Here is a 72,089-nt window from a genome sequence, read left to right on the forward strand (position 1 = left end):
AAACTCTCTATTTAGGGTGCAAACAATTTAATATGCACCCTAGGTTGGGTGACTTTACTCCATAAACTCTCTATAAAATGTGAGCTCGAGTCAAACATTCTAATGTGCATTGTAAGTTAGCTAGCTTTACCTTGGAAACCTAATGTTGAGGTGTGTCTTAGGTGGGATGGCTTTTGAGTGTGTCCTAGGTGGGACGGCTTTGTGCAAGCCCTAAGCTGGACAACTTTGTTTGCACACTAGCTTGGGTTGCTTCTTTGCTCTACCTTTGAGTTTAAAAAATAGCTTTCTAACACTATATTTAAAGAAAAAATAAATTAAATTGCATAATGATTCAAATTAAACAACATGTGTTTATTGATTTTGACAAATAAGAAACCAAACAAGTTATTGGTAATACTTCTTAAGATTGTAAGCTGATCAAGTGTGGGGCATAGGAGTATTGTAATTGTGTTGCAACTTATAGAAGCCATCATGGATTACTTTGCTAACTTTAATCGACCTTTTCCACTTAGCAACCAACTTTTTGGACTCTTTAGCTCGAGTGGCAACTATTCTCCTATTGCATAGTTATGTCATTTAACGTGTTGGATAATATGATATGTATTGTTGGTAGATAGTTTGTTGAACCCTAATTTTATATCTCCATCCTCAAGTAAGCACAAGTTGGCTAACAAACCTATGTTGCCGTATTCATCTAAGAATTCAACACTGGCTTGGGGCGTCTATCTCTACTGGTAAGATTGCCTTAGTGTGAAAGGCTAAGCAGGAAAGAGTTTCCTGAAAAGACTTTCTAATACTTAAATTAGTAATTAATTGAGAAAAGTTTAAATGAAAATTGTGACTAAACCTAGGCAAAAAGATAAAAGAAAGTGAATAATAGAGATTTGGGTTACCCTTTCCATGCTTAAGTTGTCTTTTTCATAGATTTCTCACCCTTTGCTTGTTAAGCTTCCTAATTGTTGCTTGGAGTTGCTCCATGTTGAATGCTTGGGACACTTTAGGGAATGGTCTAGGTTAATTTGGTTTTTTGTTTAAGATGTATAGATCATTATTCAAGTAATGGGGGATTTAACTATTAGATGATTTATCACATGTAATCTTTATCCAGGCTTTATGGCTTGTGGGACCCATGACTAGTGTTGTTACTCTGTTAATCATTGATGTGGCTTTCTTTCTTGCTCAGTATCCTCTACATTGTTATATATAAATATATATTAACTTATCTAATAATAATAATATTGATAGTTTTATGATATATATATTATAATATATTCTTTGATTTATTTTATTTAAAAAAAGTTGTAGTTAAGGGACAAAAAGATATGTCCTTTAGTTTAAATTTAAAAAGACATATTTTTAAAATTTAAAGTCATGTTTATTATATATTGAAGAGTTGTGATATTTCTAAACGATAAGTCATTCCTCAAAGGGATGTGATCTTTTAAAAGATTGTATTCTTTAGTTTCGTATCTATTGGCATACACCATTTCATAATCTATAAATAGATTTGGACAAATATGGTGCAAAAAAGAGTGAAAACAACTCTTCTTTCTTTCTTTTTTTATATTGCCATTTCTTTTATTATTCTCTTATTACTTTCAATTGATGGGTTTGAGTTCTTGATAGTAGAAGAGATCAAAAAGTGTAATTTTTATTTCTTAGTTAGGCATTATGTTTAGAATTTTTGTGAACCTTTGCACCGAGCAAGGGAAATTACTATTCTAAAGATAATTTTCTGGAAAACATTGCTTAAGACAATCCTTTTTCTATTTCGAATTTATTTTATTTTTTTTTAATTTTTATTTTATTATTTTTTCATGTATTATTGCAACACGCATCGAATGTTCATATACAATATAAATGGTTTTATATAATATAAATGATATGAATCACATTTTTTTTTTTGTATATCACTCTTCACATTATACAATACCCTTTCTATTATGTAACACATTGTTTATATTATATAAAACACATTTCTCATTATACAATTTACCAATGTTGCTGGCAAGACCCACAAACAAATTAGATAAATAACTCTCGGTTTAAATAATTTTTATAAATTAACATGACACACACAAATTCATATCTAAAATTAATAATAGTTTATAGTAGTGAATAAATTTATTATTTTAAATAAAACTATTGCAAATTTAGACAAAATTATTATGTGTTATTACCTAACTATAACAATTAAATTTGTTTGTTTTAGACCTTTTCGACGTGGTGAAGAACTCTGCTCTAACTGATTCCAAAGATCGAAAGCCTATTTTCCTAAAGATCCATCAGGATCCCTTCATCTTGACTCATTGAAAGCTCATTCGAAGAGCACATTTGGAAGCCCCTAAGAACCCATCCAGGTTCCTATCTTATCGCGTTTCAACCCCAACCCGTTTGATCTCGCTCGTGGCTTTTTAGACCTTCTATCATGATAAAGACTCTACTCTAACTGATTCTAATATAAATAAATTTAATTATTGTAGTTAATAATAATATTATTAAATTATATAATTTTTTTTATAAATTTATAAATATCATATCAATTTATAGTAATTATTTATCACATTTATTTCCTGGATATCATTGCGGTTTCATTTTTATCCCTTACTAATGTATGTACCGCCTTGAGTGGTTATAGTTTTTTCTCCTTTCAAATAAAAGAACGTGGGTGTGGAAAAATTTATAATTTATTATAAAATATTTCCAAAGGGAAAACTCTGTTTTTGATTCAGAACTCTCTCTCTCTCTCTCTCTCTCTCTCTAAGAGAGAGATGGGAATGGTTGAGAACGGAGGAATGGCGTGCAAGTGCGTGGAATGGAAGAGCTTGTTTAGTCTCCGGCAAGTATCTTCCCGGAAGCTGAGATTCCCCCTGAATTTCAGGAACTTCTCCAGATTTCCTCTCTCAAAATGGGAGCCATCTCTCTGGAGATCCTTCGCCGGCAGCCACTGCATTTTCAGGTCAGCTTGTTTCTCCAAGTTCTTCACTCTGTGTGGTTACCATTTGATTTCGAAGGACGGAAGAAAACGAGAATGAAGGAGAAATGGCTTTTCTTCTCCTTTGACCTACGGTTTGTTGAGATCAATCAGGAAGGGAAATATTGACTTTTTTCTTTCCTCCTTTTCCTTCAAGTTCCATACGAACCGGGACAAAATAAAGAAATTAAAGAATTCCTAGCTTAATTCTTAGTATTAATTTCGTTTCTAGAAGATTAGAGAGGGAAAAAGGAGAAAAACCGATGGATGACCAAATGGCCATTGAATCATAATCTTTCTGAGATTTCAAGTCATCAACACTACATCTGTTTTAGAGATGTGAAAGAATTTTGAATGGCTCCGTACTCGTGGGATATGCTACATGCGTTGTTCTTCCATTTGTTGTACCATTCATCATCTAAAATGTGATTAAACACTTTGTTTAATTTGTTTTTGCCTTCTGAGTAAGCGAATAGATGCACTTAATCTAGATAAGAACATAATAATAGGCTATTCACTGTGGTAGTATGGGATTAGGAGTTGATGAAGTGCTTCCAAACTGCTAGAAGTATCCCTTTGCTTAGAGCTCTGACTAGTATGAAGGCTAATGCCAAGTGCTGGAAAGATGAGTGTGACAGATGCAAATTACCAATACAAATCAAGAAGAATATTAAAGATGCAACTTTATCTCTATCCAAATCCTTGCCAGGCGATGTAGGTTTATACTATCCCAAGTAACAGATTGTGGATTAAACCAAATTATAGTCTCTCAAATCTATGCACTAGTTCACAAACCTTTACTTCATTTTTATGGCTTGCAGCTAAGCTTATAGGTCTAAAATTCCTTTATACTACATCCTTAATCATTAGTTGAATCTCAAGATAAACTTGATACTGTATTTCCATTCTTACATCTCAAGCTTCATGGGGATTTTGTTAGTTATGTTAGAAGTTACAAGCACCGTGCTGTTTGACCTGTCAAATGCACCAAGTACTTTCATGCGTGTCATGGCCCAGGCATTTAAGCCATTCATTAGATGTTTCCACTTTCCTGGTTGTTTATTTTGGCGACATCCTTCATTGATAGCAAGACCAGGGAACAACATTTGGACCACCATACTCAAGTCTGCTCGACCCTTATGAAAGATAGCCTTTATCCTAATCCCAAAACATGTACATTCTTTATAAAGATGGTTGTCTTCCTAGGATTCAGTGCCTCCTAAAAGGGAGTCTATCCATGATGTTAGAACTGTCAATGATTACCTACCTTTGATTGTCAGTTTATTAGAGGGTTTAGTGCCATAATACCTGTAGAAAAAGGAGAAAGGGAAGCGATATTCCCGTATATTTTATTGATACGAATGAAAAATATTTATACAAGAGTTTTCTAAGAATTCTCCAAAGAATTCTCCTAGATTTTAGATATTACATTCTTATTTTATAGAGCTAGATTACAACAGAGAAAAATACAAATAAACCTAATCAAGAAAGAAATAAGATAAGGCACAAGATAGATAAGATACAAGATAAATAAAGAGAATATATTTTATCACTCCTTCTCAAGTTGGGGAATAGATATCAACCATCACTAGCTTGCACACCAAGTCTTCAAATCGTTTAGGAGGCAACCCTTTGGTCAAACAATCAGCCAACTGTTCTTCCGAAGACACATACGGAATGCAAATCAACCTGGCTTCCAATTTTTCCTTAATAAAATGTTTATCTATGTCCACATGTTTGGTGCAATCATGCTGCACAGGATTATGTGCTATACTTATAACTGACTTATTATCACAGCATAATTTGATTGGCCCATGTCTAAAAATCCTGAAATCTTCCAAAATAATTCGCAACCACAACAACTCACATAGGCCCATTGCTAGTGCTCGAAATTCGGCTTCAACACTTGATTGCGCTACTACCCCTTGCTTTTCACTCCTCTAAGAAACCAAATTTCCACCTAAGAAGACACAATAACCTGTGGTAGAGCGTCGTCTATCAACCAAAGACCCTCCACAGTCTGCATCAGTGTATTATGTGATATCCAAATCTGTTCCAGCTTTAAATAAGATTCATTTACTTGGAGTTGTCTTTAAATATCACAGAATTCATCGTACAACTTGCATATGATCTTCTGTAGAACAATGCATGACTTGACTAACCAAACTTATTGCGAAGGCAATATCTGGCCTAGTGTGAGATAAATAGATTAGTTTGCTGATCAATCTTTGATACCTCCCTTTATCCACCGGTTGACCTTTATAACATAGTTTAACATTAAATTCCGCCAGAGTACTTGCATCTTTGCCACCTAGCAAACCTGTCTCGTGTAACAAATCATGTTAGAAATTGGGAACATTGGCAGCCTTTAAATCACCAAAGAAACCACTCAAACACCTCACAACACACTCACAGCTCACCCGGCCAACATACGACAACACAACCATATACTAAAGAACAGAAATTTAACGCAAGAACAGAACAAGAAATGAAAGCATCAAACCACACAAGGAGACAAAGATTATCCTGGTTCAGGCCGACTTGAATCAGCCTTCAAACCTGAGCACAGCCTCTTTATTTGATAGATGATCAGTACAACAACTCCCCTCTTTCTCTCTCTCACGATACAAGCCTCTCCCAAGAATGTGCAAAGACTACTTACACATACATATAGCCTTCCACTCTCAAAGCTCTCATGAAAAACAAAAAGAGAACATGCGGCCCTCTAACCCCTAGCCCTCACTGCCCTATTTATAGACAATAGTGAAATTTCCTAGGCGCATAATTGATATTTACAGTTTGACCCCCAAACTTTGAACTAATTACACTTGAGGCCCAACGCCTATCAACTAATCATTAACCGCATATAAACAACTGCACAAAATCCTATCACTAACTCGGGACAATCTTCAACAAATCTCCACCATTGTCTTGAGTGTGATACCTTCCATCTTCATCCATCAAAGACTTTGGCTTGCTCTTCCTTGGGTTTCCCGCATGATAACCTGATCATAAAAACAACAACAATATCAACAAACATTAAGAACATCAATCAATGCTGTAAATTTAACAATGGATCACCTTGGACAATACTTTTAACTGCATAACCTATACATGCAACTCTAATTAGGATTATTCCTCCTTCTCAAGGGGTTTTTCCTAATGGATATATATATATATATATATATCAAACACCAATACGATTTGACTTTTCCGTGGTGGGACTAAATCCTAGACCAAGTGGACTGCACTTTAGCTAACCCAACTTAACTTCAACTTAGCACTCCTTCAGAATTTCTGCTGCATACCCAGCAATCTATTCACCCTAAAATGCATAGTTTTCATTTAGGCACACTCCACCATAAACCAAATACTTACTTAGTGTTATTTCTCCATTCCAAAGATCCAAACTTTTACACAGCATTACAAACACAGTGCACCTCACCCAGATTGGCCTTTCACTGCTAGACTCCATTCCTAGCTCCCAAAATCTGGCCTTTAGGCTTTACCACTGCCTTTCTTCTCATGTTTGTTTCAACTCAAAAGGCTTCTCATCTTGCCTTTGACTCTCCTCTAACTATCTACCAGGGAACCAAGATATGCTTAAGATTGGGTAACCTAGGCTGCCTTAAGCTGTCCAAATCCTATTCCAACCTCCATGCCTTAGAATTTCCAGCTTCTCCCTTTATTCTTCACTCTCAAAACTGATCTTGACACTCAGCTATACCTTGAGAATCCTTCATGAGCAAATACCGATGAAGCTGCCTTACATTTCCCTAGGCATACCATTGAAATACACACAGCTTTCCATGCACTCAAAATTCAACCCTTGGACTTATCATAAAGGGATCAGATTCCTTATACCTTCACCCGGAATTACCATCATCCCTAAAGAGACCTTCTAAGCAATCAACCTTGCTTACCTTTCCCTCTAACCTCTATTCCTTTGGGCTACTCTATAGGATCAAAATTCCCTTAATTTCCTCATGGATAATGGCTAATTAGAACACCTATTTGACCCAAATTAAGCCTTCATGTGCTGCTATAACCAAATGGCCATGTCTAGCCTTTTTTTCTAGACTTACCCCATTTCCAGCACCTCCTTAATTCTCAAATAGCCACTTCACAGCACTCCACCCCCTTTAACCTAAGGGATATACCACGTAAAAGTCCAAGCTTCATTTTTCCCCAAATTTACATGGCTCCATGCCATCCATTTTGACAAGAGTGCATCCCTCTTCTATACAAGAGATTCTATTCGACAGCCTATTCTTTAGCACTCAAAATAGTGCATAAGACTCCTTAAACCCGACAATTCCATATCTCACTGGTAACTAACCTTTGGCTTCTAACTTATCCCATCCTAGGCAACACTAGACCTTCTATTCCCTTGCTCATTTTCAACATGATGATTCTTCTTCCCTTTCCTTGCTATCCTTGGAATTTGATCAACATAGGGCTACACCATACAAGACAACCCTTGCACACACTCTTTTCCCCTCACTGCAAGAGCCTAAAGCTATTTGAAATACTAGCTTCCTCCCTCTCACAATCCAGCCCATGCTTACACAATGAATATGACCAAAAAATTCCAGATTTTCCAATTGCTCTACCCTGGATAATAGGCTAGTCTAGGACACTCCCAAGAGATTCTCCTTGCTGTTTTATTTACACAGCATACCAGATTTCTTCCCTTGCCCTTAGCGTTAGCTAATTTTATGTCCTATTGGTAGAGTTTTCCCTCATAGGTGAGATCCCTAGCTTTTAGAAGACCTAGGCATACCTATTCCTAAAACTCCACTCTCCTAACCCTTCTCATACGAGAAGCAAAAATTTCCAGCAAGCTTACACCCAATTTCAGCAAGCTCATAGATGCTTGGGAATTAATTAGGGACACATCATCTCCACTAGGTTACTTCTCCTAGCTCCACCATGAGACAAGGCCTAGATAGATCTCCCCCCCCCGATCCTAGAAAACTGACCTCTTAAGGACTTTTAACGAATACAAGACCTATTTTGGAGACTTCTACATTTGGAAACCTTACCAAACTACATGGCTACAATTCCCTTATACCTGCAAAATTTTCCTTCCCTAATATCCCTAGCCTTGGATACATTTCCTGGTCCTTGCTCACCATTGTGAGCTATCCTCAAAATGCCCTAGCCTAACCTTATCATATGCTATCCTTAGTGGTTGCAGTTTATCCACATAGAACTGTAAGACTGCACCACATATCCTCCATTTTTTAGGGTTGCTTCAATCTCTCTAAGAGATCCTAGAGCAACTTCTTAGGACTCCATGTCTCCTAAATAGAAGATATCCTTTCCTATCTAATTCTCCTAAGGACATTAGGTTTATGATTAAAAAAAAAACAGGAACACATTTTACAGCTTCTTAAATTTAGGAACAGCTCCACCATGCATCCTAATTTCTCCCATCTCCAATTCCCTTGACCTTACTTGTTGCCTAGTAAACCATTTCCCCCTCCACCATGACTCCTATAGGTAAATACCTATTTCCTATGATGAGTACCCCCTAAAACTAGTATCCATGCCTCTTTTAACAGCACTTCCAGACACTTATAGGACACCTGCACTATCATAGACAAAAACATGCATGGTGTTAAAGCACTCAGGACTAGTTCTATCTTGGGGGGTTCTTGCTTCCTATTTGGGCAGACCTTCTTCATATGCCCTTCTTCATGGCAATTAAAACATTTAAGCACTCTCTTGCCAATCCTAGACTTAGACCGAGACCTACCATTAATCCTAGGGTCTCTTCTTCCTATTCTAGAGTTCACTGCCAAGGCTTCTATGGTAGATTTTGGGACTCTACCTTGTGTTGAAAATCTTTGGTACAGCCGGTTGGAGAGGGTTCTAAACATGTAAAGTATCTCTAGTCTATCCCAAAGATCCTTCGCAGTTGTCTTCTTTGACACCTCCCGCAAGACTTTTATCTTCTAGACTTAGAATAAGGGTGTTAAAAAACTCTTTGATGGTTTCTATCCTCCTATCCCTGATTTCCTTTTTTTGGACTTCAGATAGGGTTTTCGGGCATAGGCTTTCCAGCCTCTAGGGCTTTCTCCAGTCCTAGATTCCCCAATAAAGCTCTCATCTTCATCCTCCATAGGCCAAAAACATTTTGGCCATCAAGCTTCTTCACATCATACCGTGCGGCAGAGGCTATAGAAGCCATTCCTGTGGGTATGGGGTGAAATTCTAAGTTCTTGATAGATCTTGATGAGAGACCCGGCTCTGATACCAAATTGTTAGAAATTGGGAACACTGACAGCCTTTAAATCACTCAAGAAACCACTCAAACACCTCACAACACACTCACAGCTCACCCGGCCAACATACCACAACACAACCATATACTAAAGAATAGAAATTTAACGCAAGAACAGAACAAGAAATGAAAACATCAAACCACACAAGGAGACAAAGATTATCCTGGTTCAGGCTGACTTGAATCATCCCTACATCCAGCCTTCAAACCCGAGCACAACCTCTTTATTTGATAGATGATCAGTACAACAACTCCCCACTTTCTTTCTCTCACGATACAAGCCTCTCCCAAGAATGCACAAAGACTACTTACACACACATATAGCCTTCCACTCTCAAAGCTCTCATGAAAAATAGAAAGAGAACATGCGACCCTCTAACCCCTAGCCCTCACTGCCCTATTTATAGACAACAGTGAAATTTCCTAGGCACATAATTAATATTTACAGTTTGACCCCCAAACTTTGAACTAATTACACTTGAGGCCCAATGCTTATCAACTAATCATTAACCGCATATAAACAACTGCACAAAATCCTATCACTAACTCGAGACAATCTTCAACAAATCAAGAATATATTTTCTTTGGGATAAGAAGATACCTGCTTTAGAATAAACTACCTCTATGCCCAAAAAATACTTCAAAATGCCAAGATCTTTAATTTCAAAGACAGATTATCCTTAAGTTGCACCTGCTCCTCACAGTCATTTCCAGTGACAATAATATCATCCACATAAACCAAAAGAGAAATTACCCTTCCCCCACAGGAATGCTTAAATAAAAATATATGATCACCCTTATTTTGAGAATAACCCATACGCCTCATGGCTTTAGAAAAACGATCAAACCAGGCTCGGGGAGACTATTTAAGGCCATAAAGAGCTTTCTTTAATTTGTATACCTGTTCGGACAACCTTTTATCAAAGCCGGGAGAGGGTTCCATGAACACCTCTTCCTCCAAATCTCCATGCAAGAAGGCATTCTTTACATCAAATTGGCGCAACTTCCAGCCATAGTGCACTGCCAGGGCTAATAGGATACACACAGTTGACATTTTGGCTATCGAAGCAAAAGTTTCTAGGTAATCAATACCATAAGTTTGTGTATATCCCTTAGCAACTACCCTTGCCTTATACCTTTCTAGAGACCCATCTACATTATATTTGAGGTTAAAAACCTACCAGCATTCCACGGGCTTGACTCCTTTTGGCTTAGGGACAATGTCCCTTGTCTGATTTCTTTCTAAAGCCCTCATCTCCTCCTACATTGCTTGAACCCAATTCTGATCTTGGAAAGCCTCATTAACTGTCTTAGGAATAGGAATTGTGTCTAAGGAAGTCAGAAAGGGCTTATGATTTGGAGATAAGTGGTGATAGGACATATAATTGGCCAAAAAGGGTGTTGGGTGCAGCTTCTAATCCCTTTGCGAAGGGCAATTGACATATTAAGATCATTAGTAATTGATGCAGACAGTGAATTAGATGTACTAGAATTAGGCTGAGAATCAGAGGGACGATAACGTGAGGTTTCATTAGGAGAGGAAACTGGAGCTGGAAGAGGTTCTGGAATCGGCTGTTGTTGTTGTGTTCTCCTCTTAAATACATAGGGAGATCCTTTGAATCGAATTGGAGTGAATGGCAACTGTTCTTCTGGAGGTTCCGGTCAGTTCTGTTCATCCAAGGAAGAGTTAGATGGAGCATGAATCTGCAAATCATGAGAGGTTTCCAAAATGGGAAGATCATTATTTATATCAGCCCAAGATATATGTGTATCTTGAATATCAGCACTAGGAGAACCAAAGAATGACCGATTTTCAACAAATGTAACATCTTTGGTCACATAAAAATTTTTAGTAGCAGGGTGATAACACTTGTACCCTTTTTGAGTGGGCGAATAATCAAGGAACACACATTTGAGGGCTCGAGGGTCCAATTTATCCCTATGATGTTTGGATTCATGGACAAAAGCAACACAACCAAAGACTCTCAAAGGAAAAGGAGTATGAGAAAGCACTACTAGAAAATAGGAGGACAAGTATTGAATTGGGCTTTGGTGTTTTAGAAGAGTAGAAGGAACTCGGTTAATTAGGTAGGTAGCGGTCAAAACTGCCTTCCCCCAAAAAGACTTATGGACAGAATGATGTAGTAAGAGAGCTCTAGTAACATTGAGTAAATGTCTCATTTTTCTTTCTGGTACACCATTCTGTTGAGGAGTATCAACACATGAAGAAATTATACCTTCTTGCTGGAAGAAATTATGCAAGTGATGATTGAAGTAGTCTCTTGCATTATCAATTCAGAATTTTTTAATTTGAAACCCAAATTGAGCAGATATCATCTTATAGAAAATAGGCAAAATAGAACTAATAGCGGCCTTATTCTTTAAGAGATAAATCCAAGTTGTTCTTGCTGATGATCTTATGTTGTTTGCCAGAGGGGACGAACCATCTATTCGTATCATTATGGACTGCCTCAAGCATTTTGAAACTAAATCGGGGTTGCAGGCTAATGCTCTCAAGTCTAATCTTCACAGCTAGTATTGAGGGATAGTATCTCCAATGTATTCTGGACGTGGCTGGTTTTTCCAAAGGGATTGTGCCTTTTCACTATCTTGGTATCCCTTTGGTAGCGGTTAAGCTTAGGGTCAATCACTATGAGCCGCTTATTTCAAAGATCTCGGACAATGTTAAAGCTTGGCAGGCAGCTTCCCTTTCATATGCAGGGCGGCTGGAACTTATCCGTGCTGTGATCCAAGGAGTGGTTTGTTTTTGGTGCTCCATTCTCTTTGTCCCAGCTGTTGTCATCGACCAGATTTATAGCCTATGCAGGCGCTTCCTCTGGAACTCCAAGGCCTCCCTTATCACCTGGAAAGATGTTTGTTTGCCTAAATGTGAAGGCGGCTTGGGGCTTAAGGATCTTAAAAGTTGGAACTCTGGTCTACTTGTTAAGAACCTATGGGACATTCATCGCAAAAAGGACACATTGTGGGTTCAATGGATCCATCTTGAATTCTTTCACTCGGTCTCCATTTGGCAGAGGCAGGTCCGGAATGATGACTCCCCTCTGATGAAGAGGATGATGCTTATAAGGGATACCATGTGTGAGGCGTGAGGTTCAGTGGAGCCTGCGATGAGCCTGCTCGAGAGCTGGGCTAATGGTCCTCGGTTTGATGTGCAAGCGGCCTATGAGTTCTTTCGGCCGAAGGGACAAGTTAAGGTGTGGGCGAAGACTGTTTGGCATTCCTGCCTTGTTCCTAAGCATGCCTTCATATTATGGTTATGTGTCAAATCCAACATCCTAACTCGTGATAAGCTCTTATTTCTGGATATTAACCGCGCCTACCCCTTGTGTAATGGAGTTGAGGAGACTGCTGGCCATCTATTTTTCCGATGCCCATTCAGCTCGGCAATCTGGGAGCATATAAGAACATGGATAGGCATCTCTAGAGCCATGACTTCGGTTCCCAGGCCCTCAAATGGCTATATAAAGAAGCTAGAGGATCCTCTTGGATATGCAAGGCTAAGAAAATCGCCTTGGCCTGTTCGGCCTACCAAATTTGGGTAGCTAGGAATTGTTTAATTTTTTATTTTGTTTAGCCTTCAGTGGAGGGGTTAATTCATAAGGTCAAAACCTTTGTATGCAAAGTAATGTTTACTATGTATCCTTATGTTTTGGACCATTTTGAAGGCCTTGTTGTCGGCCTATAGGTTTTGGTTGTTAGCCATATTTCCTGGATATGCCCAGTGATTGCTTGTACATTTGATCATTTATACATATTTATCGATTTGATAAAAAAAAATAAACCACCTAGCCCTAGAACAAGTAGGAATTTTAGACGGTCCCCACACATCCGAATGAATCAAAGTAAATGGAAGAGAGGATAAATTGTTACTCACAGGATATGAAACTCTATGATGTTTAGAAAGTTCAAACACATCACAATGAAGATTAGAAATGTCCAAATTTCTAAGTACAGTTGGAAACATAGACCATATAGTACTAATGGCAAGGTGCCCTAAACGACAATGTTGAAGCCAAAAATCATGGATCGAAACAACTGGTTGAAAAGGAATTGAAGAAGCCAAAGCTAGTTGAAAAGAGTAAGCTATAGGTTTCTCCCCCTTAAGAACAACACTGCATGTCTTCGGAAAATACAATCCATTCCATTCCTCACCAACTTCAATCTTCTTCCCCTTGTCTAGTGCCTGAAATTCACATTTGTTTGGGAAAAAGACAACACAACAATTTAGATCCTTGGTTAGCTTATGAACAAAAATCAAGTTGCTAGAAAGATTTGGGACATGAAGAACATGCTGCATAGGCAATGGGAAATTGAGATTTACGTTACCATGTCCATCTATAGGAATTGTATTACTATTGGCCACCGTTATCTTTTTGGAGCTACTTAGTGGGGTATAGGAATCGAAGACATTTATTTCAAAGGTCATATGATCAGTAGTCCCCGAATCCAAAATCCATAGATTATTCCTAATAGTATGTGAGGCAATACTAGATTCAGAATTCAAGCAAATACCTGTTTGGGCCATGGAACAAGAACCACCTTGAATAGTCTTTAGGAAGCTTTTAAGCTTGCTGATTTCTTCAGCATTAAGCTGTTCAGTCATGATAAATGAATCGGCTGTAACTGAATCTGTCTTCTCCAATGCAGTCTCTTCCTCCTTGGTAGCTTGATAGGCTTGAACTTGCTGTTGGGGCTGAAAATTCTTCATCCCTCCTACCTCAGTACCACTTATTTCCCATGGAGTCTAAAACATGTCTCCTTAGTATGCATGGGTTTCTTACAAAAAGAACACCATAAACCATCTTTATTTTGAGCTTTAGGATTAAAAACATTCCCACCTTGTTGTGACCTAAACCAAGAAGCATCTTTCTTGTTAGTTGCCATTGCAGATCCCTCAAGAGAAGTCTCATTTAGCATAGCTATTATCCTATACTCCTCACTACGAACAATAGCAAAGACTTCATTTAAAGAAGGAATTTTGTCTTTCCCTAAGATCTGCACCTTTACTTGATCAAAATTAGCATTAAGGCCTGCTAAAAATTTGGCTACCCTATCTCTTTCAAATATTGCAGTTATGGTGGCTGCATCTTCACTACATTTCATCTCTTTCAAATATTGCAGTTATGGTGGCTGTATCTTCACTACATTTCATCTTGATATCTTGATAATGATCCAACTCAAGCCAATATCCATTTATTTTATTATAGTACTCGGTGACAGTTAGAGAACCCTGTTTAGTACTACTTATTTTCATCTTGATATAAAAAATGACCGAGACATCTTACACTTTAGAATAAGTACGCTTAGTAGTATCCCAAATCTCCTTAGCCATAGACAGGAACATGCAATTTTTACTTACCTCAAGGTGCATTGAGCCCCACAGCCAAGGCATTATCAAGGAACCCTCTACTTCCCATGCAGCAAAATTAGGGTCTTTAGCATCTAGACTAGACTCGGTCAAATGGGTCATCTTTCCTCTTCCTTTCAAGAAGGTCCGTATAAGCTGTGCCCATTGTAAGTAGTTCCTTCCATCAAGCCTATAAGACTGATGTAACCCTGAAAGGTCACTGTTAGACGAACTCCCCCATTGGCATGTTAGATGAAGCACCATTCTTTGTCTCAGAAGTTTCTGTTATGGTGAAGACTCAGGTGGAGCAGAGAAGGAATCGGCAGTTTGAGACAGCAACGGAAGGAAGAAGCACCTAGCAACGAAAGATTTTGACACCAAGGATGGGCTAGAACGACGTTGGAGAGCAGATCTGGAGCAGCTGGAGGCGAAAGGGCTGTGGACACTCCTTCACGCGCCGGCGCGTGGGGTCGGAGGCGAACTGATGGCGGTGTGTGGGGGCACGTCTGGACTCCGATGGCGGTGGTTCTCCGGTGGTCGGCTGCTCTGATGACGGCGAACCCAATGGTGGTGGTGATGCTAGAAGGCGGTGGTCGGACAGAGGCGTTCCGATGTGAACAGTGACGGTGCAATGAAGGCACTTGAACATAATGGAATTGTTGTGCAATGAAGGCACTAGGATTTACTGTTTCAGCCTATTAACGAGGCTCTAATACCATGTAGAAAAAAGAGAAAGGGAAGTGGTATTCCCATATATTTTATTGATACGAATGAAAAATATTTATACAAGAGTTTCCTAAGAATTCTCCTAGATTTTAGAGATTGTATTCCTTTTTTGTAGGACTAGATTACAACAGAGAAAAATACAAATAAACCTAATCAAGAAATGAATAAGATAAAGTACAAGATGATAAAATGCAAGATAAATAAGGAGAATATATTTTATCAATACTTCCCATCAAGGAATGTATGAAAAAATGAAGAATTCAATTGGACGAAAAGTGCGACAAAGACATTTGAAATCATAAAACAGTGTCACGCATGGAGCTGCTCGGATAGAGTTTTATTTTTCTTTTTGCCTTAATGTAATTCCCTCTAGTTGTAGCAGTAGGCCATAGCAGGAGCAGTAGGTTGTTAGAATATTCGGTACATGATTAGGGGAGGGCCCCACTGTCAGGGAATGACCTCCTGAACGCCTTTATATAAGATCTTTCTTTGTAGTGTAACGGCATGCAAAAAGACAATCAGAATATTCACTTCCAGTCTTCTTCTTCTTCTCTCTCTCTCTCTCGTTTTCTTCTCTATCTCGTCTATTCTCCCTCATATTCTCTTTTTCAACCTAGCAATCCTCTCGGAATTGCGGTAAACCCTGCTATCTTTCAGCGGGCTTGTGACATATTGGTATCAGAGCCTGTTCTGGTCGAGTGGGTGAGCAGGTTTAGCAATGGCCGAGGGAACGCGTATGAAGAATTTCGAAACACAGCTGCAGCAAACCGGGGCGATGGTGGCGGAATGCCAAAGTAAGATAGAGCAAATGGAGTTGGGAACGACTCGGAATCAGGAGGCTATTCATGCACTAGATCGTCGAGTGGAGAGTGTCATGGACTGCATCAGCTTTGATTTTAACCGCATGGAAGTATCCTTTGAGAAGGAGGGTAAGAGAATGGCCATCAAGAGCGAGAAAGAAGCTGGGGTGTGCAAGTTGATGTCCAGGAAGGTTTTGCAGACAGTCATGAAGGGAAAGTGGGTTCAATGGGCACAACTCTTATCAATAGTGGCTGCAGAGGTCCCGTCCAAGAAACAAGAAGGGCTGGGGCAGTATTACTTAACCATCAGCAACCGGGAGGAGTCCCCTGATCAGGTAACACATTTGGCCTTACTTGATGAATTATTGGTGAAGTATGCGGACCTATTTGCAGAACCCAGATCCCTACCCCCTAACCGACTATTTAACCACTCTATCAACCTCAAACCCAACACCGAACCAGTTAATATCCGAGCCTACCGATACCCTCCTATCTAAAAGAATGAGATCAAGAGGATGGTTAGGGACATGCTACAACAATCCATTATCAAACCAAGCCAAAGCCCCTTTGCTTCCCCTATTTTATTAGTGAAAAAGAAGGATGGGACATGGAGGTTTTGTGTAGACTACCGCCACTTGAACTCCATCACAATCAAGGATAAATTTCCCATTCCTTTAGTAGAAGACCTGCTAGACGAACTCCATAATGCCAAGTTCTTTTTCAATCTTGATTTACGCTCGGGTTATCATCAAATTAGGATGAAACCCTCCTAAGACTGCATTCAAAACACACCATGGCCACTTTGAATTTCTGGTAATGCCATTTGGGCTTACCAACGCCCCAGCCACCTTTCAATCCCTCATGAATCGCATCTTCGAGGACCACTTGCGGAAATTCATCTTAGTTTTCTTTGATGACATCCTTATCTATAGTTCCACCTTTGAACAACACCTAGTGCACTTGCAAACCACCCTAGACATCCTGCGGAAATTCATCAAGAAATCCAAATGTGAGTTTGGTCAGGGGCAGGTGGAGTACTTGGGGCACATAATCGCTGAAGGAAAGGTAAGCACTGATCCTAGGAAGATCGAAGCTATGGTGGCATGGCTGAGACCCACAATCGTGAGGGCCCTAAGGGGATTTCTTGGGTTAACAGGGTATTACAGGCGGTTTGTTAAGAATTATGGGTCATCAGCCGTCCATTGACGGAGCTGCTTAAAAAGGGAAAATTTCATTGGGGTCCCAAGGCAGAAGCGGCATTCGATGAGGTAAAGGAGGCAATGAGCAGGGTGCCGGATTTGAAGCTACCAGATTTTGAGAAGCCTTTCACCCTGGAGACCGATGCATGTGGCACTGGCATTAGGGCAGTGCTGGCACAAGAGGGGAGACCAATTGCCTTCCTAAGCCAAGTATTAGGTCCCCGACATTCTGGGTTAAGCATCTATGAGAAGGAGTTCCTAGCAGTCCTAATGGCTGTGGATCGCTGGAGGCATTACTTGGAAGGGGGGTGATTCATCATTAAAACAGACCATGAAAGTCTGAAATATCTTTTGCAGCAAAGACTTCAAACGCAGCTACAGCGCAAGGGAATGGCCAAGCTCATGGGACTGGATTACACGATACAATATCGAAAAGGGAAAGAAAACATAGCTGCTGATGCCCTATCTCGATGCCACGAAGAAGGAAACCTTGCAGCCGTCACAATAGTGACTCCACAGTGGTACGAGGAAGTAGTCAACAGCTATGGAAACAATCCAAGGATCACTGCCTTGCTAGAGGAACTTATGGTGAAGCAAGGGGAGGTGGAGGGATATACCTTGAAAGGTGGGATGTTGAGGTATTAGGGACGAATAGTGATCGGGAACCAGCCTGAGCTAAAAAGGAAAATCATGCAGGCCTTGCACGATTCACCTTTGGGAGGCCATTCCGGCGAACAGAACACGTATGTAAGGGTTAAAGGGATATTCTATTGGCCAAGGATGAAGACTGAGGTAAAGGAGTTTGTGGGGAGTTGTAATGTTTGCAAAAGGTGCAAAACAGAGCGGGTACCTTACCCTGGACTGCTGCTAGGGTTGGCAATGGTTCGATTTGGTTTCGGTTTTTGCCAAAACCATAACCAAACCAAATTTAAATTACTAAAACCAAAATCAAACCATTATCCATTTGGTTTTAAAAATTTAAAACCATAACCAAACCATTTGGTTTCGGTTCGATTTCGGTTTAACCATAGTTTTTTTAGTTTAATCCATATCAACAAACAAAGACAAATAGCATTCATAAAAATTTTTGATAATTTCACATCAAACAAAGATAAATTCTAATAAAGTTACCTTATTCTTGCATAAAGTTACAAAACTTATTGGATATAAAATCACATTTCCAAACCTACAATTATTAAGATAAATAAATTAATATGTGCATAATTAAATTGTAATTTAAGCTAAAAAAAATTAGCTACGAAAGTTAATACCTTCATCAACAACATTAATATGTTCTTCGTAAATTGATGCATATCCATCTGAAATGAATGAGCCAACTCCATCTAACAAAATTATAAATATAAAAAATAAATTAATATGAAGAGAGATGAGGCAGAGAGCGAGAGACAGCGAGGGTGAGAGAGATCGAGGGCGAGCGAGAGCAAGAGGGGTCGAGCCCTAGCGAAAGCAAGAGAGATCTAGCGAGAGCGAGTGAGAGCAAGAGAGATGCAGATAGCGAGGGCGACTAGGCGAGCTCGCGCGGAGGAGCAAGAGAAAGGAGGCAGAAAGGGTGAGAGAGATCGAGGGCAAGCGAGAGTAGGGGCCGAGCCCTAGCGAGAGCAAGAGAGATCCAGCGAGGGCGAGCGAGAGCAAGAGAGATGCAGAGAGCAAGGGTGAGGGCACGCGGACGAGCGAGAGGTAGAGCGAGAGGCAGCGAGGGTGAGAGAGAGTGAGAGCGAGGTCGAGAGAGGAAGGAGAAGAGAAGGGGAGAAGGGCTTGCAAGCAAGGCAATTGGGCTGGGGGGCTGGCGGTGGGCTGGGCTCAGGTGGGCGGGGTTGTATATAATATATATTATATATACATATTATACATATTATATTATTATATATATAATATATTATATATATATTCGGTTCGGGTTTTGGTTTGGTTTTAGTGAAAACCATAACCAAACCGTACCCATTGAAACAGTGTTCAATTTTTTCTCGAACCAAACCACTACCCAGTCAAACGGTTTTTAACCGCGTTGACTGGTTCGGTTCCCCACGGTTTCGGTTGCAATTGTCATCCCTAACTACTGCAACCCCTCCCCATTCCGAATCAGGCTTGGTCCAACGTGTCGATGGATTTCGTGGATGGCTTACCTAGATCAGAAGGAAAAGACACTGTCTTGGTGGTAGTGGATAGGTTCACGAAATTCACCCACTTCATCGGGTTAGCCCATCCTTACATAGCTCAGGAGGTGGCGAGAGCCTTCTTGGACCGTGTGATCCAGCTGCATGGGGTCCCTCAAAATAGTCTCCGATAGGGATAACATGTTCACCAGCCTCTTCTGGCAGGAACTGATGAAGTTTCTGGGAACGAACCTACGGTTGTCCACGACTTACCACCCCCAAACGGACGGCCAAACCGAGAGGGTAAATCAGAGCCTCGAGACTTATTTAAGGTGCGTATGCCTATTACGACCCAAGGAATGGCACAGGTGGTTGTCCCTGGCGCAGTGGTGGTATAACACCACCCGACACTCAACTATTAGGACAACTCCCTTCGAAGCTCTGTTCGTTTACAAACCCCCCGTGCTACCCGCGATAGGAGGAGGATCAGACACAGCCACCGTAGAAGAATACTTACAACAAAAGAGAGAAGTGACACGGCAAATAAAACAAGAGCTGGCCTTCGCCCAGCACCGTATGAAGCAGTACGCGAACAAGAGGAGGACGGAAAGGGAGTTTGAGGTCGGGGATGAAGTGTATCTAAGGTTGAAACAGCTGCACTTGCGATCACTAACACACGGGAAGGCTACTAAACTCAGTCCCAGGTATTTCGGACCCTTCCCTATAACTAACAAAATAGGGAAGGTGGCGTATCGACTGCAATTACCGGCCGACACACACATCCATCCTGTATTTCACGTTTCGCTATTGAAGAAGTCAATTGGGGGTCAGCCAGCAAATGCCACACTACCACTCCTACCTAAGGAAAGTGAGCAAGCGGCAGAACCAGAAGCCATACTCGAAGACGAGTGATTCAGCAAGGAGGAGTGCCCTTAATCCAAGTCTTGGTCAAATGGCAAGGGAGCACCCAGGAAGGAAACACTTGGGAATATCTACCTAAATTGCTTCAAAAATTCCCTCGCGTGGTTAGCCTAATCAATCTTCCTTGAGGACAAGGAAGCACTCAAGAGGGGAGCAATGTCACGCATGGAGCTGCTCGGATAGAGTTTTATTTTTCTTTTTGCCTTAATGTAATTCCCTCCAACTGTAGCAGTAGGCCATAGCAGGAGCAGTAGGTTGTTAGAATATTCGGTACATGATTAGGGGAGGGCCCCACTGTCAGGGAATGACCCCCTGAACGCCTTTATATAGGATCTTTCTATGCAGTGTAACGGCATGCAAAAAGACAATCAGAATATTCACTTCTAGTCTTCTTCTTCTCTCTCTCTCTCGCACGCTTTCTTCTCTATCTCTGTCTATTCTCCCTCATATTCTCTTCTTCAAGCTAGCAATCCTCTCAGAATTGCAGTAAACCCTGCTATCTTTCAGCGGGGTTGTGACTTGATACAAATGAAAAATATTTATACAAGAGTTTCCTAAGAATTCTCCTAGATTTTAGAGATTGCATTCCTATTTTGTAGGACTAGATTACAACAGAGAAAAATACAAACAAACCTAATCAAGAAAGGAATAAGATAAAGTACAAGATAGATAAAAAGGAATAAGTTAAAGTACAAGATGATAAAATACAAGATAAATAAGGAGAATATATTTTATCAATACCTCCCATCAAGGAATGTATGAAAAAATGAAGAATTCAATTGGACGAAAAGTGCGACAAAGACATTTGAAATCATAAAAGAGCGAATGACAAAAGCCATAGCATTGCAACTTATAGACTTGTCTAAATTGTTTGTGGTGGAGTGTGAAGGATTAGCCATAGGAATAGGTGGAGTCCTTAGTCAAGAACACCACCCTATTTGCTTATTTTAGTATAAAGCTGAAAAAAGCCAAACAGAAATACTCTACCTACTATTAGGAATTTTAGTAATCATCCAATTCCTTGCATCATTGGTGCCACTACTTGTTACCTGAATAATTTGTCATCTACTAAGATCATGAAGCTGTTCATTTCTTAAATTCACAAAAGAAATTTAACCATAGACATGGATGTTAGATTGAATTCCTACAAGCCTATTATTTCGTTGTGAAACATTGGTCTAGAGTTGAGAATAAAGCAATCGATGCTCTTAGTCAACGCCTCACTTTGTTAACCACATTGAATGTTGAGGTCATAGGTTTTGAGTGGTTTAAAGAGGGGCATGAAACATGTCCTGCTTGTGGAGAAATCTTTCTAACCTTAAAGGAAGGGCAACTTGATGCTTGAATTAATTTCACCATTAGAATGGATACCTTTTTTCTGTCAGCAGGCTTTTGGATCTCATAAATATTAGTAAGAGATTTATTGGTGTGGGAAACTCATGCAGGAGGTCTATTGGGACCACTTTGGGAGTAACAAGACTGTTGAAAAAATAGAATGATAATTTTGTTGCCCAAGTTTAAACAATGATGTGGCCAAGATGGTTATGTAGAAAGGCGTTAGCTTTAATAGAATCTTATTATCACATAAAATACTAGATACACTATTCCATTTTAACCATCATGTCTTAGTTCTATGGGTAACATCCTCATTAATCTCCCCATCTTTTTGGATGATTGATCTAAGATATCTGAATTGATCTTTCTTTGGTATGACTTGAGCTTCTAATTTTACAATAACATCATCCACACTTATATTTTTACGTTCCATATATTTACATTCTATATATTCAATTTTCACTCGACTTAACTACCTTCAGATTCTAAAATGTTGCTCCATATATCGAGCATAGCATTCATGCCTTCTTTTGTTTCATCCACCAACACATGACATTTGCAAATAGCATATGCCACCCATAAAGTAAGATGAGTATAACTATTAGTTATCTTATTGGACAATTCTTGCAAAGTAAATCGCAAGAGTCCAAGTTAGAGACAAATTATGTTTCCTTCCCCCATAAATACCTTCTATCTATGATCGAAATTTTCCTAGAATACTTATAATTCTTTGAGAGTTTTTCTCTTCTCTTGTATTACCAGAATTCTTTGCTCATTCTTTCAACAAGATTGAGGATTTAGTTAGTCATATAGTACATTTTTTGTCAACACTTCCTGCTGTGTCAATTAGGAATCCCTCAGTGGCTGGCACTGGCTGCTCTACAAGATTGTAGGATAGGTGCTGTGGATTTCTTTTCCAAGTTTCCTTTCCTTTTCATAAAAAGGGTGCTTGGGGTATCAAATTTGACGAATATGTAATACCAAAACAACTAATTACTGGACTACTGTTGCCTTAAGAGTAAAGAAAGATGTTTGTTAGGGATCTTCTCAATTTCCATATTTGTCTCAGTAAAGGTGAACTCAGTGCGATAAGATTTTGGATTATATATAATCTCTTTGATGTACTTGTTGATATCACTGTTACTTATCAACATAAGTGAGGATAATAGCCTATATGTTTGGTCCACTATGTATTGCAGCATGGATGCTCGAGAGAATTCACGGTCAACATTTTTGATATCATCGAAACATAAAAGGGTCCCGATTTTTGTCATGATGCCTATTGATTCATTTGACATTGATACTTCAGGGACTCCGAAAGTCAAGAAGTAAGTCTTTTGCCATGTTCTTTTTTTCCCCCATTTCTTCATGGTTAATGGTAGTTTATGTCATTTTGGAATATGCACATTACATTATTAATGTTGTACTTTGGACTTGTAAGTTTTTGAGATAAAATGATGACAGAATTAGAACCCAGGACTTGGTTGATTTTAACTTAAAGTGCTGCTGCTAAAATTAGGCAGCTCATTATCTACCTCATAGGTCTTACAACAAAGAAAAGTGCTATTTTCAGGTTCTTAGAAGTCCATCATGGGCATTGCTACTAGTAATTTTAAGTTTTGACAGGATAAGTTCTGTTTATGTATTTTCCTTGTTCATGCTTGGCATTTAGTTTTCATTATTTCTCCAGTTTATTGGTGACAGTAGAAATATGGAATATTGTTTCTTGTTTCAGAATCAAGGCCTTAACTGTATCTGTAAAAGCACTCAAGTTGGCAGGTGTCCATGGCATTGCAGTTGAGATCTGGTGGGGGATCGTCGAGCGTTCTTCTCCTTTTGCATATAATTGGTCTCTTTATGAAGAGATTTTCAAGTTGATATCTGAATCAGGGTTAAAGTTGCATGTTGCGTTGTCTTTTCACTCAAACATGCACTTATCCTCAGGAGGGCGAGGAAGTATCAGTCTTCCTCTGTGGATCTTAGAGGTACTTCGTTATGATTTCTAGTGTCGGTTGATAATAAGGCAGTTAATGCATTGGAACTAAGTTAACTAGAAGATTCGTAAGATCAAACTTTTGTTTGTACTGTGTTTATCTGTATTGTCACCCATGTCTGCTATTCTAAGATATTCCCTTGTGTACTTTACTGAATATAGTATTGTGATGTATGAACCTTGGAACTCTTTGAGAAATAGCATCAAATTATATGAAGTGAAACTGTCAAGAAGTGAGAGGTACAAATTAACAATTATTAATCAGAAATTGTTTTGAATTGATTGCTGTTATAAGACAAAGTCACAAACTAGGAAAAAAATGACCATTTTTTTCCTGTTTCAGATTGGTCGTCACAATAAGGATATATATTATCATGACCATAATGGGGCGTCAAATGATGATTGCCTTACGTTAGGGGTGGACCAACATCCTTTATTTTGTGGCCGGACTGCCCTCCAATGCTATGAGGACTTTATTATCAGTTTTGTCAGCAACTTTGAGGCACTTATGGGATCTGTAATCGAAGAAATGAGTGTTGGTCTTGGACCTTGTGGGGAACTTAGGTATTCCTAAACTCTTTAGATATACAAAGGAAATAGCCCTAGCAGGACAACTTCATAGAATGTTAAATGCAGGTACCCTGCACATCCCATTGGTGATTGTAGATGGAGATTCCCTGGAATTGGTGAATTCCAATGTTATGACAAATATATGTAAGTTGAAGTTTCTAGTCCTGGATCATCTGCTGAGTGTTGAATATTCTCTGCTGATAAGTTTGATTTCCTGATAGGATGGAAGACTTGAAGATGGCTGCTTGCCAAGAAGGGAAGCCTCAGTGGGGAAAAACTGGCCCACAAAATGCCGGCTGCTATAATAGTTTTCCATCTGGGGTTCCTTTCTTTGAAGAGGGACAGGAGAGCTTTCTATCTGATTACGGCCATTTCTTTCTGGTTTGTATCTTACTTATCTGCCATTCTTTTGTTTGTGTAATGCCCATAAAAAATGTAAGAAACTCTTATAATTTTGCCCACTAGATATGGTAACAGTGTTTGCCTCTTAATTTTATTCTGGTGACGAAGATATGACTCCATTTTGCACTAACCATCAATCTGGATTTGAAATATGATACCTCTACCACATAGAGTCATTTGGAGTTCAGTATCAGCTGTTATATTTCTTTTAAATTTTATTACTCTGAATATAGTTAACAACACAACAATACCAAGCCTTAATATTACTAGGTGAGGTTGACTACATGGATTTTAGCTCATTCATCATCACTATACTTATGGAAGGCCATCATATATTATGTCATGTCTAAGAGTTCTTTCGACTAAGTTCTTTATGGTCTTCCTCTATCCCTTTTGCTACAAACTTATTTCGTTCCTTTCACTTTCTCTCAGGTGCATCTATTGGTGTTGTCTCACATGTTCAAGCTTTTTTAAATGCATCTTGCATATCTTATCTTCAATAGGTCTCATTGCTATCTTATTATAGATAATCTCATTTCTGATTTTCTTTTCTTGTATGACTGGACACATCCATTGTAAGATTCTCAACTCAGTTATACTCATATTTGGTACATTTTGGTATTTTGCTGTGTAACTGTTAGTGACTTACAAGAGTTAGTTTATAACCATCTAATAAGTGGATTTTATGATCATATACAAAATATTGGAAGGATTTCTTTACTTTAACTAACCTGACTTGATTCTATCCATAACAGTTTCAACAGTCTTCTCATCTTTTTGAATAATAGATTTTAGATATCACAAGCCTTAATCCTGCTAGTGGGGTCGTTACATGAAATCTAGACCTCAGCCATTTCTATCCATGGCATGTCCTCTATGAGGCTAAACTGTTCATTTTTGGGGGTAACTTGATCTCCAAGTCTCACAATGACATAATTCATGCTTCTATTTTTTCTGAACTGACATACCACATATTCAGTTTTGACTTAACTTAAAACCTTTGAATTGTAAGGTTTTTCTCCATAATCTAAGTTTATTATTCATTCCTTCTTTTGTCTCATTTGTCAAGACAATATTGTCTATATAAATAGCATACACCAGTGCACTTCTTCTTGGATGTGCTTTGTAAGTTCATCCCTCATAAGAACAAAGAAGTAAGGTCTAAATGCAGATTTTTGATGTAATGTAACCGTAATTGAAGTAGTCTTGGTATCTCCTCTACAAGTCTAACACATTTTTCTTGATGATACATGTCCTTAATAACATGTATAAAAACAACCCAAACTCTGTTTTCCTATATCACCTTCCACCAAATCTTTTGGAGACTATCATAGGCCTTTTCCAAGTCTACAAATATTATATGCAAATCTTTTTGCTTATCATTGGATTCTTTTTCTTATCATTGGACCTTTTCATTAGACGTCTCAGTAAGTCGATAGGCTCCATTGTTGACCTCCTAGGCATTGTTGATATGAGATATTAAATTGGTATTTTACTTAGAATAACTCAATCTTTAACTCTCACTACAACATTATCCTGTCTCTTATTTTTACTAAACTTATATATTATATAGTTGATCTTTAACTTTCTCAACTTGGAAACTTTTGAATTCTAAGATGTTCTTCTATAACTTAAGCTCATGATTAATCTCTTGTGTCTCATCCACTAAGATAAATTTCATGTACAAATAACATGCACTATGGCATCTGTTCTTAAATGTGCTTAGTGAGTTTATCTATATCACTAGAGTAAAAGGGAATGGCTTAGTGCAAATTCTTGATGTAATCTAATTGTAATTAGAAAAGTCTCAGTATCTTTTTCACAAGTTCCAACACATATTTCTAGTCTGTGATACTCTCCCCTGCATTTTCATGATTCTAGGATATTATCTAGTCCAACCACTTTACAGTTCATCACCTTTTTCATGAATTCTAGACACAAGCCTGTTTCTGAATATTAGTAAAGAACTTAAAAGTTAAATTGTTTGAGCAGCTTATGGATACATTTACTCCATGGGTCTAACTAAATGGAGCATGTGCATCTCTCTCTCTCTCTCTCTCTCAGAATTCGGTTATTTCTTGCCTGGGATCCATTCATGGTGACACCTAAATGAGAAAACTAATTTTTGAAACAATTTTCATGCACTTTATAAAGAACATTATGAAAGTTGATAATGTTATTTGCTATTTGCAGGAATGGTACAGTAGTAAGCTGATTCATCATGCAGATGCTATTCTTGCGAAGGCAGCAAAAATATTGAAGAAATATCAAGAAAATAAACAAAATTCAGTTTTGTTAGTGGCAAAGATTGGCATTATATATTGGTGGTACCATACTGTATCACACCCTGCTGAACTTACTGCTGGTTACTACAACACTGCTGCTAGGGATGGCTATGATACTCTGGCTTCAGTATTGTCTCGTCATGGAGCTGCTTTGCAAATTTCGTAAGATTCTATTTCTGATGTTCAGTAACATACTCCGTTAACATCTACTTGTTAGAATTGACCTCTTAACTGCACATTTAAATCAAACCTTGTAGAATAGAAAATTAGGTTGGTCTAACAGCTGATCTGTGGTGCATCAATGCATAAACCATTTCTATGGTAGACCAGTTGATCTGCCACAAAAAGCAAAATAAGTTGGGTCTGATAAAATGGTCTTGTCAACTAATTTCTCCAAGATCATGAAAGATCAGAAGGAGATTGTTTGAATATCAGTGAAAAAATTTGGAATGAGAAAACATCATCATTTTGGTTGATAGCTTCTTAGCCTTTTATGTGGAGATTACTCCATGACCTGTTTCAGCGCATGGTTTGTGTCTGCCTGAATTCTGTTGTTAGACCTTACTTAAGACTACTGGAATTTCTCAACCTATACTTTCTTCTCCTAAAATCTCAGCCAGCATACTTACTATTAACTCCATTTATTCTTATAGCTGCTTTGAGATGATGGACAATGAAACCCCACAAACCTACCTTTGCAGTCCAGAAAGATTACTCCAGCAGGTAATGGATCTTTCTCCAGTAACAGAAGTTGTTTCCTCATTGGGATATGGGCAATCTGTAATTTCTGGTTACTAAAAAACTTAAAATGAAATCCTTCTTTTTTGATGTTCTAACTTCATGTTGCAAAAATGTACAACATTTTGATTGCCAATGGTGGATGCATGCTAAGAAGCATGGATGCTACCATGAAGATTCTGCGTCTTGTTATGGACAACAGCCAAACACTGACACCTTGTAGACAATCTCAGAATATCAAACACTGACACCTTGTAGACAATCTCAGAATCTAGTCTGAACCACATGGTAGTCTTCAAGATTCCATTATTTGAATACTCAGACACATCTCAAACACTGACCAGAAAAGCTCAGAGTTCCCCTCTCCATCCCTCCTCTCCCCTTCGTGCCCTTCCTAATTTCATATTACACTCCTGAGGTAATATCAAATCAAGCATGCAAGAGCTTTTATGACATAGTGATAGAACCTTTTCTTGTTTGATTGAATTCAGCTCTTACAGTAGCTTACAGTAATGCAAAATAGCAAAGATCAAGAAAGAAAACAACAAGAAATTAGGCCTATTCGAGAGGGCCTCACTCTCCAACGATTTCTTCAACAAATTTTCCACCCCTTCTCTCTCCTCCACTCTCCCCTTTTATATCTCTCCCCTATTCTGTTTCAGCCACGTAAAATAATATTCTCCTCTAACCAACTTCTGACTCTTTTGCCCCTGACCCAATTTCCTTGGTTGCCCTTATCGCTTCTCTCCTTTTACGTCTTTGATAGGTAAGACTAATGGGAGTCCTAACAATACTCCCACCCACAAGTTTCACCTTGTCCTCAAGGTGAAATTCTGGAAATTGATGTAGGATCTGCTGATAGGGTTCCCAAGTGGCCTCTAGGGGTGGCAACCCCTTCCATTGTATCAGAACCTCAAGGCTCCATAGATTTTTTCCCCGACCCGGCCTTACCCCCAACAAAAATTCTGGTTGTACCTTAAATTCCAACTCAGCTGTTAGCTGGTCGGGAAAGTCAGCTATTTCTTGCACTGCTCCCTCCGCTTTGCGAAGCTGGGAGACATGGAATACCGGATGGATGGCACACGAAGGTGGTAAGGACAGCTTGTAGGCCACCTTCCCGATCCTTTTCTCTACTACGTAAGGCTCGTAGAACTTAGGAGACAGCTTCTCATTCATCCGAATAGCCAAGGTCTTCTGCCGATAGGGACGAAGTTTAACATAAACCAGGTCACCCACCTTGAATTCCACATCCCTCCTTTTTTTTATTAGCTGTCTCCTTCATCCTCGCTTGTGCGCACAATAGTTGGGACTGCAGCTCCTCCAAAACAGAATCGTTCCATCAATTGCTTTTCAATCATCGACACAGCTGTGGTGCCTTTCTCGAACCTCAAAAGTAGGGGAGGTTTATGCCCATAAACTATCTGGAATGGGGTCAATTTCGATGAGACATGGAAATAAGTGTTATACCAATATTCCGCCCATGGTAGCCAGCTGCACCATGCCTTGGGCTTGGAGGAGGAAAAGCATCGAAGGTAGGTCTCCAAAGTGCGATTTAGGTCCTCCGTTTGGCCATCGGACTGCGGGTGGTAGGCTGTACTTCTTCTCAATTTAGTGTCTTGCAACCTGAATAACTCCTCCCAAAAATGGCTAACAAAAATTTTATCTCTATCGGAAACTATAGAACTTGGAACCCCATGTAATCGGACTATCTCCTTCACAAAAATCCCAGCAACGTTAGCTGCTGTAAAAGGGTGTTTCAAGGCAATAAAGTGTCCGTACTTACTTAGGCGGTCCACAACCACCAGGATAGTATCCATCCCAGCTGACTTAGGCAACTCTTCGACGAAATCCATGGACACATCTTCCCAAACTCGACTAGGAACCGGAAGTGGCTGCAGCAGTCCACCAGGTGATAGAGCCTCATATTTATGCTGCTGGCACACTTGACACTGCTGAACATATTGTTGAATGTCTCTCTTCATGCCCACCCAATACACATTGGCGGCTACCCTCTTATAAGTCTTGAGGAAGTCGGAATGACCCCCAACCAGTCCATCATGGCCTTCCTTCAGCATTAACGGAATTAATTCTGACCCTTTAGGAAGATACAATCTGCCTTTGAATAGCAGATGGCCATCCACCAGCGCATAGTGGGTTTTGCTGGAAGGATTTTCCTGCAGCTCTCGAACAAGCTGTTGGAGTGTAGCATCTCCTTTCACCTCCTCTTTGAGTTGGTCTAGCTGCACTATTTGGGGAATGGAAAGGGCCATCAAGGTGGCAGAAGAAGGGAGGCGTGAGAGAGCATCGGCTGCTCGATTCTCCAATCCGGAACAATATTGAATCTCAAAGTCGTACCCCATCAGCTTCATGACCCATTTTTGACACTCCGGGCTAACCATCCGCTGCTCCATAAGAAATTTAAGGCTTCGCTGATCCGTTCTGATAACAAACCTGCGCCCAAGTAGGTAATGTCGCCATTTTCTCACTGCAAATACTATTGCCATCAATTCTCGCTCATACACCGATCTCACTTGACTCGTGGGGCTTAGGGAGTGACTGAAAAAAGCAATTGGGCGCTGCTGCTGCAGCAACACTGCCCCTAATCCCTACCCTGATGCATCAGTTTCAACCATGAATTCTTTTGAAAAATCCGACAAAGCCAACACAGGCAGATTGGTCATTGCCCATTTGAGGGATTGAAAAGCTTGCTCCGCCACTTCATCCCAAAAAAAATTACCCTTTCAGGAGGCGGTCGGTCAATGGCCGTGCCACCTTCCCATAATCCTTCACAAATCTCCGATAATACCTCGTAAGACCCAAGAATCCTCGAAGCTCACGTAAAAATTTGAGGCTGGGCCATTCCATCACCGCCTTAACCTTAGAGCTATCTGCAGCCACCCCATCTTGAGAGATGACGTGCCCCAAATACTCAATCTCCCGCTGCCCAAACTGACACTTATTCACATTGGTGTACAACCGGTGGACTGTTAGGAGCCCCAACACACATCTCAAGTGTTTCTTATGTTCAACCATATCCTTACTGTAAATCAGAATGTCGTCAAAAAATACTAACACGAAGCTCCTTAAATGCTCCTTAAAGACCTCGTTCATCAACGATTGGAACGTAGTGGGGGCGTTCATTAGCCCAAACGGCATAACCAAAAATTCATAATGCCCCTCATGTGTGTGGAATGCAGTCTTAGGAACGTCATTAGGTGCTACTCAGATTTGATGATATCCTGATTTCAAATCCAACTTGGAAAAAATAGCAGCCCCATTCAACTCATCCAAAAGTTCTTCAATAACTGGAATTGGAAATCTATCGGGACCGGTTACCTTGTTTAAAACTCTGTAGTCAACACAAAATCTCCAGCCACCATCCTTCTTCCTGACCAGCAACACCGGGCTGGAAAACAGACTCACACTTGGTCGAATAAGTCCAGCTGTCAACATTTCTCGAACCAGCCTTTCAATTTCGTTTTTCTGAAGATGGGGGTATCGGTAGGGCCGCACATTCACAGGTGACGCTCCCGGCTGCAATGTAATCATGTGATCCTGCCTCCGGTGTGGGGGAAGCCCACACGGTTCCTCAAAGACATGCCCGAATTCTGCTAAAAGCTCCTGCAAGCTGCCAGGAACTGCCCTCTTGAGTAGTTAAACTCCCCAATTCCAACAGCACCCCTTCTCCACCCTTTCTAAATGCCCTGATCATTGACTTCAATGTTACCAAAGTTTTGCTAAGGCTAGGATCCTCATACAGTGTGATAGTAGTCCCCCTTGCTCTAAACTTCATGACTAATGAGCCCCAATCCACTTGTGTTTCCCCGAGAGTGGCTAACCACTTCATTCCAAGGATAATGTCCGAGCTCCCTAGCTCCAATGGCAGGAAATCTTCCACTACTTCCACATTTTGCAACGTTAAGGTTACCCCTCTACACACTCCAGCCCCCTGAACAGCCATGCCCGACCCCATGATCACGCCATAGCCCCTCGTTTGCGACCTGAGCAATCCTAGTTTCTGCACCAAATCGGACGCTATAAAGTTATGAGAAGCCCCACTGTCAATGAGAACCACCACCTCCTGGCCTCCTATTTTTCCTTTGATCTTCATGGTTTGTGGAGGGGTTAAACCAACTACTGAGTTGATGGACAGCTCCACTACCTCTCTTGTTTTGACGATTTCACCTTCCTCCCCTGAATTCTCCCCTATTTCAACTTCACCTATATCTTCCTCTTCCTCTTCCCCCTCTTGAATTACCATCACCTGCAGCTCCTTGTTCTTACATTTGTGCCCAATCATATATTTCTCGTCACAATGGAAACACAACCCCCTAGCTCGTTTAGCTTGTAGTTCACTCTCGCTTAACCGTTTAAATGGGGAATTGTTCCACTTACCGGTATTAAGTGGCCGGTGAGAGGAACCGGGAATGGTGGTAGTCGATCGAGGTGACGCCGCTGGGGAAGGAGAGAGCAGCACTCGTTGGTGGTTGGCGACTGGAATTGCAGGGGCCTGTGACCGGGCTGCGCCTGGACTGGAATGGCCCCCTCGCACCACCAGATTCCTTTCCTCAATTCGTTGGGCTAGGTCCATCATCTCCTCCAGCTCAATTGGCCTCAAAACTCTCATCTCCGCCCTTATGTCGGCCTTCAATCCATTTATAAAATGGCCTTCCAGCAGCGCCTCTGGCATGTCCTCGAGAGGAGCAGCCAAGGTCTCGAAACAGAGGCGATAATCCTTGACGGACCCCCACCGCCGAAGCGCTAGGAATCATTCCTCCATCGTGCCTTCCTGCGTGGGCCTAAACCTATTTCTCATCATCGCCTTAAGCACCTCCCAGCTTCTCACCCGTCGCCTTCGCTGTTCCCACTGGAACCAAGCAAGAGCTGCTCCTTCAAAGCAAAGAGCAGCGGAGTCCAACTTCTCCACATCCGATAGCTGATTCACGGCAAAGTACCGCTCAGCCCGAAACACCCAACCATCTGGGTCGTCACCCTCAAATACTGGCATCTCCAGGCGTCAGACCCTTTCATCGGACCTCCCATATGGATCGAACTCACCACCAGCTTCCCTTTGCTTATTTCCCAGTTCTGGTGTGGCCTCCCCAGTGAGTGTCGAACCCACCGGTATGTGCTCGCCCGACTGTTTCCCCTTCCTCCCTTTCTCCTAGTCCTCCCATCTCTCCATCAGCAAGCCAAATTGTTCCATCATCGTCGCCATGTTTTTCTCAATGTTCTGCACCCTCTGGAATTCTTTTTTCATGGATTCTATTCCCAACTGTAGTCCCTCCATCTTCCCTTCAATCTGTTGTTGATAATTCTCCATCCTTCCCTCCAGATCCCCCACTCTCTCCGAGACGGTCACCCCTGTGGATCGTTGCTCTGATACCAGATTGATAGAACCTTTTCTTGTTTGATTGAATTTAGCTCTTACAGTAGCTTACAGTAATGCAAAATAGCAAAGATCAAGAAAGAAAATAACAAGAAATCAGGCCTATTCGAGAGGGCCTCACTCTCCAACGATTTCTTCAACAAATTTTCCACCCCTTGTCTCTCCACCACTCTCCCCTTTTATATCTCTCCCCTATTCTTTTTCAGCCACGTAAAATAATATTCTCCTCTAACCAACTTCTGACTCTTTTGCCTGACCCAATTTCCTTGGTTGCCCTTATCGCTTCTCTCCTTTTACGTCTTTGATAGGTAAGACTAATGGGAGTCCTAACACATAGGTCCAGAACGATTTCATATTGACTATAAAATACTATAACCATATCCAACTTGTCTCTATCATCTGCATCATGATTTCCTTAGACTTAAAAATACTGACAAAAGTTCTGTAGTTTGACATACAATGCTTTATCCACCGAATGTCCATGACCAGCTTCTTGAGGATTTTATGTGCTTGTTTGTCTTTGCTTAAATATGTCTGTGCTACTTAAGAGTGCAAATAAAGATGTCAACTTCTTACTTATTAAATCTTCTGCCTAATGTTTTCAGCTGCCCAAAATCTAAGTCTGAAAACAATTTTGTCTTGTTATAGTAACTGGAGCTTCATGGGATTCTAGGTGACCTAAGCTTTTACTGACAAAAGCAGTCTGGATTGCTTGATTAGTGAAGTTCAGGAGGTTCTGGACTTCTTTTATATTATGTCATATTGATCAGGTTATAAGGTATTCTCACATTGTTTTCCTTTTCCCAAGAAAGAGACCAGGTTCCTGCTAGCAAACAATAACTTCTATGACACTTTTCTTGTACCTCTTTATCTTCACTTGTGCTCTGAGGAGGTCTGCTTTCCAAATATTGTTTATATTTTCTTTTCCTGAAGATATAATTTGGACGCTTGAGCAAAGCTTGATTGCCAAGCAGGTTTCTTTGACAAATGTTTGATTTTGTATTTGTATCCACCCATGGTAGTTGAGTGAAGTAAGCACGAGAAACCTGCCTTCAACTAGTCTTTCATCAAATATCATATTGACATTCAAGCAGGGGTTGAATATCAAAAAGTTTTAGGATGAATAATACACTTTATTATATCCAGTCTTGGTATTTGAGTGGCACAATAATTCATGTCTTCAAGTTTATAATTATTATGAAGTTTATGTCCAAACTCTCTTGCAATTAGCTTTGATTGTTTATCATTTCCCATGTTTGCAGTGACTGCTACTTGTTGAGATATTTTTCTTGGTAACATGACTTCTATACTGCTATATTTGCATTACTAACTCAGTTGATATCTGGTGGAAGCATCAGTGTTCTGTATATTTTCCTTTTAACAAGTGAGATATCCAAAATTTTAAAAGAAATCTGTTTCCTTATTTAATGAATATAGTTGATGTGCATTATGGTTGATTCTACTTAACTTGATTCATCCCAGATTAGGACAGTGTTGAAGAAAAGAGAAATACATTTAACTGGAAGAAATTCCAATGAGCGATTTGACAAGGTAAATATCCATCTTTCTCCGAGTATTGCTTGCCTTATCTTAATCTTTTTAATTCGAGGTTTGGATTGAATGGAGAATTCTCCTTTGACTGGTTTCTAAGCTGTCATTTAACTGTTATATGATTGAAGTTTCGGAACATCAATCCAACTGATGGAAGAAAGGACTATAATAATTGTGGCTGAAGCCAAGCTAATGAAGTAGTTAGTGAATAACTGGGGAAAAGGTAATAAATTACAATTCAAAATTATGAATTCATTTTGCCATATCTCAAATTTTCAATTATTAACCTAGCATTGTCTAAATCTTGCTTTTCGTTTGGCTTACATATCTTTTCTTGAATGTGGTGCAAGAATCCTGTATCTTTTTATTACATCTAGAATAAGTGTTCTGTTTCAGCATGGCAAGGGAGCAAATATTGAATGGGTATAGGTTTTGGCCTAAGAGTATGTGCCAGACAGATAAGCAGAAAAGGAGTGTGACCTGTTAGTCCTGACAGTCGACCAAGAGTAGATATAGGTGCCAACGTCTGCCTAGGTTGGAAATTTTCTGGGTGTTGAAAACCAGTAACAGTCAAGGCGAGGAACCAACTTTGAAGGCAATTTTGGAAGACCAAATGAATGAGTTTTAGTCTCAATTCTGGATGTGTTTAGCGTGCAATTACTGAACCAATGAGACAAATTTGGTGAATTTTTTTAAAGGTGTGATTGGTTAAAAGATGGCAGAAGTAGGGTACTCACAAAGACTGCAATCCTGAAGACAGTGCAATCATGGTTTTCTAGGGCTTTCATGAATGAATCTTTGCAAACTCTTTTAACTGAGACCCTAGGCTATGTATTTAGTGCGAGGCAATTCTTAGATCTCATTTTGGATAACATTTGATAGGATTTTAAAACGGCCATAGAGGGTTACCCTTAATTCCTTAAAATTGGGATTGTAAGGATGATTGATCGCCACCCTAATTAATTCTAGCTGACCTCTAGAGAGTGGGGGAATGTTCTTGAAGAATCCAGGTGGCTCGCCATCAGTTGAATCACCGTCCAACTGTCAAGGAGTGTTGCCACCAAGCTGGTTCAAGTTGGCAGCCATGGCTGCTGCCAATCATCCTCCTGCTTTACCTGTTTTGGGAAGCTCTATAGGAAGGTCAGAGATTTGCTTTTCAGAAATTTTTGGAAGCTCTAAAAGTGCTCAACAAGCCTGAGAAGAGAGTGAGAAGAGAACAGTGGCGATAAGGAGAGAAGGAAGAAGAAATGGGTGTTCAGGTAAAGGAACAGAAGAGAGCAAGGTAGGCAACCTTAAAATCACTCTATTCCAGCTACTCCAGTGAGGTAAAAACTATACTTCGGCTTTCTCGCTTCTGCATGGTGCTTGCAAACTGTAGCCTGGTATCTTGCTGATGCATTAAATGAAGACTTTTTCATGCATATTATATGTTTGAGTAAAGGTGTGGAAGAGTTTCTGCAAGCTAGAGTCTATTTTAAAGGGTTTTGAAAGGCATAGATGAGATGTCATATGGCCTGAAACCGATGGTTTTGGTAGACAAAAAGTGGACAAGTGTGGGAGGATATGTCTAGAACGCAAGAGGTGCACCTAAAAAGGATGTGTTTTGTGCATGTTAGTGGCTGATAGCTTTGTTGCATTTCTTCACTAATGTGTTCCAAACCTTCTTTAAGACTCACTTAAGTTAGAACTTTCAGCTGTACTGAGAATGGCATATGTGCAGGCAGAGAGAGAGAGAGTGGCTTATTGAAGCTGGAAATAGGACCATCTTTGATCTACAAACTCCTTCCTTTACTTGACTAAATTGAGAATTTTCTCTCCAGGGTGGTGCAGTCAGCATCCAAAGCTATGCAAGCTACTCTTTCTCCATCTATGAAGGATTGATTACAGATGAACTTCTAGGGCCATTCAACCACTCAACTTTTTGGTTGGGTAATGGACCAATGAGATGGAAACTCGAGGATGAGTTTTTTCCAACATGGGGAGAATGATTGAAAATGTGATTTGATTTGTTTTTTTATTTCTACTACTTTTGATTTAGAAATCGGATTCTTTACTTTTTATTTTTTTAAGATTTGATTAGGTTTTTTTTTTAGAATGACTAATTATTTCTAGTAAGATTTGATTAGGTTTTATTTTTAGTACAATTTGTCTTTAGCCTATAAGTGGGCCTTATTGCTGTGACCAGTGGGATTGATAATTGATTGATTGATGTTGACTGACAATGGAGATTTCTTCCTGTTGAATTCTTTTCCACTCCTCTTCCCCTTCTTCCTCTATGCTTCTTCCCGTCATTCTCTCTTTACTGTCTTGCATCAACTTTGGTATCAGAGCAAACCTCAATCCATCTTACTTCCATCAGTTCCAAACAGTTTCTGCCAGCAGCAGCTGCACACCACAGCCATCACCAGACGCTTTCAGTAAGCGCCCTTCATTCACCAGAAACTTTCAGCAATAGCACATTTTCATTTCTCCACTTACAGAACACCAACAGCATTCATCTTCATCAATAACCAACAGCATCCATCTTGCAGAATACATCACCATTGTAATCCTTATCATCAGAGCCCTCAACAACATTAGTCAAATCCATAGCCATCAGAATCATCATATCCACAGCAATCTTGATCATCAACAGCAACTTATCAGAACTTACAAAGCTCTAGGATGAGTCTCTCTCTCTCTCTCTCTCTCTCTCACACACACACACACACACACAAGGGGAGACTGATATGAAATGTGATTTTCGTTTGATTTTTATCATTTTATTTTAAGTATGACTTGTTCAGGAAGTATTGTCCTTATGGATGTAATCAAAGGGGGGATTTATTGATTGATTTGAATGACAATGGAGATATCTTCCTGTTAAATTCTTTCCCTTTCTTCTTCCTCCTCCCTTCTTTCTCCAATCTCTTTTTGCTGCCCCTCATCATCATACTCATGTTTGTACACATATGACTAACCATTTCAGATGGATCAAGTGGACAGCCCTAGGAGAGGAAAGGAAGTCTCAATGAACCGACTTTTGTTGATGTTTTGAGTCTTTGGTTGTGAATAGTAGCTGTTATTTCCGTGCTTCTTTTTGAGTTAGTAGTACTGTTGTAAAAAGGAAGTCACAGTGTGTAAGAGATAATTTGGTGTCTTTTGGGTAACGTGTGTCAAGGCATAGTGGGTGCAATTGGTTTAATAGAGTGAAATTTGTAGTATCGGGAGTTGATTGTAGAGGAAATATGATTTTGATTTGTTCTTTTGATTTAGAATTCAGATTTTTCAACCTTTTATTTGAGTAAGATTTGACTAGGTTTTATTTTTAATATAATTTGTCTTTTGCATAAGTAGGCCTTAAGTATGTAATGTAATCATTGGGATTGATAGAATAATTTATCTTGAATGACAATGGAGATTTCTTCCTGTAAATTTCTTTGCTTCTCTTCCTCTTCTCCTACCGCTATTCTTCTTCTTCCCGTCTATCCTTCTTTCTTTCCCGACTTTCTCCAATCTTTCTTTGCTGTCCCGCATTAGATTGAAAGTCAACTTAGCCATTAACTATTTGTTGTTTGGACATGGCCAATTGACTGTCTAGTTGACTTTGGAGACCTAGAAAACCTGGAAGGTTGACTGTGGGATAGAAAAGTCAACCGTGAGTCAACTACCAAGACCAAAGGCCAAAGTATCATGACTGAAGGATTGACTGACGGGAGCAGTATGCAATCTACCTCAGTTCATAAGAGGAAAAGTTGAATTGAGGAGTTAATTGCGGAGACTAGGAATTGGGCTACTTCAACTGACCAAAATGAAGTTGGTCAAACTATCTCAATACAAACTAGGTAGAGTTGACTGTGGGGGTCCATTGAAGCTCTGATATTTCACACATCTAATGGATTTCATGCACATGCCCACCCCAACTAGAGAAGTATTGGCCTATTGGAGTTGCAGAGGCCTTAGTGGGTAAATAATGACCGTAGCACAAATAAACCCAAAAGGGCATTTGTCTGGAGATGGCGTGTTAAAAGATGATTTGGGTAGTTCAAAAATTCTACACAACAACAACATATTCAGCATTTATCCCATTATGTGGGGTCAGCTACATGAATTCTGGACTTCTATGTGGCTTACGCCCCAATGAATAGTTTGTCTAGAATTCATATTTGGGTAGTTCAAAAGGTCTAAATGGAAAAAATCCTAGCTGTGATACTAAGGGTTCCTAACACACCCTATTTCATGGCATGGGTCTTGATGGAAGCTGGACATGCCATATGTCGTAGGTTGATTGACAGGTTGAGGATCTGTGGATCCCAATTATGCTATAACACGATGTGATGACCCTGGTAGGACGTGTATGCACTGGGAAAGTGAACTTTATGATTGTCTACGTAGGGATGCAGTGGTGATGTCTGAGGTGCAGGTGGGGAGCCACATATGTACTCCACGCTGGTCAATGTTTGTCTGATAGCTGTTTTTTATTGGCAAAAATTTATCATCCCCCCCCAATCTTTATTCTTTTTCCTTTTGGGCTTATGTTTTTCTCTCATCTTTTTTCCTGCTCTGATGGGGGTGGGTTGGATATGTCTAAATCCAACATCCCTGATCATCTTTGTTGAAACCAGAGAGCCCGAAAAACTTAACTGCAGGAAAATGGCTTACTTTTGATAGTTGTTTCATTCTTTTCGTCTTTCCTTCACTACAAACTTTTGTATTTTCTTTATTTTTTGTTCCTTTAATTCCTGCCCATCCCCACTTTCAGCATGTGTTGGTGCAATGGTGGGGATGGTGGATGTAATTGCAATCACACCTAAAGATGCTGCACTAATCTGCTGCTTGTAAAATGGTAGACACATACATAAGAAGAGATTAATCTCTAATACTTTCAAAATCTATTAAAATAGTATCTTTCAATATTTTGGACGATTGCATGTCCTTTGCTACAGCTGTTAGAAGAGGATTGTAATTAGTTTTATCTTTAGAATAGTTGACGTGCATTTTCTCTTGCAGGCTGGACTTCAGCAGATACTCAGCAACTGTTACTATCAACAGGCCGAAGCCATAAGATCATTTACTTATTTTAGAATGAATGAAAAGATTTTCAGGGTTGAAAACTGGAATAACTTCGTACCCTTTGTGAGAAAGATGAGCACAAATCTGTAGAGTACCTCTAACCCTTTGGTCGTTAAATATAGGTAAGTAGTCAAACAAAAATGCTTATTCTCTGTTTGTCTCGCAGCAACAAAAAGACAAACAGCTAAGGCCTAATGAAGGCCACCCTTAGGGTCTGCTGTCAAAAGAGAGTGGCCAAAAGGAGATTCTTCCTGTGCAACTTTTATGCTTACAAGAAGGTGATTAAATTTTTTTTACTTCTTAAGATTTGATCATTGTACCAGAGTTGATTCTTCTCCTTTCCCTCCCCTCCTTTTGCTTCTAATGTTGGAAAACTGAAAAATGGATGGAACTGAATGGCAAAGAAATTACACTTCAATTGAAACTTACAATTATGTAAACCATGAAACTAAGAATATGCTTACCCCACCCCCACCCCCCCAAAAAAAAATAATAATAATAAAATAAAGATAAAAATCTGGTTTGCCAAATTTTAGCATTTTTGCCCTATCTGGCAATTGAGAACTCCAGCATAGGGAACGATGTTTGGTAGAAGTGAAGCTGGCCTTGCAACCATGCTTGATGCTTTTGCATAGCTCCCAGCAGTTTCTTGACCGGAGGGTGTAAAAAATGCACCATTCAGCATGAGGTCTCCATCTGATCTCCAATTCCAATCCTTCCACTCATTGTCTCCTTGTGTAGTTTCACGTTTGGTTACCTGACCAAGTAGAATATTTAGCCCAATAACACTTAGCCTAGAAATAACTGCAGGTCTAAGTTTATGTGACACTCCCCTCTTACTGTTGATTAGCCTACAAATGTCCAACTGGATTAAGATGTTGCAACAAGTCTCCTGCTAATTTTGTGCTTTTTCATATTTAGCTTTAGTGCCATTCAAAGAATGAACAGCCTTGCCAAACTTTTAGAAATCAAGACAGCAATGCATGACTCTGATTATGAGTGAACTGGTTTTATTATTTATTTGGATGAATAAAGATAACCGCAGTAATTGATTTATTGTCTGCCAAAACTAGCTTCAGTTATCTACTTGGTTATATTAACCTTCCATATGTTATAATCATTATGTGTTGAGGTTATTCTTTCATGGATTTAGTTTCTGTCCATTTTACCTATTTGAACTGTCGCATTGTGATATGTATGAAAAATTCCATGAGAATAGAATAGTTAGTATGTGCATATTTTTGTTTGGAGTGGAACTTGATTTGAAATTTACGTGGAAAATATTACCTCCTTTGCAGAATTGCTATCTGATGCAATGAAGACATTCCCTTGGCTGTTTATAGTAGGGTTAGCACTTCCTCCAATCGCATACATCTTCCAACCGGTATATATGTTATTGACAACGTGAAAATACCCATGCCTACATCTGCATCAGTTAAGCATTGAAAATAGAAAAACACCGTCATGCTAATATAGTTACCTGTGTAAATTGTTCGGAAGTGAAGTTTTATTTGTTATTGTTGCTTTGAGTGCTTTGGCAAGAACGATGGTTACCATAGTTACCTGGGCATTCTTTGAACTAGACCTTCCCCGAAGTAGTTGAAGGCAATTGTGACTTGCATCTTCTTGTCTAGTAGGAAGTCATCACTATGACCCATAAGCATCACTTCATTGTGATGAAACATGTAATTGTTTGATATGGTTATAGCCGTTGATCCATAGACAGCGTCAATGAGCCCGTCGTAGCAGTTGGCTAGCGTGCAGTGATCAATCCACACATCCCTGGCCCCGAATATCGATATTCCATCTCCATCCGAGACACCTCTCGGTCCATAATGCTCTGGCGTGTCTCTCACCACGGCATTCCCAGCAGGTACACAATCATGTATATAAACGCTGTGTATGATGATATTAGTTACATTTTGAATGGTTAGGCAAGGCCCGTGTGCTATTTCAACGCTGTATCCTCTACCATCTATGGTCTTGTAGGAGTTGACTATAAGTTCTTCTTTTAACTGAATGACCATGTCATGGTCAAAGATGATCCACAACGGCTCATCTTGGATGACGGCATGCCTGAGTGTGCCCGGGCTCGGGTTCTCTGGGTCATCGTTCTCCGAATCTGTGACAATGTAGAAATCACCATCTCGGCCGCCTATGGCATTTCGTCCGAACCCAACGCCACAATCAGCTAGCACCTTGCGGTTAGTTTCCCAGTCGGGGTCGCACCTCCAGCAGTCATCGATAGGATTGCCAGTCCTACAGCCTGATTCAGTCCCCTGCAGCATCCTGGAGTTTGTTGCCGAGCTCCTGCTTGTACAACATTAGGAACCATCAGTAGTAGTCACCTTAGACTCTGTGTTAAGTTACGTTAAGGCTTTCCCTCCATTTTAGCAAGCAGAAGTAGCCGAGTATGTATACGTACCATTTGGTTGCTTCTGATATGGGCACCAGGGGGCGCAAGCCAGACGCGGCCCAGGCTTGCATGAGCGTCGTCATGACAAGCAAGAAGATAGACGGTATTGACATTTCAGAGAGGGAGGGGGGAATGGTGGAAGGAAGAGAGATTTCGGATTTAGTTTTTATATCATAGTGCAAGTGAGAGTTCCATTAATGGAAGTCGGTGGAGGGTGGCAGAACCCACAGAATAGAGGAAGTTGGTCTTCAGAGGTGGTGTTAAGTAATGGAAGTGATGAAATTAGGTGGAAAATTAAAGACCCTTTTAACTCTTTGCCCACAAAAGCCGTTGGCTCTGTCTCTTAAATCTTATTATATTTTTTTTAGGGGCTTTAATTGTCAACAGTAAAAGAAGGCCAAAGATAATTGACCACTGCCATTATGATGATTAAGGACCCATGTCCATTGTATTTAGCAAGCAGAAGTAGCCGAGTATGTATACGTACCATTTGGTTGCTTCTGATACGGGCGCCAGGGAGGGCGAACCAGACGCGACCCAGGCTTGCATGAGCATCGTGACAAGCAAGAAGATAGACGGAGTTGACATTTCAGAGAGAGAGAGAAATAAGGAGAGGGAGGGGGGAATGGTGTAAGGAAGAGAGATTTGGGATTTTTTATACCATAGTGCAAGTGAAGAGTTCCATCAATGGAAGCCGGTGGAGGGTGGCGGAAGCCACAGAATAGAGGAAGTTGGTCACCGGAGGTGGTGTTAAGTACTGGAAGTGATGAAATTAGGTGGAAAATTCAAGACCCTTTTAACTCTTTGCTCACAAAAGCCGTTGGCTGTCTCTAAATCTTATTATATTTTTTTAGAGCTTTAATGGTCAACAGTACAAGAGGGCCAAAGATAATCGACCACTCTCATCATGATGATTGAGGACCCATCTCCACTAGCATTGTGTTTTCCATATTTGGATGACCCAATAATTAGGCGTTAGGGATACTTGCAACCCTCTTTAAGACGGGAGCGAAATTAGGGAACAATAAGACCGATGATTGTTTTCTTAATCATCTATTCTCTGGAGTTGGAAGACAAAAGACTTATTGAGGTCACTGTCTCACTAATTGAAGGTAAACCTCTTATTGGCCTTTATTTGGAGGGCCATTAATTAATAAGAATATTGGAATTCCAATTTGTTGGTTTAATCCAAACTACCAGTTAGCGGCTATCTATTGCTCCAAAAAGGAAAAAGGCACGAGTAGATAGCCCCTGGTGTTAGATTCGGAAGGGAGAGGAATCAAGGAGTACTTTCTTATTGAAAAACTCATCATCCAAACAATACATCACGCAGCTATATAAATAAATAGCTATAACTAAGTAACGAAAAACATTTACACCTGCTAGCTATAAAAACTAAATGTGTACAGTATCTAATGCCTGGGTACGGTGGTTACTAATTTAGCATCATCCAAACCTTTTCTTTTGTTTCGCTCACGTGTGTGTCCATCCAATCCAAGTAACGTGTTATATTTTGTTTTTTATTAAACAAAAATTGTTCTTTTAAGTTTTTGTTTTTGTTTCTAAATACTAAGGTAGTGTTTGTTAATCGATAAATCGAAAAAAGTGAAATGTAAAAAATATTTCAGAGAAAAGTGTTTTCGTTTGTTAAATTTATTTGACGATTCTTGAAAAAGAAGTCAAGTAATTTTTTATGAGTTTTTTTAAATAAATTTATCTCTTTTCTATTTAAGATAAATTTATCTTGATTCTTATAGATAAAAAAAAATGACATATATCATTTATTACATTTTAAAAAATTTAACAAATAGTTTAATAAAAATTTTAAAATATTTCTTACTCTTATCTGATCATTATATGTTTAAGTTTAAAAAATATTTTAATATTATCTTGATACAATCTTATCTTATTTATTTTTTTAAATACTACTTAAAAATAAAGAGTGTTCTCAAAATTTTTATTTCATTTTAATTTTATTCTCTCTTTCATTTCTTTTATGTTGGCGTTCGAAGTTGCCAGAGGGGTTGTCGGTGAGCCCTTGACTAGTGGGCCCGGCATCTCGATCCCTTAGAGAGGTCCCAGGGACAAAGTAGGAAAATGATTTAAAAAATAAAAATAAAAATATATATGTTTTCACAATTTTTAATTCTAATTTCGTTTTTTCATCTTCCATATCTCCTCATTTTCGGCAATTGGGTTGCCAACAAGACCTTTGGAGTCACTTTTCTCAATGACTTTCACCCAAGAGGAGAAAAAAGTACAATATTATTTATCTAAAATTTCAATTGAATAAATACCTATACAAATAACGTGACAACGGTAGTTTTAAGAATACATGTTAGGTGGTATCAAGATAAGATTGACATGCTTTTCGGATCAAGATATGTAATGATCAAGATAAGACTGGGAAGCCTTCCAAGATTTCTATCAAACTGTTTCTTAAATTTTTCAGAATCTACTGATAATTTTTTTTTTTTCCATGTGTTTGTTAATACATATGATAAGCACCAAGATAAGGGTTTTTTTTACCAAAATATCCCTATTATCAAATTTATGATTAAAATAGTATTTTATGATTAATATGAATTGTCAAAAAAATTAAGATTAAAATTAAAAATAATATTTTATTTTTCAAATTCATGTCTAAAAATAAATTTAAAAAGAGTTAAATAAAATATATATAGAGAGAGAAAATTTTAAATTTTAAAAATCAATAAAATGAATAATGTCATTTAAATTTTAAAAATTGTCAAAATATATAATAATTTAAAAATATATTAAAAAATATTAATTATAAGAGTTAAATAAGGAAGGTTTTTTAATAAATTTAAATCTTTAAAATGTACTAAATGACATTAATTATCTTATAAGAGGCAGATAAGTAATTTAACTTTATCTTGAAAGAACAAGATAAATTTATCCAAAGGGGGAGGTCGGATAAATTTATCTTGAAAGGATGAGATAAAAGGTCACGTGAGGCCTTTTTCGAAAATAGTCAGATAAGGTTAACAAACACGTTGGAGATACTAAACATTCAAAATATTTTTCATATCTAACTTTTTTTCCCTCTTATTTTGATTAATAAACACCCCCTTAACAAAGTGAGAGTACTTTGGATTCAAAGCAATCACGTTGTATTGATGGAACATTGAGGCCCATTCCCAAAAAGGACAGAGAGTGTCCTTTCAAATTATGGGCCTGCGGCTGGCTTTATAAATGATGGTTGCAGATCTTATGAATGCAGTCATTTATGACTTAAGGTAATATTTATTAATTAAGATATAAATAAAAAGATATGAGATATAAAAGGTATTTTGAATAAAAATATTTTTTATTATAATTGTTAAATTTTTTAAAAAGAAGTTATACGACTTTTTATGAATTTTTAAGATAATTTTATTGCGTCTTCTCTTTCTGATAATTTATCTTAAATTTTACAGATAAATTATCTTAATAAAGTCTTACTTTACTCCTTTTTAACAAACACTATATAAGAAAAAAAGAAATAAGAGGAAAAAGGCAACTTAATGACCAATTTATGGGTGATTCAAGTGAGACCAACATGGTACTAAGTATTAAGTATAAGGTTGTGACTGTTATCATAAAAGGGAAATAATTAAGAGAAAGAAAAAGAGGCAACTTGCTTGCAGGACTGTGTGCACTGCTATGTTACACGGAAATATTTTATAGGTGTCGTTTTCCCGATTTCGAAACGTTTCGAAAATGTTTCTTATTTTCGTTTCGAACCCTATTTATGCTTATTTTTTTAGAAAAACGTCCGTTTCCACGTTTTCGTTTCCTATTGAAAACGTTTCCCGTTTCTGTTTTCATGCAACATAAATGCACTGATGTCACGGTTGTGTTGCCGCTGAATTGAAGAGGTGAATTGAATCCCTATTAAGTGGAGCGCTTCTTCAATTTTAGTAACATAAGCACCAAAACTTCAGTTTTGGGTGCTTTTGATTTCCATTTTCAATGGGTTTTTGGGGATTATATTCAGGCCGACGGTCTGTCTTATTTTTCCATTCCCTTTATGGTTGAAGCATGAGGTACGAGGTTACTTTCATCTGACCCCACAAAAATTTGTACACGTCACCATTGTTGATGATAGGCCAGTGACCATCTTGTTGATCCTACTTACTGCTGAAGTATTTTAATGTTTTTGGGGGGATTAAGGAGTTTGTTTGTTGCTGCATTTTAGAATAATCTCGTGAATGTTGTTTAGGGAACGTTGTTTAGTTTGATCTATTCTCTAGGCCTTTACCACAATTCTAGAAGTTGTTGAGATATGGGTTTTTTTTTTTATCTTCTTTTATTTTTCGTTGCTTTGTAAAGGCTATATAGGCCGGCCAATTTGTGTTGCTAAATTTATTAAACTGATTTTTCTCAATATTCAAAGTTAACTCAACACACATAAACACAGTGATCTTAATGTCTAGTATTAGAGCACTTGATCAAAGTCACTCGAGGAGCAATAGCCTTTGACAGTGTGTGAAGCAGTAGATATGGCAATAGAAAATAGTTTCGTGTAACCAGCAAATCCCAAAGCTTGACGGGCACTAAGACCACTGGAGCATGCTTATGGAAAACTTTTTACATTTGGAGGAATATTGGGGTTTGGTGGAGAATGGAATCCCTGCAACAACAAAAGGAGCTGTCATTACTTAGGCAGAAAGAAAGGTGATTGAAGATCTCAAACTCAAAGACCTAAAGGCCAAAAACTACCACTTTCAAGCCATCAATCGTTTAATACTGGAGACTATTTTAAACAAGCAAAAGATATTTGGGACTCCCTAAAGCATAAATATCAAGGGACAACACGAGTTATGAGCAAACAAAGGAGAAAAAAAAAATAGAGAAAAAAGAAATGAGAGAAAACTAAGGAGAACAATAAGCTTGACTAAAGAGAGCAAGGTCTTGGCCAAAAAGGAAAAACTTAGGAGTAAAGAAAGCCTTCATCAAGCAAGGTAAGGGTTATGAGCAGAAATTTTTTTTTTTTCTATTATTTGACATGATAATTTAATTTCATAAATGCTATTTTGAATACCTTATAAAAAAAAAATGTTGAAAATAACTATGCAAATGTTTGTTAGGTATTTTTGAAAAAAAAAAAAATGTTATATGTGAATATCTTGATGCATTTGAACGTTGTTAAAAATGTAATGCATGTCAAATTTCTATATAATGCTTGATAAATGTATAGCTCATCCCCAAAATATATTTTAATTAGTTGCGGTTATATATTTCAACTTTATGCTCTTGTGAGCTTCTAAACTACCTAAGTTTGATTTTAGTCGGAATTTTTATAAAAATAAAAATAAATCTGTGCAGAATATGTTGTAACATCCCGTCTCGCCAGGCGTGTCACTATAAGGGTATTTTCGGAAATCTTTTTTTTTTTTTTTCAAGTTCATCACGCGCGGTGATTTCAAGGACAAGGACAATCTTCACATGTAGATAACGAATCCCGAGAACCCCAGTCCTACCCGTTTAACTAACAAGATCAATATTCTTAACAACTAAACGAGACATTTAATAATGCAGTGGATACATTAACGTCAAAATACCGTGGTCTACCACGAGTTCATATAAGGTGTTTCTACACCGAAACACTTATTACAAAATTGCCAAATGATAACAACATTATCATACTACCGTTCATACATAACCAGAATACATACTAAAGTTTCCAAAGTGATACAATAACTAGCAAGCTAAACACCGTAGGTCTCAACTGGTCGCGTCCTCTATAACACTCGGTGTTACAGGTATTAAAAGAATAAGAAAGAAAATGAGAAAATTTCAAAAATACCCTTGAGAAAGTAAAGTATCGTTGAGAATAATGGTGCCCTATGAGAGGGGCATTTTGATAATTTGGATAGTGAAGTCCAATAAAGGGTAATTTGGTACATTGGAGATAATTTCAAGGTGGAATTAAGTATGGAAGTGAATTAGTTCCCATTTTGCATTATGTGGAGATAAATGGGATTGAAAATTCACAAATGGTGTTTTGGTAATTTTGGAGAGAAATTTCATAAAGGAATTAATTATGAGAAAAAGAGGAAATTAATTATGGGAGTGAAAATAATTAATTTTTTCTTAAATTGGTGTATTTATATGGGGGTGCCACATGGATGGTTTAGATTTAGTCTTGGAAGCCAAGGTTGGTGGCATGGAGTGACACTTGGCAAAGTGGTGTCCAAGATAAATGGAAGATTAAATTAATTGCAAAAGAAATTGGAATATGGTCATTCTTGCAATTAATGGGAGACATGATTATGTTGCATAAAAAAGAAAATGCAAAGGAAATGGAAAATGGTCAAGCATTAATGATGGAAAATGGTCCCATTAAATTAAATGGGAAAGAAATTATATATGTCTCTCAAGTGGTCACTCATGTGATGGGGTGAAATTAGTCAAATTAAATATATGAGAAATGGCTAATTTTGGTATTGGAAGACTACATGATCCAATGGTTGGGATCAAGTCTTGAAAATATGGGGATTTAATAAATTGGAAAAGCCTTGAATTATGTCTTTCAAGGTTGATGGCATGAAAATTTCTCAAACTAAATAAATAGAAAAGAAAATCTATTTATGGAATGGAAGACTTGATCCAAGGGTGGAAATTAAGTCTTGAAAATCTAATGGTTGAGATGATTCACGAGAAGTGGCATGGATTGCCACATGTAAAGGGATTTGAATGGTTGAGATCTAGTCTTCAAAAGTAAAAGAAATCTAATGGTGGAGATTAAAGAAGACAAGAGCATATGGATTGTGCTTTATTTGGATGGCTAGGATGGGTTCTTCCAACTCACATTAAATCCAAGGGCTAGGATTTATTCTTGTCATAGAATTAAATCAAAATGAATAAAGGAAATAATTGCCTATAAAAGGAGAAGGAGAGCCTTTCTCTCAAACTTTTCCCCATTTGAAGAGAAAGAAGAAAGAAAGCAATGAAGAAGTCTTCCATTGAGAAGAAAGAATAAAGAAGAAAGAAAGGTAAGAAAGTATGTGTCTTGGCCATTTTAAGGCTAAATTTCCTTTCTTGAAATTTCTTTAATACTTTGTGATCCATTATATGGCTAGATTCTTTCAATGGGAAGAGTTAGAAGTGAAGCTAGGAAATTCTTAAAGCTTCAAAAGAAATGGAAAAGGTAAGGGATGGCCCCATGGGATGGTGGCCTTGCATGGTTGTAAGTATGTTTATAAACTTTTCATGTTGTATTAAGCATGCTCCTCATGTACATAATAGCTATGGCCATAGGGATTGTTAAGATACATGGTGGAAAGGGGTAGGTTAAGGCTTCAAACCTTGAGAGGTTGTGAGAGCATGGAAGACCTAACTACATTTGCATGCACATGCCATTACATGATTTATGTTTATGTTCATACTTATTACATAAGCACCCTTATTGAGCTTAATGGCTCATGAGGTTTTTACCCTCATATGTAGGTTGTGAAAGCATGGTAAAGTCAAGACAAGGTGAAATGGCATGGGAAAGCATGGAAGAAGATTCAAGTGTATATTTTGGCTTGTGGAAACTTGTGTGTTTGATTTGTGTAATGTAAATTGTTGTTAGTTGAAGTGTATGTTGTATTTATACAATGAGATAGTGGCTTATGGCACGTTGGTGCCTAGGTCGAGTGAGGTCTCATTTGGTGTGTATGGTGGGAAGCACTAAGAAGTTAAATCCTATGATTTATGGTTGGAAAATAGTGGGTGTTTGATGTATGTTGTGGAGATATCAAGTATGTTGTTTAGGCCTTAATTATGGAGAATTAAAGGCAAAATTTGGATGAAAGTGAGGCATTTTATTTAATTTATTTTTCTGGAAAGTTTGGGTTTAAATGCCCAAGAAAAAAAAAATGTAAAAGCAGCAAAAGGGGCAGCCAGCAGCAGCAGGCTGCTGGGCGGCCGCGCGCGGGAGGCCGCGCGCGCAGGCGGCCGCGCCCGCGTGCGGGAGGGCGGGCACAGCCAGCCCGCGCAGCCAGCACCAGCAGGGCCCTGAGCGGGCCCCGGGGCGCGCCGTAGGCCCCACCGGCCAAATTTTTAAAAAAAATTGAGAAATTTGGGGCGTTTCTTAATTGAATTTGGGCCCTGGAGGAATTTTCAAAGTAAAGGGATTTTTCGGGCATTTTTGAAGAAAATGCCGAAATTTTGGAAATTTGAAAATGATGAGTTTTTCCTCCAAAATTGGTAATCCATCAATGGATTGGTTTAAATGGTGATTTTTGGAGCCCGGTAAAATTCTTGGTCGGAAAGAATTAAATTCAAATGAGAAAATAATGATTGGGTGTCTTCGCGAGATTTCTTTTAAACCAAACGCGGTGTGGTTTAAAGCCCAATCCTGCTAGTAAATCCTGGGGTTTAAGGGAAGGGAAGGACGAGCCTAGTTCCCACCTAGGGCGTTTCTTCTTGAAAGATAGTCCGCCCTTCATCACAGACCAGGCAGGTGGACAATTCGGGTAATTGTTCACGAGTAACACCCGTAAGTGGGAGCGGGGCGTTACATCCTCGCCCTCGCAACAGTCCCTAGTTGGAACGTTTGAATGTTCCAGGGGCATAACCCAGATTAGATGATAAAACATCTAAGTGATGGCATGAAACAGTATACTGAATGCATGAAAGACACACGAGCATGACATTACAGACACAACAACATGCAACACGTCTAACTTGAGAAATCTCCCTAACATACTCAACCTCCCGTGGAAAATCCATTCCACACACCGTTAGGGTTGACATTGCCGTGACATACTTAATCTCTCAAGTGCCCTATCGTGTCACTTGTTCACTTGGATTAACCTTGTCCCATTCTCAAGAAGACCCCATCCCGTCCCATACGGACTCTACAACGACATGAAAAATCAATGCTCCGATGATATAAAAATCACACGCCATGCACCAACTCTTTTATAAGTAAAAATAATTGATACAATATACCACATGATCAATATGAAAATGATGCCACAAGTGCATAAGTAAAATGCATAAGCATAGCATCCCGAGTTCTAGTAAGACCGCTCCCCTGAACTCACTACACTCACACCAAGACATTTCCAAAACAAGGGTAAAACTAGAGTCAGACCACTCACCTCGAATGTATTCGAATTGCCTCGATCCTCGTGTATTGTCTCGATTTGCGTGGCAAATTACAAACCTTCGAACTTATATTCAACCTTGAGCCACGATACTCCTTAAACATCATATTTAATTAAGAAAGCATTAAAATCCATTTTCCTTAATTTCTCCATAATTTTCTCTATTTTCTCCTAATTTTCACCTTGATAATTCCAAAATAATTATCTCCTCAAATATTTTCCTAAATATTTTAACATGATAAATCCTAAAATAAATAATTAAAAATACTGGAATTGAAATTACCGAATTGCCCCTTGTCACGCGCCCTCACGCGCCTAGCGCGTGGGTGCGAGTGGTGTGTGGCGCGTGCAGCCACGCGCCACCTTCTTCCCCAAATTTTTGGCCACTGCCGACGTCTCCGATGACCGATATGAAGATAACCCCTTGAAGCCCATTCAAAGTCGATCACGTTGCCACCAATTGCAGGTCGAAACACCACCGGAAAATGCCCCAAAAGGGCAGTTGCAGGTCCGGCGTCGCAGACCGCCTTGCTTTTCCGACCAGGCTTCGAACAGCCTCCAAACGCACACCAAACCTCACCAAACGCTCCAAATCTTCTCTCCTTGATGCAAGGGTCAAAAGCCCTCTAACCATTCTCTTTGATTCTACCTCTAACGCATCCGATTTGAAGCTCCAAATTTTGAAAACCCTCAGCCACTTTGCTTCTATTTATACCCATTTTCTCGACCGAAAATCACCAAATCTTGGTTGATCTTATCCCTTAGACACCAGATCTAGCCTTTAACACACTCGAAGAGCCCTAAATCATGAGGATAAACCTTCAAAAATCTCAGCCAGATTTCCAGTCACTTCCACCATCAATTCCGGTCACATCTTGACCAATTTCGGCCAATGGACACCACCCAGTAGTTCCCCACGTTGTATACCACCTTCCCCAGTCATCCCTTAGCCGTCCATCGCTAGAAACAGCAGCCATGTGCGGTGGCAGGCGGCGACCATTTTCTGTGGCTTGTGTTCACACTTTAACTTTTGTTTTATTGCACTTTCACCCCCCCATAGTTTCTTCTAATCTCATTTTGACCTTTCCAATGCACCCTTGAACTATCCAATACCACCATTAAGTCCCACAAGATTTTTCATTCACATATCACCCTTGAAATTTTTGAAAAATCACTATTTTGACCTCCCTCGAGAAAATTTAGAAAATTGCACTTAAGCCCGACTAGTCGATTTGACCTTAAATCCATTCATTTTAACCCGAAATCACTTAAGGGTTATTTTATACATAAAAAATTGGTCATTAACACGCTCCATTGACTTTTTGGATGATCCCTACGTCGATTAAGTTCTCTCAGCCTGGTCGACAGCTGTACCAAAAACTGTTCCCGATCCCACTTCTTTTGATTCCTAAAATCATAACTTGTATTACTCGTCGATAACATACCATTTTTCTTGGCTATCTAAGGTTCGGGGTACTCCCTCTGACTGATTCATTCGTCTAAAACTGTGTCAGTATGTCCTATAGCCTTATTTTTTCGATAATTCCGGTTATACCCTTCATCAAATACCATTTATACCCTTAATATTTTCTTGGGTATTACATATGTAGACCATTAAAAGGTTGAGATATAAAGTAATTTTGTTATGAATGCTTAGAATGTGATCAAAAAGCTCAAGAGCTCTTTCAAGCTATATCTTTTTATTTTTGTTTCATAGAGTTAGGTCTAAAAGTCATATATTCTTATTCTTTGAACCCAAATGAAAAGCCTATTTCATATAGCGTGCAAAATGCCTGATAACTTCTCTAACTGTTTTCTTTGAAAACTTTTATCATTCTCTTTGTTAAATGTTAAGTGTTTGTTCCTTAAAAAGCACATACTATAAAGGTTATAGTTTTACCCTATTAAAAATTATGTAAAAGTTATAGCTTAGTCTGCTAAAACTATTGATGGTAAGTTGGTTAAAATTCTTAACAAGGTGTTAAGGTAATGGACCAAGTAGTTGGCGCCAAACTACTTTAAAAATTTTGTTCTGCATTCTTATTGTTATGCCACCTCTCTTCGAAATCATTGTCTCAGAAAGAAGTCTCTCAAAAGGAGTTTTGTAGGCAGCCAAAAGAATCCTTTCGGGTGGGTCCAGAAATGGTCACTCGAAAAGATCCCCAAGAGAATCCTTTTAGAGAGACCAAATCCCGAGAACACGGGTCCCCACTTCGAGACCTCAAACTTAAGCGTTAGAGGGTCTTTGCGGATAAACATCCCCGCAAGCCTTCTAATCTCTTGTTTCATGTTGCAGCTCTCTCTAGAAGCCCATTTCTTTACCCCGAAAGGATTCTAGTCCTTTCTGGGTCCATTTCATCACCTTCCTAAAAGAAGCCAAAAGTTCTTTTCGGAAATTGATACCATCCTCTCCGAGAGGTGTTTCGGACCCTCTCCAAGAGCCACTAGATGCACTTGAGAAGTTCTTTCGGGATACTCTCTTTGAGGGATTCCACTTCTTCCTGTAGGACCCTTTCGGATGCCCTAATCTTTCCTTTCAAGAAAATTAGTCTCGAGGCCAAGTGTCATCCCCTTGGGTCCCCCTTTTCTCTTTCAAAGAAACCTCGCTTACGGTAACAACTCTTCAAAAAATAATCCTCTCGGCAATAGTCCTTACGGCGACAACCCTCTCGAAAATGACCCCTGTTGACCTTGCACACCAATTTTCCCTACCTAAACGAAATTCTAATTGTTGTATTTTTTACAACAATTTAGTACCGTTTATGGGAAACAAACAGAAAGCCAACTCTTATACAAGATGTCAAGGGGAACTAGATTAGCTAGCTTAGTGAACCTGCCTAATCCCACATGGAGGAGCACCGAACTCGGATAGGAGTCACAGGAGATCCCAATCAAGTGCATCCTACAACACATGAACTTTTGGAAGAATACCCAAATAATGAAGTCCACTCGAGAAACCTTCTGGTGCTTGAAGGCAATATGCTCACAAGATTGAGAGGCATGGGACACTCAAAGTAAGGAGAGATACACGTTGTTGAAGTGGGGGGACGTACAAGGCAGGGAAGATAAGTCCCACCTACGGCACCTATAATTCAAGAACAACATTCCCTTGGACAGTTTTCAATCTCAAGGAGGAATCCAGAAACAACATAAATACCTCATGGGCCTTGAGGAGTAACACCCCCCCCCTCCCACCATCCTACTTACTGATTATGAACAGCTCAGGCAAAACTATGAGGAGTTAAGGGAGAGAAACGAGAACTCATGAGGACAAATGAGGAAAATGAAAAAAAAAAAAAAAAGATACAAAGAATAACGACCCTACTATAGGAAATGATGCCAGATATGTACATATCCCAAATGGAACCTGTGGGCGTCGAGATAGGCTGACGTCGACCCCGAGACCACGTCTCAAGGGTGCCCCAGCACAGGATAAGGATTGAAACATCTAAGCCGAATAATCAATCCCTAAACGGTAGGATACACAAAGAGGCCCCGGGAAGCATAGGGGGAAAGAGCCAGCTTATGAAGAAAAGACTGAAAGTACCCCCTCAAGAGCACTTTACATTCCTCCCTCGATAAGGAATTCAGATCAGGATACACTAAAGACATCAGATGTGAGGCAAATCATTGAGGATGTGCTAGAAAAAAACAAGTGGTAACAACCCCCAAGGAGACTCCCACCAAAGGGTTCCCATTGTCAAACGAACTCTTACAACAGTCAGTCCAGGTCGGCTTTAAATTGTTGCAGTTATCAGTGTACTTCTAAAAGGAAGACCCGAAACAACACATCCAACATTTTGTGGCAATTGTTGTGCTACATGGATGGAACAAAGTAACCAAATGCAAAGCCTTCCCTCTTTCCCTAGCAGGCTAAGCCCAACAGTGGTTCACAGGGTTGCCAGCACGTCACATTGGGTCGTTTAAACAGCTAAAGAGGGAATTTCTGAAAGCATTCTCTGCTCACATCCCAAAGAAGAAAAATGCCATGTACTTGATGGCCTGCAGCAAAAACCGCATGAACCGTTGAAGAAGTATATTGAAAGGTTAAGGATGGCGACGCAAGAAGTAAGGGACCTCTTGGTAAGCCTAGCTACATCAGCGTTACTCAATGGCACCACCTTCGCCCCACTCAAAAAATCCTTAGCCTTTTCTTAACCAATGTCGATGGCAAAAATGTTCACTTGGGTCAAATAGTATGTGGTACAAATGGAGATTTTAGAAGCTTGGGAAGGAGAAAAGAAAGGAAAGCAAGGTGAAGTTAGGTCGAGCCGAGCAGTTAAGATACAGAGAAGGGAAAAGCTAATGAATGTGCAATTCTGTAATTTCACTTCGCTTAATGAGCCCAGAGCATCCATACTATCCTCCATAGCCCACACAGGACTACTCACCTTCCCACCTCATTCCAATGAGCCCTTGGGAAGAAATATGGTGCCTTTTGCAAGTTTCATGAATCTACAGGGCACAATGCAGAATAATGTCGAGAACTCCGTAACTAGATTGAGCAGTTGATTAGACATGGAAAGCTAGATTGGTTCATTTTGGAAAAACCCAAGCCACCCCAAGAAAGAAAGCCAGAGCCCCGGAGAAAGAATGTAAGAAGGCCACCTCATCCAAGGTAAAATGTAACCAGAGGAAGGGAAAATTAACGGCCTAGACAAAGGGAAGAACCAAGAAGCCCTCGGAGGAATGACAACGCCCAAAATATGGAAAGTAATGGTAATGAGCCCATCATGGACATAATACAAGTGATTTCAGGATGAGAGAATCTGGCTAGAGACTCATCCCCCGCTTGAAAGGCTTATGCTCATCAAGCATTACACGTTAATTCAGTAGCCCAGGTCAAAGAAGACGAAGATCCCATCATCTTCAAACCAGAAGAGTAGGGGGACATATTGCTACCTCACAACGACCCATTGGTGATTTCAGCGGTGATTGCCAAACACCCGATTGAGCGAATCTTAGTGGACAATGAGAGCTCAGTGAATTTGTTGTATTGGAATTGCTTTGAAAAGATGCACATTGCGCATGGCCGATTGAGAACAGTCACCTCCCCATTGTATAGCTTTACAAGAGAAGCAGTCCCAATGGTCAGATCAATACAGCTGCCTATCACCATGGGATATTATCCTTAAATGATCACCCTGTAGGTAGTTTTTATGGTTGTCAAGACCCATTCCCTTGCCTATAATGTGATCCTGGGACGCTCCTTAATTAATAACATGAGAGTAGTAATCTCCCCGGTGTACTTGTTGATGAAATTCCCCACACCGCGAGTAGGGCAAGTGCGAGGCAATCAGAAGAGAGCCAGATTATGTTATGTGAGTTCAACAAAGAGCGTCAAGGGGAAGGAAAAGTAAGCGTCAGTGGAAACACTCATAATCAGTGGCCAGGCCCTGAACACACTAAAACCCCAATCGATGGAGACACTCGAAGCCATCCTTCTAATGGTAGGCAATGAGGAAAGATAGGTGTATGTGGGAACCCAACTATAGAGCCCAAAGAAGGAAAAGATTATTGAATGCCTCGAGCCCATACAGATGTGTTCACTTGGTCACCCACTGACATGCCAGGGATCTACCAAAAGATAATTTATCACCATTTAAATGTATGCCTAGGGGCACAGCCCATTAAGCAAAAGAAAAGACACATCACGTCGGAACGCTTGAAGGCACTAGGAGAAGAAGTGGAAAAGCTCCTAGCTAGAAGTAGGTTTCATCCGAGAGGTGCAGTATCCGGAGTAGTTAGCTAAAGTTGTGATGGTCAAAAAGGCCACTGGAAAGTGGCAGATTTGTGTTGATTTCACCGACCTGAATAAGGCTTGCCCCAAGGACTCATACTCGTTCCCCTAGATTGATTGACTGGTTGACGAAACTTCAGGATATGCCATGTTGAGTTTCATGGATGCATTTTTAGGCTACCATAAGATTAGCATGTATCGGCTTGATACTGAAAAAATAGCCTTCATCACATAAAATGGGATATATTGCTACAAAGTGATGCCCTTCTTCTTAAAGAATGCAAAGGCCACCTATCAGTGTATGGTCAACAAAGTATTCAAGAATCTGCTAAGAGAGGTAATGGAAGCATATGTCGATGACATGATTGTGAAGGGCAAGCAAAGAGAGCAATACTTAGAAAAGTTGGCAAAGGTTTTCACAATACTCCGAGAAAACAAAATGCGACTAAACCCTAGCAAGTGCGCTTTCGGGGTAAAATCTAGCAAATTTTTGGGTTACATGATCACACATCGAGGGATCGAAGCAAACCTAGAGAAAGTACAGGCTATGATTGACATGTAAGCTCCCTCATCAGCTAAGAAGGTGCAAAGGATGACCAGATGCTTAGCAGCTCTGGGGTGTCTTCTCTCTAATCTCACCGATTCAAAGCTTTAAAAGAGGGAAAGAAATTTTAGTGGAATGAGGAGTGTGAGAAAGTCTTCCAGGAGTTCAAGACCTACTTGAAAGAAATACCTTTGTTGACCCGACCAGAAGAAGGAGAACCTCTAAATTTGTATTTTGGGATTAGTCACCAAGCTATTAGTGTAATTTTGATTAAACGGATGGGTCAAGTTTACCAACTAGTCTACTATGTGAGCAAAGTATTACAAAGGGCCAAGTTACAATAGCCATACGCAGAAAAGGTAGCCTTGGCACTTATTATGGCCTCGAGGAAATTGAGGCCCTACTTCCAAGTCCACTCAATTATTGTTTTAACAGACTAACCATTAAGGCAGATCCTTCAAAGGCCTGAAAGTTTAGGGAGATTGACTAAATGGGCTATTAAACTCAGTGAGTATGACATCAAGTTCGAATCTAGAAGGGCACTGAAAGGACAGGCATTAGTAGATTTTATAGTGGAATGTACTCACATTTTCACAGTGGAAAATGCACTTTGTAATGGATGGATGTTGTTTGTCGATGGAGCGTCAAATGCCAAAGGGAGCGGGAGTACTAATCTCCCCAAAAAGGGAAATTTTGGAATATTCCTTATGCTTCATCTTTCCTAGTTCCAACAATGCGGCAGAATACGAGACACTACTCGCTGGGATAAAGTTGGCCGAGAAATTGGAAGTCGTGAGACTGATAGCCCATAGTGATTCGCAATTGGTTGTGCAACAATTTCAAGGAACTTATGAGGTGAGATAACCAGTTCTGGCCTGCTACCTACAGAAAGTAAAGGAGCTCGCTCACAAGTTTGAGCATTTTGAGTTGATCCAGATCAACATATCTCTTAACCAATATGCCGATGCGTTATTAAAATTAGCCTCTGCTTGAGACACCCCTAACCTGATGATTCACATGGAAGTCCTCCAATGGCCAAGTATAGATGAAAAAGATGAGGAAGTCATTGTACACTTCATCACGATTAATGAGGATTAAAGAACACAGATATTAAAATATTTGCTCAACTAGGAGCTCCCGAAAACGCCCTCAAAAGCTAAGAAGTTGAGAACTAGCTCGGCTTGCTTTACAATAATTGGCCAGGAATTGTACAAAAGAGGGTATTCTATGCCGTTGCACAAGTGTTTGGGGGGTGAGGAAGCAAAATGAGCATTGGAGGAAGTGCATGAAGGAGAATATGGAGACCACCTTATTGGAAGAGCACTAGTAGGAAAAATCCTTTGGGTTGAATTCTTTTAGCCCACATTACGACAAGATGTAGCAAGAAAGGTGAGAACATGCAACAAATGTCAGAAACACGCACCCATGACAGCATAACCCCCTTCTTCTATCCATCTAATATTCCAACCACTACCATTTACTCAATGGGGACTAGACATATTGGGATCGTTCCCTATGGGTTCGGTGCAAAGAAAGTTCTTGTTAGTTTCCACAAACTACTTTATAAAGTGGGTGGAAGTCGAACCCCTAGCTACAATAACCAAAAGGAAAGTGGAAGGGATGGTATGGAAAGACATCATCTGTCGTTTTGAAATCCCCGGCATCCTTAATATTGATCATGGGACACAATTCGACTCAAGGGCGTTCAGAGCTTTCTGCCAAAGGTGGGGGATTATCCTGAGAATGGTGTCGATCGCATATCCACAGGAAAATGGTCAGGAAGAAGCAAGCAACAAGACCATCTTACATGAGTTGAAGACTCGACTAGACAAAGCAAAGGGCAAATGAGCGGATGGGCTTTCCAGCATCCTATGTGAAGGATCATGAACGAGGAAACAAAGCATGCAACGGAAGCGTTTTAAAATCAAAAACGTTCCTCGTATTGTTAAGAATCTAGGAGACTTACTTTTGCGGCGGATTACCGGACGGAATGGAGCGATGGGAGCTTCTTCGCGTGGTGGAGACGACGGCTGTCCTGCTAGCCTTCGGCTCCGTCGCATCAGACCTCAAACGCACCCTTTCGATCTTCCGGAGTATGACTCGAACTCGTGGCCTCTCTTCGGTGAAGAAGAATGAAAAACGACTTGGATGAAAAAACAACTAAAGAGAGATATATATAGGGAGAACCCTAGGGTTAAAACCCTAGTGGGCCAAACCCTAATGGGCCAAGATCTTTTAATTAATTTTCTAATTGGGTTAGCCCAATTAATTAATTAAAACCCTAATGAACTATTATTTTATTTTAGCCCAATGGACCATTCTAAATAAAATAATTCTCTCTTAATGTAATTCATCCAACAAGCCAAATGTATTAAAAATACATGAGTTACATCGAGCTACCCCGGGGACCAAAAGACAAATTATTCACGGCTGCTAAAATGACCAAAATATCCCTGCTACCTAGTAGCTATATTTTGTCATTCTAAGTGTTCCAACTATCACCATATGGTAACACTGACCCCACGAATAATTTTGCATATGCCATGTCTTTGACCTACTAGTGTAATGACGAAAATACCCCTCTGCGTAACACCCATCATTTAGAAAGGAATAATGTACTAACACCTTTCTAAATGACTTCTACCATCCTTAGATCACTAGTCCAATAATCCGTGACTACTCGAATGTACTTGCTTATCACTGGGAGCTACCCAGAAGCACACACTCTTAAGTCACGTTCCCAGGGCCCTGGATTATTCGATTATTCTTGGACAATCACAAGGGGGTGAATCACAGAAACTATCTTGTATTAGTCTGTCTTAGCTAATTAGAAACCATACTCCCAACTCAAAAGGATATTGATCTTTGATAGACCTCACCTACAATGAATCTAAGAATATAGATCTAGGTTCACTAGACCACCAACTAATACTCAAGTATTAGAGTACTCGTCCACGTAGTAGCAGTGATAGACTAGCTCCATGATAATTAGTACTTTGTCATTAGCTTCTATCACAGGTCCACTCTACGCATTCCAAATGCGCTTGTACAATTAGAGTAAACGGACTGTTTACTGGCTAAGGCAAGCCATCCTCCATTAGGATCTATTGCACAATGATCTTATCATGATAGAATGCCCAGTTCTATCAAAAGATCAAGAGTTATATTTTCTTGCTTATTAAGTACCCATGATTCATGCCTAACTGTGAAGAACGACCCATCACATGAATCACTTACTTAATAGCATGGACACCTTTCCAACAATTAAATGCAAATAATATATGTGCTATAAACTGAATAAAAGAAATATCATTACCATAAATTAAACAAAACGTGTCTTTAGGGCATACATTTCCAACACTATGGGCGTATCGCATGACCAATCGTGTATCCATGGGAGAAACACCAATCAGCCTCATGTATGGAACATAGTCTCTAATCCCTATGGAGGTTGATCTTGGATCGCCCCAGGTTACGGCCTTCCAAGAAGAAAGAAACTCATAGCAACTTAGGGATAGCCTGGATATGATAGACGAGCTACGAGATAAAGTGGCTATTCAACTGGAAACATATCAGAAAAGGATATCTAGTTATTACAATGAGAGAATTCGCCCTAGGACATTCGAAGAAGGGGATTTGGTACTTAGAAATACAGTTATTACCAATGCACTCAGGGAAGAAGAAAAACTTCGGCCATACTTGTGTGCTACAGACAATACAAGGTGAGATTATGAGAAAAACTTGGAATACTATGCATCTCAAAAGATACTTCCCATCTCTGCCAATAGTGGATGCCGATAGAAGAAACAAAGTACGAGACATAGAAACATGTTCGTTGCAAGTAATACTACCTAGCTCCACTGCAAGTCGGAAGTCTATTTAATTTTTCCATGTAATGATACCCCCCATGAATAAAATAGTACACCCCTTTGTATTCCCATGGACGTAGGAAAATTATAAGCCGAACCACGTAAAACCTCCTTGTGCACTGAATGTTTGTATGTGAAGTAGAATGCAATACCAGGTATGACAGATTGAAGAGCGATCCCAATTCTAAGGATCACGTTTCCTAGTTGCAATCTGGTACCAATGACCTCGAACAGAACTGGGATCACTAGGTATTTTGACGCCTATGCCCGCAGGCTCACCTAGATTCCTCAATTGAGTCTGGTGCTATGCCTTTAAGCTAGACCTAACTACTTGGTTAATCCGGCACCTAGGCCTCCCGACAAACTTGGACACCCAAAAGAAATCCTAGCTAGATCTTAGCCAAACCCAAATTCCCTAAGGTCGACTAACCCTTGGAAGGCGCGATAGAAGATGAAGCAATAATGCAACAGCTTGAAAAGTGATTCCACCATTCAAGAATTAAGTCGCCTAGTTGTAATCTGATGTCGATGACCTCGAACCAGATTAGATCACCAGATGTTTCGACGCCTATGCCTATAGGCTCACCTGGATCCCTCAATTGAGTCTGGTGCTATGCCTCTAAACTAGACCTAACTCCTTTGTTGATTCGGCGCCTAGGCTTCTCGGTAAACTCGAATGCCCTACAGGAATTCAACGCTAAACCTCTTGTCAAATCTAGATTCCCTAAGGCAAACTAATCCTTAAAAGGAACAATGGAGGATGAAACAACGACACAGTCAAGTGGAATATGATTCCACCCTTGAAGGGTTCAGTAACTTAATTGTAATCTGGTGTCAATGACCTTGGACCAGATTGGGATCACTAAATGTTTCAACGCCAATGCCCGCAGGCTCACCTAGATACCTCAGTTGAGTCCAAAAATAATCCTCTCAGCAACAGTCCTTACGGCAACAACCCTCTCGAAAACAACCCCCTGTTGACCTTGCACACCTGTTTCCCCTACCTCAATGAAATTCTAATTCTTATATTTTTTACAACACTTATCTTCTTTACATTTAAGTAAATATTTTTTTGTGAGCTTAATTTAATCCTCCCCCCTCTTAAGCTAATTAATCTTTCAAGAGTTAACTAGGATATCATTAAGAGTTAATGAACATGCCGTTAAAGAGTTAAAGGGGGTTTAAATTCCATTAAGAGTTAATGAAAGTGTTATTAAGAGTTAATAATAGGTCTACATGCAATTAAATAAAATTTTTAATAGAAGATACAAAACTATTGACTGATTGTTCAAATCAATCAACCAGTCAGATAAATTTGAGAATCTGTCAATAATTTTGTTCGATTAGATTTCAAAAACGATGTCATTCTTCCATATGGTCCTTCAATAAAGCATTAAATGTTTTGATAAAATACATTTAAAGCATTAAATGAAGTGAGAGATTGAAGAAAAATGGAAGGAAATGGAGATTGTCTCCATTAATAAGGAAAGACGGAGTTTTAAAGGAGGTGAAGACATTCTCTTAGTAGAATACTTTTAATATTCATGCTTGTTGTCTTCCTCTCTTCTTGCTTCGGCCTTCTACAAGCTCATTTCTTCTTGTTTCTCTCTCTTCCATCTTTGACTCTTGTTCATTGGATAAGCCCTTCCTTTCCATAAGAACCATATCCATCTCGTCATCACCTTTGCTTGGTCTTCTTTAGCACAAATGACCAACAGGGGGTTCTAGTGGCTACTCTTGGAGCGGACCGACTTAGGTTGTCACACTTGTGAAAGAGGCCCAGTCAGCCAAAGGAAAATAGGTAAGGAGTTGTTTGTGAAGGAGACACGAAGAAGCTCAAGGAAAAGGACTGACAGGTTCAAAACTTGGCATAAGAAACAATTAGCATCGACATCTCTCCATAAGGTAAAAGTCACTATTATTGTTTTCATTTTGAATTAAATATATATACACATGGCTAAAACTACTGAGTTAGTGAGACATTTTCATTCATTTATGCTGCATTTATAAGTTTTTGAATTCTTTTCTTTTAAAAAAAAAAAAAACCTCATGAATCTCTTTGCAATACTAGCTTAGTGCAAGTGCCTCTTCCATGACCATCCATCTATATAAAAAAGATTGATACAAAAGCACAAACCATCATCAAAACTTGACCAAATTATTAGGAACCAACCTTATTATACTATACAGTGAAGCATCACATAGAGTACTTTAAGGCAACAACACCAACATCGAAAGTATCAAAAATCAAAGATAGAGCAAAATGTAAGAATGGATCATCAGCAACAATCAACAAGAAGGTAGTACTTGGGTGGTCACGACTTACAAAAATGAAACAAAAATCATCAATTCAGACAACAAATGAGCAAATCGAAATGGCAAGTTATATCTTACTGTGGTGGTCACTGTTGGAAATGTATGCCCTAAAGACACGTTTTGTTTAATTTATGGTAATGATGTTTCTTTTATTCAGTTTATGGCACATATATTATTTGCATTTAATTGTTGGAAAGGTGTCCATGCTATTAAGTAAGTGATTCATGTGATGGGTCGTTCTTCACAGTTAGGCATGAATCATGGGTACTTAATAAGCAAGAAAATATAACTCTTGATCTTTTGATAGAACTGGGCATTCTATCATGATAAGATCATTGTGCAATAGATCCTAATGGAGGATGGCTTGCCTTAGCCAGTAAACAGTCCGTTTACTCTAATCGTACAAGCGCATTTGGAATGCGTAGAGTGGACCTGTGATAGAAGCTAATGACAAAGTACTAATTATCATGGAGCTAGTCTATCACTGCTACTACGTGGACGAGTACTCTAATACTTGAGTATTAGTTGGTGGTCTAGTGAACCTAGAGCTATATTCTTAGATTCATTGCAGGTGAGGTCTATCAAAGATCAATATCCTTTTGAGTTGGGAGTATGGTTTCTAATTAGCTAAGACAGACTAATACAAGATAGTTTCTGTGATTCACCCCCTTGTGATTGTCCAAGAATAATCGAATAATCCAGGGCCCTGGGAACGTGACTTATGAGTGTGTGCTTCTGGGTAGCTCCCAATGATAAGCAAGTACATTCGAGTAGTCACGGATTATTGGACTAGTGATCTAAGGATGGTAAAAGTCATTTAGAAAGGTGTTAGTACATTATTCCTTTCTAAATGATGGGTGTTACGCAGAGGGGTATTTTCGTCATTACACTAGTAGGTCAAAGACATGGCATATGCAAAATTATTCATGGGGTCAGTGTTACCATATGGTGATAGTTGGAACACTTAGAATGACAAAATATAGCTACTAGGTAGCAGGGATATTTTGGTCATTTTAGCAGCCGTGAATAATTTGTCTTTTGGTCCCCGGGGTAGCTCGATGTAACTCATGTATTTTTTTTTTAATACATTTGGCTTGTTGGATGAATTACATTAAGAGAGAATTATTTTATTTAGAATGGTCCATTGGGCTAAAATAAAATAATAGTTCATTAGGGTCTTAATTAATTAATTGGGCTAACCCAATTAGAAAATTAATTAAAAGATCTTGGCCCATTAGGGTTTGGCCCACTAGGGTTTTAACCCTAGGGTTCTCCCTATATATATCTCTCTTTAGTTGTTTTTTCATCTAAGTCGTTTTTCATTCTTCTTCACCGAAGAGAGGCCACGAGTTCGAGTCATACTCCGGAAGATCGAAAGGGGGCGTTTGAGTTCTGATGCGACGGAGCCGAAGGCTAGCAGGGCAGCCGTCGTCTCCTCCACACGAAGAAGCTCCCATCGCTCCATTCCGTCCGGTAATCCGCCGTAAAAGTAAGTCTCCTAGACTCTAACCAATACGAGGATCGTTTTTATTTTAAAACGCTTCCTTTGCATGCTTTTGATCCTCATTGCTGATCCTACAGTCACAACTTACCGCTTAGTGGATGAAGAGAGACCAAACAAAGAGAGAGTTAGATGGCAATGTAAATTACAAACGTGAGGTAGATGGCGACCCAGACTATGACTAGTGTTGGAATATATGGCAATATGTGTGTATGTATTGTAGCAATTAAATAAAATACAGCAACAACACCAATGTGTATAAACAAACAGCAGGAAACACTAATACACAAAGCAACCACAATTGAAAACTATAACAACTCTGAAATAGATTATAGGGCTCAGGGATGCAAACCGCAATTGCCTAAGAAGACTTCACTCCCACAGCTACAACTAAAACAACAAGAAGACAGAGGGACAAGAATGATCGATTCATGCCTCAACGTTGTCCTAAAGACAAAATTGCCCTGACCAATGGCACGCAAACTCCAACGACTGCCTCAGCAAGATTAAAAGGTCGTCTTTAGCCGATTGGCGACCATGAACAGCTAGAGCTGGTAGAACTCTAAATGAGTGCTTGCTCTCCATGAAAAACTGGTTGTGATATGCAAAGGGAGATCGCAAACTCTGAAACTAGAATGAACAACAATGACGAACAACCAGCCTTTTATACTTGAATTCAGGATACTGAACAGGCACCGCATTCAAGCTAGCATTTAATTGCAACCAGTAAACCCAGATGCTTGAAGTTAATGAAGAAACCAAAGCGCTGGAAATAAATCCACAAACAGTTTAGAATCCTCAATTACAAAAATTAAACCTATAACTTGCAAAAAATTAAAACCACCAGGTAGCAAATATATATATATATATATATATCTTTGTACTATACCTAACCAACCGACAGGACGGACGGACGGCGCGCGAGGGTGCATAGGGCGCTTGCTTACAAAATCTGGGCACTCTTTAGGGCCCAACCCCAAGTGCAAGAGAGGGGTATATATCTTCTTGAAACCTCCCTTGCACCTCCGATGTGGGACACAACACACACACACACTTACACTCACAACACACTGACACATAACAATCCCTCACATGAGTTTAAGTGTACTGATACAAACAAAACTACATGATGCCATGAAGGGTAAATAGACAAGTTATGCATCAAATAAGGTGTCTTTTGGACTTGAACCTTTCTTAGTGAGTATCCATAGAACTTATCAAAGAAATAGTGAAGCCAGCTCTAAACTATCCTTCGTATGGTAAATCGAGACAACAAACATCACACATAACTCGTTTTATACCTTTGAGTTCTATATAATTGTGTCCATTTTGGTCCTGAACAACATCTTGAATTCATGAGAGCTCTAAAGAATCCAAGCCATTTGAACAGTTCTCATAGAAGTGACCCCACTTCTACTCTCATCTAAGTAAACATTGATTAATAGTTTTCTATCACTACTCCTCTTGTTGCAAGATATCAATATTACCTCTAACACAGACAAAACACACTCTATTTTCTTCAGAGAAATAGGGAAGAAACTATAAGTTCCTCAGTGTGTCAACTATGAATTATTCTAGCCAGTTTGCCTATTCAACCTAGATCTTGGGATCTCCAATTAACCAGGTTAGGTTGCCACCGGACAATTCACTTCACAGGCTTCAGCCCCATTCCCTTAGATATATATATATGTGTGTGTGTGTGTGTGTGTGTGTGTGTGTGTGACTTGCTTTCTTGTCACTCCTTTTGTTAAAGTATTTGCTAAATTTTCTTTAGACTTTACATAATCAATGGAAATTGTTCCATTGATGAGTAGCTGCCTTATCATATTATGCTTACACCTTATATGTCTTGACTTCCCATTGTAAACACTATTCTTAGCTCTCATAGAAGTAGCTAAGTTGTCACAATATATGCATATGGCGCTTATAGGCTTTAACCACAAAGGAATGTCTTCAAGGAAATGTCTTTATCAAGAGCTACAAACTCTGATTCTATGGTAGATTGCGTTATGCACATCTATTTTGAAGACTTCCATGACACAGTAGCACCACCTAAGATAAATATATACCCATTGGTTGATTTTGTCTCTAAGCTATCAAAATCCAATTAGCATCACTAAATCCTTCCAGTACAGGCAGATACCTCATATAGTTCAATCCATAGTCAACCTGTGTACTTCAATTATCTAAGTATCCTGACTAGTGCACCCCAATGATCATGTCCAGGATTGCTTATGTTGTAACGCCCAATATTTTAAAACTGAAATATAATGTAATACTTGGGATTTTTAGCTTCTAATACTTGAGGAAATATGTCCTTTCAAGGGATTATAGAAACCTTGAGACAAATGATCAGTTTTTGAGCCAGTGGCAAAATCATAAATATTGAAGTTCGGGTAAAAATGTAATTTACCTAAAATTTTGGGGTATTAGCGTAATTTATCCTTTCTTCGGGGGCTAAAATGCAATTAAAAAATAGCCCGGGGACTAAGTTGCAAGGGCCTAAGTGCAAATTATCCAAAAATTTTGGGCCAAGGTGCAATTCTTGAAACCTAAAAATATCTCATCAAAATATCTCAAACTAAATAGTTAAAGTAACCAAATATAGCTAACTAGTGAAAGGTGTAATGATGGGATATGGAGAAAATCAATTAACCATGTGGGAGTAATGATGGGAAATGTAGAAAATAAATTAATCATGTGGAGTAATGATGGGAAATGTAGAAAAATGAATTAAATCATATGAGATGTAATGATGGAAGTGTTGAAAATGTAATTAAGCATGTGAGGTTCAAAATATCAAGGACACATGGCAAGCTTCCACTGGTCATTACAAAGATAAGATAAGAACACATGGATATAAATGATTATATGGGACACATGGCACCATTTGATAAGAACACATGGATAGAAATGATTATATAGGATATTTGGCAATGTGAACACTTGGGAGTCATGATGAGTCCCAAATAATTACATGACACGTGGCAGGTTATGATTTGTTGGATAATTCTATAAATAGAACCTTTGGGTGAGTTTTGGGTATTCCAAATCAATCGAAGCTAAGTTTATGCCATATTGAGAGGTGTAAAGGTGAAGCCTTAAACATTCAAATCTCATCAAACCAAGTTGAGGTAAGTACATTATGAACTATTTATGATGTTTAAGCATGTCCATGAACTATGTTATGTGGTCCCTCATGTTATGTTATGTTCACGCAAGTTTCGGGACCGGAGCTCGGTAGCGCTACGCACGAGGGTTCTTACCCCTGCAAGTTGGTGGTGAAGGATCATGAACGAGGATCAAAAGCATGCAACGGAAGCGTTTTAAAAATAAAACGATCCTCGTATTGGTTAGAGTCTAGGAGACTTACTTTTTCGGCGGATTACCGGACGGAATGGAGCGATGGGTGCTTCTTCGTGTGGAGGAGACGACGGCTGCCCTGCTAGCCTTCGGCTCCGTCGCATCAGAACACACACGCCCCCTTTCGATCTTCCGGAGTATGACTCGAACTCGTGGCCTCTCTTCGGTGAAGAAGAATGAAAAACGACTTAGATTAAAAAACAACTAAAGAGAGATATATATAGGGAGAACCCTAGGGTTAAAACCCTAGTGGGCCAAACCCTAATGGGCCAAATCTTTTAATTAATTTCCTAATTGGGTTAGCCCAATTAATTAATTAAAACCCTAATTAACTATTATTTTATTTTAGCCCAATGGACCATTCTAAATAAAATAATTCTCTCTTAATGTAATTCATCCAACAAGCCAAATGTATTAAAAATACATGAGTTACATCGAGCTACCCCGGGGACCAAAAGACAAATTATTCACGGCTACTAAAATGACCAAAATATCCCTGCTACCTAGTAGCTATATTTTGTCATTCTAAGTGTTCCAACTATCACCATATGGTAACACTGACCCCACGAATAATTTTGCATATGCCATGTCTTTGACCTACTAGTGTAATGACGAAAATACCCCTCTGTGTAACACCCATCATTTAGAAAGGAATAATGTACTAACACCTTTCTAAATGACTTCTACCATCCTTAGATCACTAGTCCAATAATCCGTGACTACTCGAATGTACTTGCTTATCATTGGGAGCTACCCAGAAGCACACACTCATAAGTCACGTTCCCAGGGCCCTGGATTATTCGATTATTCTTGGACAATCACAAGGGGGTGAATCACAGAAACTATCTTGTATTAGTCTGTCTTAGCTAATTAGAAACCATACTCCCAACTCAAAAGGATATTGATCTTTGATAGACCTCACCTGCAATGAATCTAAGAATATAGCTCTAGGTTCACTAGACCACCAACTAATACTCAAGTATTAGAGTACTCGTCCACGTAGTAGCAGTGATAGACTAGCTCCATGATAATTAGAACTTTGTCATTAGCTTCTATCACAGGTCCACTCTACGCATTCCAAATGCGCTTGTACAATTAGAGTAAACGGACTGTTTACTGGCTAAGGCAAGCCATCCTCCATTAGGATCTATTGCACAATGATCTTATCATGATAGAATGCCCAGTTCTATCAAAAGATCAAGAGTTATATTTTCTTGCTTATTAAGTACCCATGATTCATGCCTAACTGTGAAGAACGACCCATCACATGAATCACTTACTTAATAGCATGGACACCTTTCCAACAATTAAATGCAAATAATATATGTGCCATAAGCTGAATAAAAGAAACATCATTACCATAAATTAAACAAAACGTGTCTTTAGGGCATACATTTCCAACAGGTGGAACCTTTCGTGTCTCCATATGATATGTTATGTTATGTCATGACTTGTTTAAATACATATGATGGTTCTCTTGTACTTACTGAGATTTGCGTAATCTCACCCCTTATATTTCCCCCCAGGTGATTATGAATGAGGAGATCGGGACGTGGAGCGTGGTGGATCAATGAAAAAGAATTTTTCAAGAATTTAAGTTTTATTTTCCTTTTGAAACAAAGTTCTTGGGGTTGAACTCTGATCTTTTCTTATATGTATGCCATAAAGCATGTCTTGGATTTTTATCTAATTTCAAGGAAGTATGAGTTTGGCTTTAAGCTCCGGATATTTTTATATATGTTATTGCTATAAAGAATCTTCGCGAAGTCTCGTTTCTTCTGTTGAAACCATGTTTCCATGTTAAACTTTATATTTACACAAAACGTGCTTTGAATTTTTATTATGTTCTAAACTTTACTTAAGTTTATAGAAGTCTGGTTTCTCCAATTTTTCTGCGCTAAACCTTAAAGTTCGTTCGAATATTATTATTTATTGTTAAGCATGTAAGTAAGTTACGGGTGTCACATATGTAACCTACCTACTGAGTAGGCAATATCAAGTCATGTATAATTCATTATGTACATCAAACTTCCAATGACCCTAGAACATTCTAAAAGAGATACACATTCACCATTATTCTTTTTCAACTTAGAATTTGGATAAAATGGAGTAACTTTTGGCTTACTCTCATAATGACCATATCCTTAACACTTTATATAGTGCGACAGTGAAAGTACATATCTTTTGAAATTTCTTGTTATTCGAATTCCAAAAATAACATCAGCAAGACCGAGGTCTTTCATGTCATAATTAAAATTCAACATCTTTTTTGGGGATTCTATAAGACTTCTGTTAGTACCCATTATCAACATATCATCCACATACAGGCACACAATGACACAATCATGATTTATGTTTTTAACATAAACACATTTATCACACTCATTTATATTAAACCCATTTGATAGCATAGTGTGATCAAATTTCTTATGCCATTGCTTGGGTACTTGTTTCAACCCATAAAGAGACTTTATCAAGTTACAAACTTTCTTTTCATGTCCCTTTACAACAAACCCTTCAAGTTATTCCATATAGACTTCTTCTTCTAAGTCTTCATTCAAAAATGCAATCTCTACATCCATTTGGTGAATTTCTAAATTATATAAAGCTGCAATGGCAATCAACATCCTTATAGACGTGATCTTCATCATAGGAGAATAGGTATCAAAGAAGTCTTGTCTTTCTTTCTGACGATAGCCTTTAGCTACCAAACGGGCTTTATATTTATCAATAGTTCCACCAACTTTCAATTTTCTTTTGAAGATCCATTTGCATCCAAATGGTTTACTTCCAGGAGATAAGTGAACTAATACCCAAGTATTGTTTACATAATGGATTATATCTCACTATTGATAGCTTCCTTCCAATATGGAGCATTAGATGACGACATAACTTCATTAAAAGTTTGAGGCTCATCTTCTAACATATAAGTTATAAAATCTAGTCCAAATGAGGTAGCTTTCTTGGCTCTTTTGCTTCTTCTAGGTTCAATTTCAATTTTCTGACCATCTTGACCATTCAAAGAACTTGCTTCATAATTCCCTTTGCTACCACCATCATTGTGTCTTTCTTCCTTACAAGAAAATATATTCTCAAAGAACTCAACTTCAATAGATTCCATAATAGTATTGTTATTAATATTGGGAATTTTTTATTTTACCACCAGAAATCTATAGGCTACATTATGTAAAGCATAACCAATAAAGACACAATCAATAGTCTTGAGTCCAGGTTTAGTTCTTTTTGATATAAGAACTTGCACATTTGCTAAACACCCCCACACTTTTAAGATTTTGTAAAAGGGTTGCTTCCCATTCCACACTTCATAAGGAGACTTGTCAGTCTTCCTATGTGAAATTTTATTCAATATTAGATTTGTAGTAAGTAAACCTTCCCCCCTACAAGTTATGGGGTAACTCTAAACTATTTAGCATGCAATTAACCATGTCCTTTAAAGTTTGGTTTTTTCTTTCAGGTACACCATTTTGTTGTGGTGTATAAGGTGTTGTTCTTTGATGGATTATACCATG

At 39.1% G+C, this 72,089-nt stretch overlaps 2 protein-coding genes across 7 annotated transcripts; one reads left to right on the forward strand and one right to left on the reverse strand.

The window, feature by feature from the left end:
- The first annotated feature begins 2,724 nt into the window (after positions 1-2,724).
- LOC127791979 (inactive beta-amylase 4, chloroplastic) lies at positions 2,725-41,425 on the forward strand. 6 transcript variants are annotated; one of them, XM_052322225.1, is made up of 12 exons: positions 2,725-2,959; positions 22,926-23,054; positions 23,462-23,711; positions 24,063-24,283; positions 24,356-24,433; positions 24,511-24,670; positions 26,885-27,138; positions 27,630-27,699; positions 34,586-34,654; positions 39,644-39,792; positions 39,873-39,984; positions 41,005-41,425. In XM_052322225.1, exons 1-11 carry the CDS (start codon positions 2,772-2,774, stop codon positions 39,892-39,894), a joined length of 1,590 nt encoding a protein of 529 aa, XP_052178185.1. In that variant the 5' UTR covers positions 2,725-2,771; the 3' UTR covers positions 39,895-39,984; positions 41,005-41,425. The 6 variants fall into 6 exon arrangements, with proteins under 6 accessions (XP_052178185.1, XP_052178190.1, XP_052178186.1 ...); XM_052322230.1 differs by lacking the exons at positions 39,644-39,792; positions 39,873-39,984 and adding an exon at positions 34,783-34,877; XM_052322226.1 differs by having other exon boundaries at positions 39,644-39,984; positions 41,005-41,040.
- LOC127791980 (putative pectate lyase 21) lies at positions 40,182-42,349 on the reverse strand. Its single transcript, XM_052322232.1, has 4 exons — positions 42,132-42,349; positions 41,270-42,016; positions 40,994-41,132; positions 40,182-40,463 (listed from the first exon to the last, which is right to left on the reverse strand). The coding sequence occupies exons 1-4, from the start codon at positions 42,233-42,235 to the stop codon at positions 40,239-40,241; spliced, it is 1,215 nt and encodes a 404-aa protein (XP_052178192.1). The 5' UTR covers positions 42,236-42,349; the 3' UTR covers positions 40,182-40,238.
- Positions 42,350-72,089: the final 29,740 nt, after the last annotated feature.

This window comes from Diospyros lotus, chromosome 15 (assembly GCF_014633365.1).
Source record: "Diospyros lotus cultivar Yz01 chromosome 15, ASM1463336v1, whole genome shotgun sequence".
NCBI classification, from domain to species: domain Eukaryota; kingdom Viridiplantae; phylum Streptophyta; class Magnoliopsida; order Ericales; family Ebenaceae; genus Diospyros; species Diospyros lotus.

Excerpts from the sequence above, each read along its gene's own strand:
- LOC127791980 (XM_052322232.1), bottom strand. The coding sequence starts at position 42,235 with ATGTCAATACCGTCTATCTTCTTGCTTGTCATGACGACGCTCATGCAA. Across the intron at positions 42,017-42,131 it reads ATATCAGAAGCAACCAAATG|GAGCTCGGCAACAAACTCCA; the intron begins GTACGTATACAT and ends TTGTACAAGCAG. Across the intron at positions 40,464-40,993 it reads ATAGCAATTCTGCAAAGGAG|GTAACCAAACGTGAAACTAC; the intron begins GTAATATTTTCC and ends CTACTTGGTCAG.
- LOC127791979 (XM_052322225.1), top strand. The coding sequence starts at position 2,772 with ATGGGAATGGTTGAGAACGGAGGAATGGCGTGCAAGTGCGTGGAATGG. Across the intron at positions 24,434-24,510 it reads CAATGTTATGACAAATATAT|GATGGAAGACTTGAAGATGG; the intron begins GTAAGTTGAAGT and ends ATTTCCTGATAG. Across the intron at positions 34,655-39,643 it reads CCAATGAGCGATTTGACAAG|GCTGGACTTCAGCAGATACT; the intron begins GTAAATATCCAT and ends TTTCTCTTGCAG.